Here is a 72,089-nt window from a genome sequence, read left to right as displayed (position 1 = left end):
CACTTTAATCCAACTTGAGTTTATCTACCTAAGTTTGAATTAATCGACTCAAATCACCGAAGTTTCATGTCGTTACCAAACCTAACTTTTAATCTAACATTTCTTAACACAACTTAGCTTAACCCCTTCAGTACTATTACGCATTTCCACTTATTCTGTTTACTGTTTGGTGGTTTTATTCACCTTCAGAAACTCATGTGGAAATTAAGATAGTGAAGACTGGCCATTAACCTTCTGACCTCCATCGATACTTCATGATATAAATAAAATCGGCTAATTGTACCCAAAACTCATGGTAAAAAAGTGTCCCAGTACTGAAGGAATTGATAGAATATAATCTAACCTGAACTAAAAATTCCCAAGTTGATATTCTCCTTAACCAAAACTATCTTATCTATACACCTACGGACTATTGAGTCTAATTTAATCTAACCTAACCTAAATACTACGCAGACCTAGATTTTACCCAACCAAACTTAAGATTACTTGAACTTAGCATGTCAGTGAAACATATGTGGCTCTTAATGAAATCAGTGCGTGTGTGTGTGAGTTCCTTAAAGTTTTCCCGTTTCTCTATTGGCTAAAGAAACATCAACCTTAGACACTATCGACCAATCAGGTGAACTCCTCCATTTCATCCCGTTCCTCCTTCCCTCCCTTCTGCCTTCCTTTCCTCCCCGACTCTCTCGTCTCCTCTTTCGTCTTTTACCTCTTCCTTCCTATCCATATTCTTTTGCTCTCTTCCCTCTATCTCTTCCTGCTCCTCCTCCTCCTCCTCCTCCTCCTCCTCCTCCTCCTCCTCCTCCTCCTCCTCCTCCTCCTCCTCTTCTTCTTCTTCTTCTTCTTCTTCTTCTTCTTCTTCTTCTTCTTCTTCTTCTTCTTCTTCTTCTTCTTCTTCTTCTTCTTCTTCTTCTTCTTCTTCTTCTTCTTCTTCTTCTTCTTCTTTCTTCTTCTCTTCTTTCACCTCCTTTTCTTCTTCCGTTTCTTCCATTCCTTCCGCAAGCTATATTTTTCTTCATCGCTCTGTTTCATTTTATTTTTATTTTTCCCATCCCTCTCTCTCTCTCTCTCTCTCTCTCTCTCTCTCTCTCTCTCTCTCTCTCTCTCTCTCTCTCTCTCTCTCTCTCTCTCTCTCTCTCTCTCTCTCTCTCTCTCTCTCTCTCTCTCTCTCTCTCTCTCTCTCTCTCTCTCTCTCTCTCTCTCTCTCTCTCTCTCATTTTCTCCGTAAATATATCAGTTCAATGTGAAACAATATAAAGAAGAAAAGATGTAGAATAGAAAAGAAAGAAAAGTGAATAGGAAAAATGATAGATATGTATTTCAGAGAGAGAGAGAGAGAGAGAGAGAGAGAGAGAGAGAGAGAGAGAGACAGCTTTTCACAAATATTTTTTCTCTGAGTCAGCTTGAAATTCACGTTTAAAATCATATCAAAAGTGAGAATTGATAAAAGAAATGGGATGGAGGAGGATTGAATATTGATAGTAGTAGTAGTAGTAGTAGTGTCAATAGTAGTGGTAGTAGTAGTAGCAGTGCTGGTAGTAGTGTAGTAGTAGTAGTAGTAGTAGTAGTAGTAGTAGTAGTGGTAGTAGTAGTAGAGTAGTAGTAGTAGTAGTAGTGTAGTAATAGTAGTGGTAGTAGTAGTAGTAGTGCTGGTAGTAGTAGTAGTAGTAGTAGTAGTAGTAGTAGTAGTAGTAGTAGTAGTAGTAGTAGTAGTAGTAGTAGTAGTAGTAGTAATAGTAGTAGTAATGATCTAATTTGCAGTATTACTAATTATCATGACAACCATAACGTAATAGTACTGGAAAAAATATAGGAAAGTAAGTTTGAAATCGTAACATAAGTGAAAGAAGATGAGATTATCAAGTTTATAAATGTAAAAGGAAATCAGAAAAAGAAAATAATACAGCAAAACATTGAAATAAAGAAAAAAGAATTATCATAAAGAGAAACTTATACCTTTTCATAGATCTGAAAGGGGAAACTGAGGAAAAAAGGCTGTAAAATCATAACATTCCTTTTTCTTATCTCTCTCTTTTATGTCTTCTGTTTTGCTTCCTCTCTCTCTCTCTCTCTCTCTCTCTCTCTCTCTCTCTCTCTCTCTCTCTCTCTCTCTCTCTCTCTCTCTCTCTCTCTCTCTCTCTCTTCTCTTTCTCTCCTTCCTCTTCTTTCTTTCTTTTCTTTCTTTCTTTCTTTCTTTCTTTCTTTCTTTCTTTCTTTCTTTCTTTCTTTCTTTCTTTCTCTCTCTTTCTTTCTTTCTCTCTCTCTCTCTCTCTCTCTCTCTCTCTCTCTCTCTCTCTCTCTCTCTCTCTCTCTCTCTCTCTCTCTCTCTCTCTCTCTTTTTTTTTTTTTTTTTTTTATTTAAACATAATTTATACAGAAGAACATGTACCCAAAGGCGCACTGTCGTGTGCTACCTATTCTAAGGGTACTACAATCTATTTCTCTACAATATTTACAAGACTTAAAAATAGATAATATACAAGATGGAGCACTGTTCTTTTCACTTCACTAGCACTATTCACGCACTGCACTACACTGAGTGTCACGTCACAAAGAGTGTCAGAGGAGTTGGCAGTGTCTGTCTCCACTTATGTGCCATCAGTTTGACACTGTGTGTGTTCATCTCCTGGACGTGAGGCACCGCGGCCGTGAACAAGTTCCACATCCTGGAGACGCGTCCTGCGAAGGTGCGTTGATGCTGACACCCGTGGGATCGCGGCACCTCTACGGCGTCACCACCATTGAGCACCGTTCTCGTGCTCCGTGCGGTGACTCTCAGAGGATGACGCAGCCCTGCCAGATGTGGCACTCTTTGCACCTGTGCCTTATGGAACACTACGATCGCCGCCACATCTCTGCGGTGTTCCAGTGAATCAAGAGGACGCTCAGGCTCTGGGTGAGGTGGTATTGCAGCATCTACTAGCCGTATGGCGCGGCGTTGGATGCTGTCCAGTCTCCTTCTGTGTGTGGCGGCACAGGACATCCAGGAGAGAGCTGCGTACTCAAGGTGGGGCCGCACCTGTGCCTTGTACAGCAGCAGTCTCCCCTTCCTGTCGAGGAAACTGGCGATCCTTCTGAGAGCGGAGATCCTGTGAGAGGCTTTCTTGGCAATGGATTTGACATGGCTGTCAAACCTCAGCCCTCGATCCACCTCCACTCCAAGTATCTTGACGTCATCTTGGGTGGGAGAGCAGCAGCGCCAAAGACAACTTTCCTGCCATTGCTGCCATGGCGGCTGGGGACCGAGAGACAACCATTGCCTGTGTCTTCTCCGGCGCGAATGTCACTTGCCAGCGAGCACCCCACTCCTCTATCACTCGTAGCTGCTGATTGATGGCCTCAGCAGCCCGCCCACTGTCCTGGCGTGGATAGGTATAGGAGAGGGTGCAGTCATCAGCATAGGCCTTGACTCCTGGCAGTAGCTGGAGAAGATCATCCACATAGATATTCCACAGGAGTGGGCCAAGAATTGAACCCTGTGGCACTGATGCCTCCACAGGCAGGGACTCAGATGTTTGCCCGTTGACAACCACCTTGAGGCTTCTGTCCTGCAGGTAATTTCCCAGGAGTCGTAGCAAGCCACCCTGGATGCCTTTAGCACGAAGCTTTTCCAGTAATCCGTTGTGCCATACTCTCTCTCTCTCTCTCTCTCTCTCTCTCTCTCTCTCTCTCTCTCTCTCTCTCTCTCTCTCTCTCTCTCTCTCTCTCTCTCTCTCTCTCTCTCTCTCTCTCTCTCTCTCTCTCTCTTTACATTCCTCATTTACGAATCATTATTATTCTTTACCTTGTTTTTTTTCATTTACCTTCATTTCATTTCATTTCCTCCTTGCCCTTCTTTTCTAACTTTTCTCTCGTCTCCTTCCTCCCTCTGTTGTCTCCTTCCTGTTCCTCCTTAACGCCCTCCTTCCTCCCTGCCTATCTTCCTCCTTCTCTCCCCTCCTAACCCTCTTCCCCCAGGTGTTCTCCCTCTCTCAGGTAAACAAACACAGGTGAGGGACGTAACACCTGCTCGAAGGGAGAGAAAGGAGAATAAGGGAACGCACTAAGGGAGATAGATTGATGGATAGATAGGGAGGTAGATAGATCGATAGATAGAGGGTACAGAGATAGATAGACAGGAATAGAATGATAGGTGAATAGATAGAGATAATACTGGTTGTAGGTGTTTCGACAGCTATAGTTGTCATACAGGTAAGGTAGATAGATAGATTGACTAATTAAGTGATAGATAGATAGTGGACAGATAGACAGATAGATAGATAAATAGATAGATAGATAGATATTTTTGAACAGTAAGATAGGTAGTTAATCCGGTCGACAAACGTGAAAACGACTACTAACATCCATATCTACACATTACATACAAACATACACACCTACATACTTACATACGGACAGACAGAGAGGCAAACAGATAGCCAGACAGATAGACAGGCAAGCATACATTAACTCATTCACACGCACTTAAACGCACGCACGCACGCACGCATACACGAACACATGCACTCACGCATCCACAGACAAAAATGTAGCGACAATTTTACTGTTTTCACTCGGTAGGTTTTGAAGGTCGGTGGTAATTGAAACAAATAAATAACCGAGTTTATATATTTATGTGCTCCATTTTTTTTTCTCCAGCTCTCAATAAAAAAAAAAGATGACAATAACTACAACAGGTACAATAACAACAACAACGATAACAACAACAACAGGTACAATAACAACAACAACGATAACAACAACAACAGGAACATTAACAACAACAACAGGAACGATAACAACAACAACAAGAATAACAACAACAACAACAACAACAACAACAACAACAACAACAACAACAACAACAACAACAACAACAACAACAACAACAACAACAACAACAGGAACAACAACAACAACAGGAACAATAACAACAACAACAGGAACGATAACAACAACAATAACAACAACAACAACAACAACAACAACAACAACAACAACAACAACAACAACAACAACAACAACAACAACAACAACAACAACAACAACAACAACAACAACAACAACAACAACAACAACAACAACAACAAACAATAACAATAACAACAATTCAGGTCCCTTCATTGTTTATATACATGGGTACACAAGACCACAACGTTTGAATGGCTACAGTACCCTTGTTTCTCTCTCTCTCTCTCTCTCTCTCTCTCTCTCTCTCTCTCTCTCTCTCTCTCTCTCTCTCTCTCTCTCTCTCTCTCTCTCTCTCTCTCTCTCTCTTTTTACACCACAAACGTTCTCTCTTTCCGGTCTTTCCCCTTTTATTCCCTTCTCTTTCTGCATTGCCCACTTTCTCTTTCTCTTATCCACCCTCTTCTTTAAATATTCTTTTTTACTTTTGTGTTTTCATTTTGCGTTTTATCTTTCTGTTTTCCTTCGCACCGCTTTTGTTTTGACGGTGAGCCACGAGGGAAAAGTGTTAAAAATGACGACACGAGTGAGAAAAATAAGAGAGAGAGTGGGTGATGAAAAAGAAAAATGAGAGAGAGAGAGAGAGAGAGAGAGTGAACAAGAAATAATAGCATCAGATTATGTAACAGATTATGATGTAAACCTTTCCCCTCTTTCCACTCTGAGGCCGCGAGGAGCAATCACTTCTGCGTACCTCCTGAATAAGTCATAGAGGTTGAAAAATCACCTTGGCATTCTTCTTCAGGAATGGCTTGTTTAATGAGAGCCTCTGGAGTTAACCCTTTCACATGTTTTTTTTTTTTTTCTATGTCAGGTTTCCGTATTATATATTAGGGGTAGGACGGTTCCACCTGACAGAGGAGTTAAGAGGACTTTTGGTTTTGGCATTTGAGAACCGTTACCCAGAGTGGATGCCCTTCCTAACCTCAGACCGTGGCCAGGAGTTGACCCTTTCACCCCCAGACGTAATACTTTTTTATGGTTTTCCTCATTTCATTCGTTCATTCGTTGGTTTATTCTTTTATGTGTTTATGTATTTATTTATCTTTTTACGTTACGGTCTTAAAAATTTTGTAACCTAGAAAAGATAAGATTTCTTCCTATGTTGTTTTCCTTCCACTGTGTCCATGCAAATACTGTGAGTTTTTATTTATTTATTTATTTTTTTTTTTCACAGTGTTGTGGATGTTAAGAAAAGCTGACCATGACAGTGGAAGGATTGGACAGAAAGGTTTATAAGAGGCGAGGAACGCTGGAAATGTTACAAGAAAACTCAAATAGTTTTTTTCCGAAGGTCACACGAAAGGAGGTTAACTTAAGAGTGATTTAACCATTTCACTGTCACTTGGTACACCTTTCCGTAGTTGCTAATCATTCTGTGACATTTTTATTTATCCTACAGCCACACTCGTCTTTAAACTGGGGGAGAAATTGCAAAATGTATCCTTTTTTTCTTCCCTAACTTCCTTCTAGATGCTCTTAAAGACTTCACGCATTGCTTCTGCTGCTGCTAATTGTTTCGTGAAGCAGTGAAAGGGGTTAGGTTATTTTAGGAAATGTTAAAAGAAAACTCAACTCGCTTTCCAAAGGTTACAGGAAAGCAGGCTAACTTAAGAGTGATTTAACCATTTCACTGTCACTTGGTACATCTTTCCGTAATTGCCAATCACTCTGAGACATTTTTATTTGTCCTACAGCCACATTCGATTTTTAAACTGGGGAGAAATTGCAAAATGTGTCTTTTTTCACCACTAACGTTTTTGTAAATGCTCTTAGAGACTTTACGCATTGCTTCTGCTGCTGGTAACTGTTTCGTGACGCAGTTAAAGGGGTTAGGTTAGGTTAGGTTAGATGCGATGCTCTGAACAAAAGGCCAAGAACATTAATACACAGGGAAGGGAAATAGTTCCGTTGAGTTAAGAATAAAGGAAAACTGCTGCTGCTAATTGTATCGTGACTCAGTGAAAGGAGTTATGTTATTTTAGGTTAGGTTAGGTTAGGTTAGATGTGATGGGCTGAATAAAATGCCAAGAACACACGGAAATGAAATAGTCGGTTGAGTTAAGAATAAAGGAAGACTAGACGTATACAAATCTTTCTTGATTAACTGACATGTACTTATTCTATTTGTCAACCTATTTATTTATTTATTTTCTACTGTTCGTGGTTCAGAGGTTCATTACAAACAGGACTGCATGGGTTTCCAACTGCTCGTAGTGTACAGTTACATAAAATATGAAAGAAAAAAATTACCCACGCTACTCTCTCTCTCTCTCTCTCTCTCTCTCTCTCTCTCTCTCTCTCTCTCTCTCTCTCTCTCTCTCTCTCTCTCTCTCTCTCTCTCTCTCTCTCTCTCTCTCTCCCCAAGACAGTAGTAAAAGAGAGTCCGTATACAGACTGTAATAATATTTTTAGCTGGTATTGAGAAGTTAGAGAAAGATTCCGCATGTGTGTGTATTTCACTGTTTGATCTGGTGCAGTCTCTGACGAGACAGCCAGACGTTACCCTACGGAGCGAGCTCAGAGCTCATTATTTCCGATCTTCGGATAGGCCTGAGACCAGGCACACACCACACACCGGGACAACAAGGTCACAACTCCTCGATTTACATCCCGTACCTACTCACTGCTAGGTGAACAGGGGCTACACGTGAAAGGAGACACACCCAAATATCTCCAACCGGCCGGGGAATCGAACCTCGGTCCTCTGGCTTGTGAAGCCAGCGCTCTAACCACTGAGCTACCGGGCATGTGTGTGTGTGTGTGTGTGTGTGTGTGTGTGCATCGCAGCCATGACGTATCCGAACTTTAAACTCTCAGTAACGAGCGTAAAGTGATGGAAAAGTAAGTTCTGAAAGAGAAAAGGATTAAGTGCAGCTAATTAAGTGCTCAAGAGGAAGAAGAGTGAAAGAAAATAAAAAAGATAAAAAAAAAAAAGGGCGGAAGTTTGACCGAGGTTGCCGTGAGTGAAAAGTTTCCTCCTATTAAGTATATGATATATTGTTCATTTTATTTCCATTTTTTTTCTTTCTCTCTCTTCCTGGTTTTTAACGAAGTACCAGAATAAGAATCTCATGGCGTAGCCCCTCCGCAGAGAAAACGGGAACACGACTCAAAAGAAAACGGATAAACTGGACGTGAAAAGAGGACAACTTTAACAAATCTACGCACTGACCCACATTCCCTTTTTCCTTCCATATCCACGCCCTTGCTTTCCAGTTTCCAGTCTTCCACCCAAGAGCGCTTCTCCTACTCCTCCCCTTTCTCTTTTCTTGCCTCTCTCTCTCTCTCTCTCTCTCTCTCTCTCTCTCTCTCTCTCTCTCTCTCTCTCTCTCTCTCTCTCTCTCTCTCTCACGATTTCTTATCAGCTGTCTTGACAATCTTAATTAAAATTTGAAAGAGAGAGGGTACGACAGTAGTAGTAGTGGTAGTAGTAGTAGTAGTAGTAGTAGTACTGGTAGTAGTAACAGTAGTAGTAATTATTGTTGTTGTTGTTGTTGTTGTTCATGTTGTAATATAAGGAGGTAGTAGTAGTAGTAGTAGTAGTCGTAGTCGTAGTAATAGTAGTAATTATTGTTGTTGTTGTTGTTGTTGTAATAGTAGAAGTAGTAGTAGTAGTAGTAGTAGTAGTAGTAGTAGTTATTGTTGATTTTATTGTTATTGTTATTGTTGTTTTTGTAGTAGTAATAGTAGTAGTAGTAGTAGTAGTAGTAGTAGTAGTAGTAGTAAAGATAGAAGTTGTGACATTTCGATGTGTTTCAAATTCAAGGTTAATTACTAACACATCAGACATGTCAAGACGCTAAAGGAACGAACGAAAAGAAAAAGGAAAACAATAACACACACACACACACACACACACACACACACACACACACACACACACACACACACACACACACACACACACACACACACACACACACACACGTTAAAGGGAATGTAAGTGACACCTATTCAGATGCACCTTCCTGAGAGACGTAAAATGAATCTCTCTCTCTCTCTCTCTCTCTCTCTCTCTCTCTCTCTCTCTCTCTCTCTCTCTCTCTCTCTCTCTCTCTCTCTCTCTCTCTCTCTCTCTCTCTCTCTCTCTCTCTCTCTCTCTCTCTCTCTCTCTCTCTCTCTCTCTCTCTCTCTAAGTCGTTAAAGTAAAGTTGCCTTGTGGTTGTTGCCGAAGACAGACAGACACCAACAGACAGTGATCGATACCTGGATACATTCCGTAAATAGAGAGAGAGAGAGAGAGAGAGAGAGAGAGAGAGAGAGACATAAATACATACAGACAGACAGACAAACATACTGATAGACATACAGACAAATAGGCAATTTCATGAATGATGGAAATGAATTTTGTATTGAAAACAAAATATTTATGTAAAGTAATAAAAGTCCTTATGCAGTTAACGCTGAGAGAGAGAGAGAGAGAGAGAGAGAGAGAGAGAGAGAGAGAGAGAGAGAGAGAGAGAGAGATCTGTATGATGCTCTCTGGTTCAGCTTTAAGTTATGACCTCAGAGTATATGGTCGCGAAGGAAGGGAGAATGGGAAGAAACAGGAATATAAGAGAGAGAGAGAGAGAGAGAGAGAGAGAGAGAGAGAGAGAGAGAGAGAGAGAGAGAGATTAAATGCCAACTAAAACTGTCGTATAGGAAACAGAAAATTAAAGAAGTAATGGGTGAAAACCGCCATAGAAGAGGGGTTGATAAAGCCACCACAAAGGAAACCGGGATAAACTGTCAGGTGGATGCCAGATACATAATGTCAAAAAAGCGACACGATGGCACAAAATTAAATCATTCTTTTCTTATAGTTTGTGCTTGGAAATAGCCATAAAATTCTTAGATACCATGAAGCATTTTGGCAGTATATTATGCCTTAGAGTAACGAGAAGGCGAGTAATAATTGGTAAAAACTGTAAAAGAGGGACAGGTGAGGCTGGCGTAGCGGTGATAAACAGTGAAGTAATCTGCAGGTCTCACTGTTACTGCTCTTTGTGTTGCCCTCAATAGTAAGTCCTCTGATCTGCCGCCAGTCTCCTTACAAAACTTGTCAAGTGATGGATTATTTGCAGATCAGAGGACTTGTTGTGGAAGGAAAGTTGTAAACATGGTGAAGTGAAAGCAGTGTATTGCTTCAGTGTAATGGCACAAACAAAAAGCGGATACTCTTGATATCACGAACATCATTTCCCTATATAAGTGATCCTCTCTACCTTATGTGTTTGTTTAGTTTGTCTTATTTATTTATTTAGTTCATCTTTTTTATTTCATGTATTTTAATTAATTTGTTTATTTATCTACGTTTATTTTTCATTGAATTATTTATTCTTTAGCTAAAAATGAATGTTGTGAGTGATGCTAACTGTGCTTGCTTTGGTTGCACCAGAGGGCGAGGCCGCTGACCGTGCAGACAGGGAAGGTATTTTTGAAGCTTAGGAAATCGATCTTGTGGAAGCAGTCCCGAGAGTCTGAAGTATTCACAAGGGGCGGCCAGGAATGGAACCCTTGACACCGCTAATACCAAAAAACATTCTCATCATCAGGTTGCTGGAGTTCTCTTATCTGGAAAAAAAATGTGTCGGATATATTCAAGTTATAAAAAATTATCTTTATCTTCATTATTTCTTTGTCGACATCACTGCTTTCCACGAGATATCAGCTTGGGCCGTAGAGAAAATGACGCGATGTCGCAAGTCGTGTCGAGAGACTGAAATATTTATGAGTGGCCAGAGATCGGATCCTTGATACCACTAAAGGTGTGTTCTATTTATAGCACTCAAATCAGTCTTAGCCTCCAAACAGGATTCATTTCTCGACTCCGTTTTGTTGTCGTAAAAGGTTGTGGTAATCTGAACGCAAACCCAGACTTTGTCGTTTGTAAGTAAAACAACGTCAGACATTGTTAGACGTGTCTTTTTTAACTTTCATACTTCGCCATAGTAAGAGCTGCGTGATGAATTGCTTTTTAACAGGTTTGCTTCATATATATATATATATATATATATATATATATATATATATATATATATATATATATATATATATATATATACTTTGGTCAGTGTCCTTGTAGTCAGAATACACACCGCCAGACAGACCGGTGTGCAGAAATTATGACTTCCAAGAAAAGAAATTTCATCTCTCTCTCTCTCTCTCTCTCTCTCTCTCTCTCTCTCTCTCTCTCTCTCTCTCTCTCTCTCTCAGAACGCAAAACAGCTTGAAAACTTTGATGAAGCGTGAGTAAAAAAATTGGGAACGCGATAGAAAATCTGTGCTTTTCTTTGTTTATTTGACAGACATACAGACACACAGACAGACAGATCTGCTTCCCTCCTAAGATCTGTAAAGTCCGATCCATCGCACTCACACTCCATGAAGGACAGGCTCGCGTCCCTGGCCTTGTCAGGAACATGTACATACAGAGATGGGAAGGAAACACCTCGCTGCGAGTGACAGCTGGTTTAGTAGTTACTGAAAGGGAGGTATTCAGAAACGCTCTGTTGTCTCATCACGACTATTTTCAAAGGCTACAGAGATTATTAAGCAGGTTCTCAAGAGTGCTTATTCTGTTGATTTAAAAATTTTGTTAATCTATTAGTGAAAGCTTTAAAAACACTCTTAAAATCCAGTGTCTTTTCAACGAGGGTCTTTTGAAATTAGTGGAGCTGAGACAGAGATGTGTTTGAGAGAATGGTCATGAATCCCTTGAGATCCTGATACGATAGAATAGAGGGTTATCTTTGGTTTACTTACTTAGAAAACAAAGAGGAAAAGGATAATGCCATATTCAGAGATAATGTTAAATTGTCTTTATTATTCAAAAATTTTATTATTGTGATATGTGTACAATGGCTTATTTACTTGATGATCAATGAGCAACGAGAGAATTAACACTGGAAAGATATATTACGTAACACTAGAAATAACAATGCATTTTATTTCTCCTCTCCCTGGACGAAGAGGCGTTTCATTCTACTACTTCGTACGTATAATCACAACTTACTCTTCTAATACTACTACTCTATCCTATGCAAGCCTTCGCTAATTATTCTTGTAACAATGACAATCACTACAATATCACTACATTGTTTATTGATATATATATATATATATATATATATATATATATATATATATATATATATATATATATATATATATATATATATATATATATATATATATATATATATATATATATATATATATATATATATATGGAATATTTTGTACCTTTTCTGTTGGTACACGTACATTTATGCTTTTATTTATAAACGTTTGTATGTGCACGTGTGTATGTTTGTATCTGTCATTAGCACGGATATATTTTCATGGTATATCTACATATGTGGTTTTATGTGTACCTATGTTTAAGTACTTACATATATATTCAGGTGTGTACGTCTAGTGTAGTCTGTGTGTACGCATTTCGTTGTACAGTACAAGGTGATTAAGCTCATGTAATTAAGGCCTTCGTTGTCAGAAAAGGTGCTTAGTCTAGATCTCTTTCCGGCGCCAGTTTTTTTTTTTTTCGTTTTATTACCTTTATAGAACACTGGCTAAGGAATATAAGAGATGTATGTGAAAAATATAACAAGAAAAAAAAAAAGAACTTATTTGGTGCTTTTATAATATTTGATTGAATGACGGTTCTAGACAGGTTGGTCAGTTTCGTCTTACAGCTGTCACAATATTCCTCCCTTTCAACACATCAATACAGGAAAAATGCATGATTTGTGTAAGTTTTATTGTTGGTGCTGCTCCTGCTGTTGTTGGCGGCGGTGTGTTGGGGGGGGTTGATTTTTAGTGGTGAGGGTTAGTGTGGTGAGAGGGGCTAGTACATTGTATTAGTGTTAGAAAGGTATAGAATTTACCAATGAAGGAGATAAAAAGAGTGAAGAAAATTAACCATTACATTGGTGCATTAGACAGAATAGTGGTGGGAGAGGTACACATGAATAAAAGCAAGGAGTTCCTGAGTTAATGAGGAGGAAAGAGTGGCAGTGATGGCCTGTTTATTGCACTAATGAATGAACGAAGGATCTAAGCACACCTTCCAGTACGTGGCGCCTTAGTGTTTGTGGTTAGATCGGTGTAAGTTGAGCTCTTCATGGTCATAAATCAAGCAATCTATTTACTCACTACTGCTAACACTTCTTAAACGTCTACATTTGCACAGTCCCCGATGCTACATAACAACGTAAGCTATAATATTGACTCTATTCTTGCGGACCTACACAATACACATCCCTATCCATTCCCTTCAATATACCTTTACGAACTGCATCTCATCCCCATCCTCCCCATCCCGTACTACCACCACTAATTCCCTTATCATGCCTCAGCTCACACGTGTTTCCCACATTCTAGATCCCTAAAATACCTAAAAGTGCTAAGGAATGCAATCGTCACAATCATTACCATTACAAATCATTACTAGAACAATAACTAAAAATAGAAGATGAGAGTATGAATATTTAGTTGTCTTCTATTCACTTATTCCATCTCGTCCATCCTACAGGCTTCCCATCTCAGTTAATCTTGCAGTTCAAAAATTACGGATGGGAGAAATGTGGAGTATGAGGGACACTTGGTTTTTTTAATCCCTATACAGACCACCAGGACGTGGAAGAGAAGAGAAGGTGCTGCTGCTGTGATGGGCTGCCAGGTATACGCGTACACTTGCACTGCTGGCCCATCGACATAGTCCCTCCCACTAGCTAACGAACTAACTAACTAACTGTGTTGCTGCTTAAGATTATGAATAGTTTCCCGAAGTTCTTCATCAAAAAGTACCTCCGTAGTATGTAAAAATATTCTCTCACTCACTCACTTTCTCACTCGTTCACTAAGACACCCCACTCCTCCTCAAACTAGCGCTAAAATAGTATCAATCTTGCAACGCTTAAATGCACTAGATCACTTACTTAACCAGCCAATTGAACAAGCAACTAATCAATCAATTCATTACTCACTCACTCACTCCCAGACTTCACTTCTACCACCATAGCTTTATCTACATTTTTGAAAGATTCCGCCTCGCAGCCGTTGACGTGGCCGTTGGCGTGGGCGAGGCTATTGACGTGGGCGGAGACGTGGTGGCGGGAGCAAAAGGCGATGATCCTGTTGCACGCTTCCCGCAGCTGTGTTTCGGGCACCGTCAGCACGATTCTCATGTAGTTCGGGTAGTCAAAACACTGGAATGGAACGACAGAGAGAGTTAGATGAGAGGCAGGAAAGTTTTAGAGAGAGAGAGAGAGAGAGAGAGAGAGAGAGAGAGCAAAGTTTGATTTCCTTGCAGCTCATTATGTTAATCAGGAAAGTACCAGAAAAAAAAACATATCCTTTAAAAAAAAAAAAAAAAAACAGATACATTGATTTACGTTGAGTCATTGGAATCTGGATGGTTTTGTGGGTCATGACGATGTTACTAAATGAAATAATAAACCTAGGTAAGGAAAAGCCAAAGTGTGAGTAATTGAAATATTGAGGAAGAGTGAAGGAAAGAGTGAGAAATAAAAGGGTGAGGAAATAATAATGAGACTCGGCAGCGATGAGGTGAAATGCATGTTGTGGGGAAAAGTAATGTGATTGTTTTGTAGTTTTGTGTTGTTGTTGTGTCCGAAGGAGAATGAATATCCTGCTCATTAGCTGACTAATTTGTTGACCGACTCGTGGATGGCTGCCGCTAATCCTGTGGTTGCTAATACTTGTGTTCTCATTGTCCTATTCACGTTATTTACCTTTATCTTATTAAATCTCGTCTTATTTTTCTTGCAAGACTTCACTTTCTCTTTTATTTTTCTGTAAATTAATTAACTTCCAATACTAGCACTTGATATCATTACCTTAAATATTTTTTATATCGTAATAGAAAAGGAATAACATCTTTTGCTAATTGATTGTTTGCACGTTCGCGTTACGATGCAGTACACGTAAAGATATAATACATAACCGCTTATCGATTTTTTTCATCTTATATTACATCGAACACACGAAACTTTTTATAATGTGTGTGTGTGTGTGTGTGTGTGTGTGTGTGTGTGTGTGTGTGTGTGTGTGTGTGTGTGTGTGTGTGTGTGTGTGTGTGTGTGTGTGTGTGTGTGTGTGTGTGTGCGCGCGCGAGTGCATGCAATTTACACAAAGGTATTCAAAAAACTTTCCAAGAACGTCTACCTATGGGATGAGTTAGCGATTCATGAGCAAACACACACATTCCAGGATTGTCATGGTGCGTATTACTCCCTCCCTACCTCCACCCAACCAACTGCCTTCCCCTAGCCACTCTTCTCCTCCCACTTCCCACCACTGTAACCCTTTCCTTCTTACCTCCATCCTTTACTGCGCATTGTAAAGGCTTCCAATCTTCTCTGTTAATTGGTTCAATCCCTTTTTCTCTCCTCCTTTCCATGCATTTCCTTGCGTATAATATAAAGCAAACTCATACAGTGTTCACTCATTTTATTCTGCTTTTTATTTTATAAGGCACTTCTCTCTCTCTCTCTCTCTCTCTCTCTCTCTCTCTCTCTCTCTCTCTCTCTCTCTCTCTCTCTCTCTCTCTCTCTCTCTCTCTCTCTCTCTCTCTCTCTCTCTCTCTCTCTCTCTCTCTCTCTCTCTCTCTCTCTCTCCATCCTGCCTTCCTTTTGCACTCCTAAAAATATCTTGATCTCTCCTCTTCTTTCCTTCATGTACGCTAGGATCGCCTCCAATATTCGCCATTCACTTGTATTGGATTTTGATCTATTCCAGACCACTTCCATTCGTTCCCTTCCTTTCAATCTTTTAACCCTCTAGCGCTGGCCTCGTTTTCTTTCCCCCTTCACTACGTCAATATTCCTCATTTTCTTTTAGCTCATCCACAAGCAAAACTTATTTCATCCCTTCATCACGTTGAGGGAATCACAAGGGAGTCACGACTTTTCCTCTCTCGGTCTAGTGCATCGTGACGTGACTCGTGCATTAGTTTGTCACGTGTTGCAGCTCATCAGGAAGCAGGTGGACCGCGGTGTTCACTTTTCCTTGAGTTACATCACCACACCACTCTTTTTGTTGAGCTTTTACTCTATCAATAAGAGAGGATGGTGAGGTTGAGAGAGAGAGAGAGAGAGAGAGAGAGAGAGAGAGAGAGAGAGAGAGAGAGAGAGAGAGAGAGAGAGAGAGAGAGAGAGTCAAATTTACCTTTTCCTCAGTTTTGACCTTGAGTAAGCCGTGAAAAGGTAAAGAAAGATTACCTGTACGCCTAAATTAAACCCTGCCCGTGTGTGTGTGTGTGTGTGTGTGTGTGTGTGTGTGTGTGTGTGTGTGTGTGTGTGTGTGTGTGTGTGTGTGTCTCTCTCTCTCTCTCTCTCTCTCTCTCTCTCTCTCTCTCTCTCTCTCTCTCTCTCTCTCTCTCTCTCTCTCTCTCTCTCTCGAAGTGTTTTGTGTCTTATGAATCGTGTGTGTTTTATAATCTTATATTTATCCTTGTGACTATGATCAGTAAATTAACTTTCTACGTATCTATCCGTTTGTCTGTATGTATCTACGTATCTATGTATCTATGTATCTGTATCTTTTTATCTATCTATCTAACTTTCTATCTACCGATCTAGCTACTCACCTGCTTACTTACTTACCTATCCTATTATGTGAATGTAAGTGAGTGTGGTTCCTTACCCAACCCAATCAGCTTTACTTTAGGCTCGTATTCTCAATTAAATGCATCACCTCCACTATTTCAAAAGGCTTTATCTGAATTTACACATTTACACGAGTTTTTAAGGTGTTTCTACAGTTCTACAGGCAGAGTCACAAGATTCCTACATTATGAACTATAGAAACACTCTTGAAAATCCACGGAAATCATCTCTGTGGCCTTAGAAAATAGTTGTAGTGATAGCAAAGCGTTTTTGAATACGGACCTAGTGTTTTTACAGTTCTACAGGCAGAGTCACAAGATTCCTACATTATGAACTATAGAAACACTCTTGAAAATCCCCGCAAATCATCTCTGTGGCCTTAGAAAATAGTAGTAGTGATAGCAAAGCGTTTTTGAATACGGACCTAATTCACGACTCACCTTTCCTGGCAGGCAGAAGACAGACTCCTCGGAAATCATACGCTCTACCAACTCCAGGTCATTCTTCAGTCCGGGGAACTTCGCCATGTCCACGCCCACCTGAGGGAAACGAGGCTGGGTGAGTGTGTCACCTGGAATTTATGTTATTAATTTTATTTTCTTTCTTTTCTTTCTTTTTCTTTTCCTTCTTGCGTTTTTTTCTCTCTTTTCTTACCTTGAGGATTTGATGTGTTTGTTAGTTATTTTTTCTCTTTTTCTCGGTCTGTTTTATTTCTCTCTCTCTCTCTCTCTCTCTCTCTCTCTCTCTCTCTCTCTCTCTCTCTCTCTCTCTCTCTCTCTCTCTCTCTCTCTCTCTCTCTCTCTCTCTCTTCTATTATTTCCCTCTTTCAGTATTATATTGGATAACGCTCTAATTATTCAGGTTTTCTTTTTTTTTTCTTTTGCTCCCTCCCTCTTTTTCTCTCTTCTTCATAATTTATTTCTTCCCTCTCTTCTCACATTTCATCTGTTCTTTTCCCATTTTTACGAATTTTTTTTTTGCCATAATTTTGTAATAATTCAAGTCATTTTTTTTCAGTTTTTCTTTCTCTTCTTTCTTCAGTTTCTTTAATTATTTTCTCTCTTTTGTTGTATCTCCTCATTTTCTCTGTTCTCATTTGAAGGCATTGCGTGTTTGATAATATTTCAGTCATCCACGTGTTCAGTGATTTTTTTTTTTCGGTTCCTTTGTTTATCATTTCTTTTTCTATTTATATTTTCTATTCTTGTGCTTCTGCTTTATATTTTTTTTTCGTAGCAGATGTGTTTCAGATACCATAGGTTTTTTTTTTATGATGTCCCTGATTGTCTTTTCGTTCACAACATTTAGACTACCTCGAAATTTTGAAGTGTTGCCTTACTGCCTTAAGTTCGCGAGTAAAGATATGCACTTCCCCTTCTTCTTTTTCTTCTCTCTTTTTTTCTTAAGATCCCGCCATTGTTTGACGTAGAGTAGACTAAGACCTTCACTTGGTACATTTTATGGTTTGATATTTGAACATGAAGACAGACAACTTCATGAGATGCCATCAGGCTGGCCAGCAGGTTTTTGTCCTGCTTTTCTCAGAATAACGTTTGGCTTACAACATTACTCCTATTAACTTCATGCACAGTCATCCTTCTTCGTACTGATCAAGTTTCACTATGATAACTTTTGTATAAGGATTTATATTATATAAGGTTTCTACAAAAATATCACCGTATGATTCGGGAATATTTTCCTGTTTAATGAGAGGAGTTGTAAATGAGAATTATGTTTCATTTCTTATGATTTACAAATCTTGATGTAATAGCACGAAACAGGTTAGGTCTGAGTCACTTCCAGACACCGCTGACAGCAAAACAAGTGATTGAGATAGTTTTGGTGCCTGTGAACACGCTTTACACTCAGGAAATTCCTTAAGGTTACTCAGATGAAGTACAGTCACACTCAAAACTGCTGATATGTCTCAATTTTCTACGATTTAACTTCACTCGAAAGTTTTTAGTCTACTGAGAATCGGCTTACAAAACCTGGTGAGCTCAAAGTTAACTTGAGAAATAAAGATTAAGGGAAAACGACTAATGGTGTGTGAATATGACGAATTACTCACTTCTAAACATAACTGTAGCAAGCGTCATATTACCATCAGCAGTCAAATGGTTGCAGTAGTGAGCTATAAGGATGTTCTCTAAGGGTCATCTGAAGGGGGGGATGGCAGACACAGCATGACGCTGAGAATTATAAGTATAAACGTGAAACAATGAATATAATAGCGTAACATTCTTACCAGTCATCAGTGTAAGAAAAACTAAAATAAAGAACATAGATAATTGATATTGGCAAGTCTTGTGGAAGGGCAGAGAGAGAGAGAGAGAGAGAGAGAGAGAGAGAGAGATTTAATTACCTGTCCAGCACGAAAGGAAAGATTACGTCATTCTTAGATAGGAGAGGATTTTCTTTATCCCAAGACGAGAGAAGAATAGCAATTACGAAATCCTAAATGTCAGAAATGTATCGTCAGCTGATGGCTCTTTCCCTCCCTTCCTTTTGCTTCCGTCGTCTTATTTCCACTGTTATCAAAATCACTATACTTTTCTTCCACTTTCCTTTCTATAATATACTTTTCTTCCTGTGGTGTGTCGTTTTTCCATCAGTACCCAAAAGATGAGTAGCGCCACGTGTGGAAGACAAATTAGAGCTTTTAAATGCAATCTTCTTTTCCTCTTCCCCTCTTGAAGCCATTGAGAAACAAATGAAATGACACAAAATTTGCTTCATGATTTCAATATGGTGTAATGCGTTTCTGTTGTCGTTTTTATTATTATTTTTGTTGCGATTATAATGGCCAACGTTCATATCCATTCTTTTTTTCATTTTATTTTCTTCATTTTCTTTCTTTTTCATATTCATCATCTTTTAATTTATAACCTGATCTTGTTAACTTATTTGTGAAGGAAATGAAAAAGGTATCTTCAATTTGTCTCCCTTACTTCTACTAACTTTTATAAGAACAGAACGAGATTGCCAGCCTTAGATGACCAGAGACGCCACCACATCCTGCTATTTTGACGATCAGATTATGCGTCAACTCGTTCTGTTTGAGGAGAAGAGAGGAGGAGAAAAAAGGAGGAGGAGAAGGAGCACGAGGAGAAAGAATAAGAGGTAACACTCGGAGGAACAGAAGTAAAAGAAAAAATGTGCATAACAAAGGAAATGAATACCGTAAGTGGAGAGTGAGCTTGGCCGGTGCTTGAGGGTCAAATGAAGGTGAAGTGAGTACAAAACATCAGTAGGAAAATTTTGAGCCGAGACGCTGCGCAAAATATGCAACCGAAGTTTTGTTGATATTGTAATAGAAGAGAAAAATAAAGAACGCTTTCCGAATGGTTTGCTTTGATACAGGGTGACTGGGTTTACGTAGAAACACACACACACACACACACACACACACACACACACACACACACACACACACACACACACACACACACACACACACACACACACACACACACACACACACACACACACACACACACACACACACACACACACACATGTTGCGCGTTGGGTAAACACCCGGATGTTAAATATAATAAAATGAAATTAAATTAAAAGTTTTTATAGATTCATACATGCATCAGTACGTATACATATATACATACGTCCATGACTGTACAATAGTGGTTCTGGCATAAAGCTTGTCATCTACACCTAGGGAATTGTGTAAAAGTGATATGACATGAGTAAACACACATCCACCCACACACACTCCCACCAACCCACAAACACACACACACACACACACACACACCAACTCATAAACACACACACACACACACACACACACACACACACACACACACACACACACACACACACACACACACACACACACACACACCGCGTAGTGTAGTGGTTAGCACGCCTGACTCACAATCGAGAGGCCCGGGTTCGAGTCCCGGAAAGCGGCGAGGCAAATGGCCAAGCCTCTTAATGTGTGGCGCCTGTTCACCAAGCAGTAAATAGGTACGGGATGTAACTCGAGGGGTTGTGGCCTCGCTTTCCCGGTGTGTGTTGTGTGTGTTGTGGTCTCAGTCCTACTCGAAGATCGGTCTATGAGCTCTGAGCTCGCTCCGTCATGGAGAAGATTGTCTGGGTAACCAGCAGATGACCGAGGTGAATTACACTTACACACACACACACACACACACACACACACACACACACACACACACACACACACAACGACGTTATTTTTTCGCTTTATTGTTTTATGAGAGAGAGAGAGAGAGAGAGAGAGAGAGAGTGTGTGTGTGTGTGTGTGTGTGTGTGTGTGTGTGTGTGTGTGTGTGTGTGTGTGTGTTTTATTTTTTGGTGTACACAAGGTCATCCTAGACTGGAAGTATTAAGTGGCAATAATTTTCTCTCTCTCTCTCTCTCTCTCTCTCTCTCTCTCTCTCTCTCTCTCTCTCTCTCTCTCTCTCTCTCTCTCTCTCTCTCTCTCTCTCTCTCTCTCTCTCTCTCTCTCTCTCTCTCTCTCATGACAAATCACCATTACAAATAAATCAATGAGAAAGTCATACTCATTCTGAAAGACAAAATCACAAGAAAGCTCATAATCAGATTTGCTAAACGGACCACCAAGCAAAATACTTACTTAAACATTATCACACCACCACCACCACCACCACCACCACCACCACCACCACCACCACCACCACCACCACCACCACCACCACCACCACCACTAGCACCCCACTACATGTCACCAACACACTATCACTTGTCACCAACACACTGTCACTTCTCACCAGCAACCCAACACCTGTACTAGCATCCCAACACCTGTCACTAGCATCCCAACACCTGTACAAGCATCCCAACACCTGTCACTAGTATCCCAACACCTGTCACCAACACGCCATCACTCGTCACCAATACCTAGCACTTCTCACCAGCACCTCAGCACCTGTCACTAGCACCCCAACACCTGTTAATAATACCTAGAACTTGTCACCAGTACCCTAGCACCTTTCACCAGTACCCCAGCACCTGTCACCTGTACCCAGCACCTACCACCAGCACTCTCACATTTGTCACCATCACCTCAAGGACTCACCATCATGTACATCGCTCCCTGGGGCATGATGGGGTTCAGGCCTGGCACCTCCCGCAGAATGGAGTAAGACAGCTCAGCATTTGCCTGGTGGAGGGACAGAAGTTAGAATCATTGGAACTGTATTCTTCTCTCTGCTACTTTTTTTATAGCGTTTCTTGGAGGTTGTCTGGTATTTCTTGTTTTATATTATTTTTAAGGAAGTATTCATTATTCTGGTGATGTTTTGATTAGTATTCTACGTAATCAATAGAGAATTAAGGTTGCAACACTCATCTGAATCTAATAAATCAAATTGTTTTACCTTTTTGGAAGCAGTTTCGTAAATGTTCAAATGTTTCAAAATGGGGTTCTAAAAATTTCTTAATTCTACTACACGATTTTTTTCACATGTTATATAACGAACATTTGCCACTATATAAGTCATTTGGTCTAAGTTTGTCAGAGGAAGGCAACAAAAACAATTTATATGAAGCGTGATTAGTAAAAAATAAAACATTCAAGGAAAATAGTAAGTCTTGAAGAAAGAAAATGTAAGAGGTGAGAAAATAAAAGGAAAAAAAATAACTAAATAAAAGAGTAGGGACATTGGCAAAGAAAATGTTGAAGTACAGCTCTAGGGAGGAAGATAAATAAGAAAAAACCAGAGAATAGAGAACAAAGAAAGCACAGGAGGGGATGAAGGTCTGCTGTATCGGAAACTTGGTAACAGAAAAATATTGGATGTAATTCCGTAGAAAATAGTACACTATATCACCCCTTTCCCAGAGAGAGAGAGAGAGAGAGATGAGGTAGGGAAGGAGACAGCTTTCCATCAGATAAAGAAAACGGAAAGGGGTTGATCTGTTTTCCACCCATCAAGACTGTGGTGGAACAATCAAGTCTTAGGGACCAGCTGACCTCGAAGCTATCCAGAAACACCTACAGCCTCTCACCGCACCACATTTTCTTTTTTTTTCTTTTTATTTGTGTGTGTGAACGCTAGCATTATTAATATTGAGAGTGCCGTTTCTTATGTGTTCAAATTTAACATATACTTACTTTATAAATGGTGATAATAGTGAATACATAAAGTTAATTTCCTGCTATGACATTCAGACTTTAATCTCTCAATTCTATAACACACACACACACACACACACACACACACACACACACACACACACACACACACACACACACACACACACACACAGCTCAGTGGTTAGAGCGATGGCTTCACAAGCCAGAGGACCAGGGTTCGATTCCCCGGCCGGGTGGAGATATTTGGGTGTGTCTCCTTTCACGTGTAGCCCCTGTTCACCTAGCAGTGAGTAGGTACGGGATGTAAATCGAGGAGTTGTGACCTTGTTGTCCCGGTGTGTGGTGTGTGCCTGGTCTCAGGCCTATCCGAAGATCGGAAATAATGAGCTCTGAGCTCGCTCCGTAGGATAACGTCTGGCTGTCTCGTCAGAGACTGCAGCAGATCAAACAGTGAAACACACACACACACACACACACAAAAAAAAGTAGTGTATATATAAATTTTCCTTAATATTTTTTTACAAACTTAAACTTTCTGTTAACTTTCCTAAACAGTGCGTGACGTGGAGCAATATTCCATAGAAGACTCTTTTTCCATCTTTTCTCTTTCTTTGTTTATTCTAGAGGGGTGGCTTTTATTTTCTTTATAACGTCCGAATATAAAGAAGGAAATGATGAATAAAGCAAGAGTAGTGTCTCAAGTTTTGATTAGTCTCCCCTCATGAAAAAAAATTGCAGCGGAGGAGGAAGAGAAAGACTTGTGAACGGGAAGAAGAGGATGATATAGGTGGTAAGAAAGTTGTTAAGTGGGAATTAAAGTTCTAAGCATGTAGATTAAGTGAGAGGAGTACGAGGCTTCTTTACTGGGACAGTGAGTTGTCTGAAGGAAGGAAGAGTGAGAGAGAAGGAATGTCAATGTAAAGAAAATGGGACACAGAGGAATGGAAAGGCTTTGTATGGGAAGACTATGAGGCTTTTGTGAGGCAGGGAGAGAATAGGGAAGGAAGAAAGGTTCATTTTCCCTATACTCGAGTGTGGGTGGGAGTCTCCGTGTGTGTGTGTGTGTGTGTGTGTGTGTGTGTGTGTGGTATGGGTCTACGTGCGTGGAGACCGCAGTCGCAAGGCAGCATAACAAGTAGACGAGCCAACCTTGTCTAAGCCTACAGCGCCCGGACACACACACACACACACACACACACACACACACACACACACACACACACACACACACACACACACACACACACACACACACACACACACACACACACACATTAAACACACTTTAGACATTACGCAAACGCATCATAAACGAACATAATACATTACGTAATCGCACCACAAACAAGCAATCTTTCAATACGAATTACGTGTGGCATCTGCATTACAATCCTGACCATCATTATTGCAAGTATCATCATCATCATCATCTCTGTGTGACGTCAAGGACCGCGGACCAATGAGAGACGGGGACCGGGGAGCCAATCAGGAGCGGGGAGGAACCAGCCTTGCCCGGGGGAGCTTTACCTTGTCTAACACCAAAATATTAACGGCGACACGTTTGCTCTAATTAACGCCAGGATTTGAGGCAATACATCGTCATTGTTGCTGCGGGAGTGAGAGGGAGAGAGGGAAAGGAGAGGGAGGAGGGGAGGGAAGGGATAGAGAGAGATTTCATGAACCAGAGAGAGAGAGAGAGAGAGAGAGATTGGGGGCGAGGTGGGGAAGTATTCGGGATTTGTCCATGTCCCATATAGCGTCATGAAAACTTTGTATTTTTTCCCTATTCTTCTTCTAGTCCTCCCTATATATCTTCCTCCTCCTCCTCCTCCTCCTCCTGTTTTTTTCATGAGGTCCCGTACAGGTGTGAGGCTACCACGCAGGTTCTGAAGGAGTGGCGCAGTTAGGTCTCGTTGTGAGGTGAAGGAATAACAAGCAGACGCGACGCAGACACAGAGATGATAAGCCTACCAGAACCTGTCTCAACGTTCTCCTCTCCTGGAATTCCTGCGTTCGTCCATACCGGATATCTTGGTGTTTGTTTATACTCGTGTTGCTCAGACTAAAGACTCGCAGAAATAGTTTAAGCCGAATTTTCAAACGACAATAAAGTAATTCAGATCAATCACCAAATAGCTGAACAAATAGACTGATTAATAACTTGGTATTGAATCCTTCAGTACTGGGATGCATTTTTGCGTTGTGTTTGGGGTGTGATTAGACAGTTTTAGTTGCATTAATAAAGATCTATGGAAGTCAGAAGATTAATGACCTGAGTTCACTATTTTAACCCTCTCACATAAGTTTCTGAAGCTGTATACAATCACCAAATAGTAAGCAGAATGAATAAAAACGCTGTGATAAATATGATAAATATACTAAACACACACACACACACACACACACACACACACACACACACACACACACACACACACACACACACACACACACACACACACACACACACACACACACACACACACACACACACACACACACTAAGATATAGGCAAAGAGAGAAAGTTAACAACACGGGTCATGGTATTGAAGGGGTTAAGTGAGAAAACTAACTGATGTTTTTATTACAAGTTAAATCCAGTAGTACGTTGACAAATAAATCACTTCGTGCATCGACAAATAAATCGACAAAGAGCTCATTCATTCACTTAATTAGCAAATAAGCAGATCGCAATGACTTCAAGATTTCAATCCCTTCAGTACTGGGACGCATTTTTACCATGAGTTTGGGTGTGGTTAGACGATTTTATTTACATTAAGAAGAGTTTATGAAGGTCAGAAAATTAATGGCCACAGTCTTCACTATTTTCACCCATACATAAGTTCCTGAAGCTGAATAAAATCACCAAATAGTAACCAAATTGAATATGAAAACGCGTCATAGCACATAAGACTCGAGATTCGTCTTTCACCGCGCCATCATCATCACCATTATCATCATTGTCATCGTCAGCATCGTCACGGACAACCATAAAGAAAAAAAAAATCCGTTCCATTTTGCTTTCTGTTCATCTCTGGAAACTCACACTGGTATATTCCTAGCTTTTACACGTCCTAACTTCCCATCATCACTTCTTACCTTCAACACGAGAATTATGTAATATGACAATCGGCCACACTTAGTTCATTTGCCTTTTCAACCCCTCATCAAGTTTTTTTTTCTCCTCCTCAGTAAATCCCAGTGGTAAAGAATTCGACGTTTTAGAGAGAGATCAAAGAGGCACTCATATTTTCTTTCCCTTTCTCTCGTCAGTTTCAAGGTAATTTCCATCGTGGCAGTGACCTACATCTATATTTTTTTTTTCTTGCTTTTTTCTTTATGTCAGGAGCAGCAGCGTGGGTAGGAACTGAGTAAAGGGATGGTGGTGATGGTAGTGGTGGTGGTGGTGGTGGTAAGTGGGCGACGCTGGCGTATTGGGAGCCTTTAATAATCCTGAGGTTCTCATAGTAAGGTGGACTAATTGGAGAGGAGCGGACGTGTGGCGACGCTTACTCAATATCGAGTAATCAGATCGCTGGCTCATTTTCCGTCTTTCCTCTCTCTTTTTTCCCTCTCTTTTTTTTCGAGTTCGTGGCGGGAAAAGGTGAATAGATGATTTTTTATTCTTTTGTTTACTAGAAGCTGTTATACTTCTTCATCTGTACCGTATCTTGTAATGAATAACTGCATTGCGTATCTAGTAGTAGTAGTAGTAGTAGTAGTAGTAGTAGTAGTAGTATACCAGTAACACCATTAGAAATAGTGATAATATTAATAGTAGTAGTGTTGCTAGTAATGAATGTAAATACTTTGTTAGGAAACATAAGACAACAAAAACGCTATCTGACATATTTACTTGGGTCCTCTCTTTAAATAGCCACGAAGGTGCTCACACATTCACGAGCTAACAGTGTCCCTGGGGGGTGGAGGGGGATGAGTTGTGACGCCGCTAGATGACGTAACAATCGCTTACGCAACACCTTTACGCAACAGACATAGCAAGAAAGCGGTTCTTCATTCTTCAGACGTCATGTAACCTCATCATCAGAGCGACTGGCTTTAAGGAGACTCGTGGCCTGGTTTTATTTGTGGTCGGTGACATTTTTACAACTTCCTAGTATGAAAATAAAAAACACTATAAGGTATTCTGGAAAGCTTAACCCTCATCATGAAATATAAAGACATCATTCGGAAAAAAAAAAAAACTGGCTATTGTTTTATAATTTTTCAGTTGCGCGTCTCGAAGTGGTGAGTAATTTAGAAAGATGTAACAAATGGCAGTGAAGGAGTAAATCAACAAGTGTTGGGTTAATAACTGAGTCAAGATGTCAGTAATTGATGACAGTAACTGAGGAAAGACGTGACAAATAACAGTGAAAGGGTTCATCGATTAGTGTTGGGTTTCGCCTCCCTCTACGTTGGAATCTCCAGTGCGGGGAGTTGGCTGAAGAACTGTGACCTTGAAACGCGTCAACTCCCCCGACATCCCTGCCAAGGCGCCCTCATGAGGCAGCTGGGCGAAGTGGTGCATTTAATCACTTGCTACCACGGAGACTCACAAAGGAGGATGTTAGGAGAGTTTATGGACTGCTAAATGACTGACTAGTGGATAAGTACAAAGCCCATTCCTGCCTCTAACTCACAGTCAGAGAGAGAGAGAGAGAGAGAGCACTAAAACACCCAAAGCACGTGACCAGCATCAGAACTATGGGTACCTTGCGCGAGCCCCGGCAGTACTTGTATGGTGGGGCGGACGGTGGTCTCAGGAACCGTCAGTGTGGAGACGGTGAGTGGACTCTTAAAATGCCTCGCGTAACTCTATTTTTTGCCATCGCATCTCGACTTGCTCACTGGTCACGTGCTCCGGTAGAACGTCTCTCTCTCTCTCTCTCTCTCTCTCTCTCTCTCTCTCTCTCTCTCTCTCTCTACATTCCGCCACTTACAGCTAAAAATAACTTTACTTCGTTATTGTAGAGGTTATTAGTGTTGTGGCGCGACTGTTTACCTTTTTTTTCGTGTGTGTGTGTGTGTGTGTGTGTGTGTGTGTGTGTGTGTGTGTGTGTGTGTGTGTGTGTGTGTGTGTGTGTGTGTGTTTGTCACCTCAACTTGTTACTAAACCAGAGATCATTATTGTTTTGCCTTAAACTCTTCCACTACCACACGAAACCATTAGCAACACCAACATTAGCAAACAATTTGTGATTTTTTTTCTTTTTATAAGCAAAAGAGTTGGCAGTTAAAAAGCATACATTATTTTTTTTTTCCAGTTCCTTCCCAGATCGAACGAAGATTGCGTGTTGCTGAAGAACAAGTAAAAATATCTCGGAGTGACTGATAACTACGGAAAGGTGTATACTGAGTGGCAGTCACAGGGATGATTAACTCGATTCCCCTAAAAACACTTGAGGTGCAAACTATGAAACATAAACAACTGCGGTGAAGGAAATTGAAGACATGCAGCATATCTTATCGTACTGCAAGACAACCATGAAGCACTGCACGTGTTTCACTGGGTACAAGACTGCCCACATACTCCCCCTTCATCCATTTCAACACGTTTTATGACAGAACTAAGAGAGAGAGAGAGAGGAAGGAGGATGGGCAGGGGCGAGTGGGAGAAGGAAGCAGTGACAAGAACAAAGATGATAATAAAGGAAAATGAAATGAGAGTGTAATGAGGAAGTGAAGGGAACAGTTGAGGTAATGAAGCAATAGATAAACAGCAGAAATAGAGGAATAATGAAGAAAGAGGAACCATGAACAACAGAGATAATGGAAGAAGAGAGAGAGAGAGAGAGAGTAGAGAGAGAGAGAGAGAGAGAGAGAGAGAGAGAGAGAGAGAGAGAGAGAGAGAGAAATTAGATGGTAGGAAGTGTACTATATATGTATTTCTATAGATCTTTCCCACCTTTCCTATCGCCTCATCTGTTAGAGAGAGAGAGAGAGAGAGAGAGAGAGAATTCCAAACCCTCTTCCTCCTCTTCCTATTCTTTTAGTGCTATTCTATGCGTACCTGAGAAAAAAAGAAAGAGGTAAAGAGAGAGAGAGAGAGAGAGAGAGAGAGAGAGAGAGAGAGAGAGAGAGAGAGAGAACAGGTAAAGGGCCATGCATTCTTACCTGTATCTGGGCGAGGGTGTCAGTGAAGAAGGACTGCGGTGTACTGGCGAGGATGGTTGGCAAGGCGCCCTGGACCAGTGTGTTGCTTCCTATGATCCTCTGACTCAGTGACTGCAATCCATTTCTTGCCTTTTATAGAGAAAGAAAGAGCGGGAGCGGGAGAAGGATAGGAAGAGGGAGAGGATAGCAGGCAGACAGACAGACGGAAGAGACGATCATTTTTGAACTTCTTTAAAACTTTGTGTTAGTAGGATCTTAAAACTTGAAGCTCTTATTTGGTTAATGAAATGCTGTGTGGCTTTTGGAACTCCTGTAAATGTGTGTATGAGAGAGAGAGAGAGAGAGAGAGAGAGAGAGAGAGAGAGAGAGAGAGAGAGAGAGAGAGAGAGAGAGAGAGAGAGAGAGAGAGACTCCTTACAACTGTGTGTGTGTGTGTGTGTGTGTGTGTGTGTGTGTGTGTGTGTGTGTGTGTGTGTGTGTGTGTGTGTGTGTGTGTGTTCCATTTTCCTCTCAAATGACATAAGTTTACCTCTCCCATTATTACCATTATCCCGCATGCAAACTCCAGTATTAGGTTCTCTCTCTCTCTCTCTCTCTCTCTCTCTCTCTCTCTCTCTCTCTCTCTCTCTCTCTCTCTCTCTCTCTCTCTCTCTCTCTCTCTCTCTCTCTCTCTCTCTCTCTCTCTCTCTTTTCTTTTCTTTTCTTTTTATTTTTATCTCATCCTATTCCTCTGGTTGTTAGATCCTTTTCTATTACTATTTTTTATGGCAGTCTTGATCTTCCTCTCATCTCCCTCCTTCTCCCTCCCTCCTATCCATGACTCTTCATATAGTAGTGCATAATTTTTTTTTTTATCCTCGTAATATTTTTTTTTCTTCTCACGTTCCTGTTTTTTTTTTTTTTTTTACTCTTTCCTCTATATAGCTTTTCCTCCGTATCTCATATTACTTTTCCTTTCACAGTCTCTCTCTTTCTTTTCCCATATCATTCGCATTCATTCCTCCCTCTTTACCTTATCTCTCTCTATTTATCCTTTTTGTCTTTTTCTTTCACTCCTCCTTACATCTCTTTTCTCTCTTTCTGTAGCATCATTCACCCTTCTATGGCTTACTTCACCGTCCCATAACGCCCACATCTCCCTTTCTCTCTCATCTGTCTTTCTTCCTCGCTTACCTCCCGGTCCAGCACGTTGCCCCTGTCGCAGATGGTAATCCAACCCATCCTCCAGCCGGGCACAAGGAACCTCTTGGTGAGGCCGCCACAGGAGAGCACTGGCACCTCTTCCGTCAGTGAGGCGATGGGATGGTACTCCTGTCCCTCAAACACCTGTGGATAAGATTGAGTCACCTAGTGTTGTCTCAGCAAGGAGCGATTAAGTTTGCATAGAGGAAGAGCAAATCGAGGTTACTGGTATGCGAAGAAGAGGAAGTGACAGGATAAATCGGGAAGACTATGGAAAGACTACGTTAAAGAAGAAGGGATAAGGGAATGAGTGAAATAATGGTAGAACACTTGGAATAAGCGTAGTGAAAAGAGTAATTTGAGCTGAGAATATACGGAAGAATACGTGGTTGGTGCTGCAAAGGATAGGAGTCACTGATGACGCATTTAACTGGAACAAATTGAGGACCGATCTCTGACATTAGCGATAGGGCTGAAGAAGAGGAAGAGCTAGTGGTGTGCACAGATAGTATGAATGAAAAAAGAAATCATTACATAAAAAGAATGAACGTTGCAATCCTAATTTACACTTACAGAAATATAAAACGAGGGAATACAAAGAGATAAATAGGAAGACACAAATCACGCAAGAAGGACAACATTATATACAAGTCCTCTCTGTCTGTAAATACTAAGTGGACAGAACGAATGCCAGCGCCTCACACCTCCGTCACTAGGTAAATGAATGAATAAATAATCAATCCCATTACTCATCATATGATGGTAATATTATTGTCCTTGCTTTGTATATCATGCCTTCTCTGCCTTGTGTATTTACATTTTTACCTTGTATTACATCCTCGTCTTGTATTTCGTAATGTTTTTGTGTTGTTCTTACCATCTTACCGTCTTTACCTTGTCTTGCATTACCCACCGTTCTCAACCCCTTCAGTACTGAGAAGCATTTTTACATTCAGATTTGTGTACGATTAGACGATTTTATTGACATTAGGAAAGATATATGAAGGTCAGAAGATTAATGGCCACAATCTTCACTATTTTATTCCCCCACAAAAGTTTTTTAAGCTGTAGAATATCACCAAATAGTAACCAGAAGGAATATGGAAAGAGGTTAACTGACGCATTCACATCAGAACGAGTGAAAAATCAATCACATTTAGTGGAAGCGCAGTTTATGATGAGTGGCACGTGAGAAATTGCATACCTAGGTCATGTTAAAATAAACAACTCAAGATAAGGAGGAAGATGAAATATGCATGTGTGGCCTTTGCATAACAGAACGTGCCTCGTCTTGTGTTTTCCCCCCAGTGACTTGAGACTCATGTTAAGAGGAACATCAGACAACGCAGTTAAAGAAAGTCGCAATCGAGACACGTGATGGAACCTAAACGGGAAGATGAATATGTGATTGGTGAGCGACGCAACAAACACTCCGTCTTCGCTTCTGACTGCCTGATGGTATTCTTCTGGCACCATACAGGTCTTGGTGCTTGAATGGCAGGAGGCAGAAGGAGAGAAGGATGGTAGAGGAGTAGGAAAAAAGGGAACGGGCTTGGAAGAATGGAATGAGGAAAAGAAGGAGTGAAAAACAGAATAAAATGGATGTGATAGAGAATGAAGAAAAGAAGTAAAAAGATAATATGAAGGAGAAAAAAAGGAGGAGAGGTAGAAAATGGAGAACGAGGAAAAGAAGAAGAAAGAGGTGGAGGAGAGGAGGAGGAGAAAAGGGAAAGAAAAGAAAATAGAAAGAAATTAAAAGAGAGAGAGAGAGAGAGAGAGAGAGAGTGTTTAAAAGCTGCTCTAGTTATTACGAAAGACTAAGTTGGTGATTTCCAGTACAATATAAAGGAAAAGAAAACACTCCCTTGATAGCAAAACCCGTGGTCGAGAGGCTCAATCCTTTTAGTGCCTGTGATATAATTCCTTGCCGTGTTAAGCCTTACGGGATCACTCGGGAGGACTGGATATGTTAGGAACTCGTGTCGGGAGAAGAGAGAGCCAGCGGACACAAGTAGAGGGAAGAGTTTTAGCTACAGGAAGAAATGGTAATGAGGTGGTGGGAAATTTTCATTAGGGAAGCCCATGTTAGGCAGCGTGATAAATGATCAGAGAGAGAGAGAGAGAGAGAGAGAGAGAGAGAGAGAGAGAGAGAGACGGAAAGAAATCATCTCATCTTAAAGAAAATCATGGCAGACGAAATCTAACAATCCCTGCTACAGAAAAGAAAGGTTAAAAGAGAAGACTTAACCACTAGTGCCCGCCAGAACCAGGCCAGGTAGAGTGATTACTTTTACCTGTAGAGAGAGAAAACACTGCTTAACTTCTACTGTGAGAGTGATGAGGAGATAACCCTGAGGAAGCAGTAAGACGTCCTCTCATCACCCAGACCACTAAATGATACGATGGTTTAATCTCACGTAGTATTCCAAACAACAGAACAGAACTAACTAGATTGACTACTTGATATCCTCAGAATGCATTAACCCCTCAAGTACTGGGACGCATTTTCACCTGAAGTTTGGGTATGATTAGACGATTTTATTTATATTAGGAAGGATATATGGAGGTCAGAAGATTAATGGCCAGAGTCTTCAGTATTTTATTCGCTATGTAGATTTCTGAAGCTGTATAAAATCGCCAAATGGTAACCAGAATGAATATGAAAACGCGTCCTGGTACTGGAGAGGTTGACTACAAGAGAACTGTAATTTAAAGAGAGAAAATCTTTTAAACGTCTCTTTTTTCTTTTATTTTTTTCTAGTGTGTGCAGGGCAAGAATGATTATTGATGATGTGGTAATGTTGAAGGAAAAAATGTTAACTGCTATATAAGAAAGACAGTGTGCCGTGTGTACTTAGCATAGGAGGCAGAGCATAGAGGAAGTTGTATGGAGTATAAAGAGCCTTAATACAAACAGCAATTTAGAATAAGGGAAGCTATACAAGAAGCTGTTATGTCATCATCCTCATTTATTAGCTCTCACTGACTTTCTTTTAAGGCTCCGGAATGACTCCACACTAACCACCAGATTATTGAGTATATTCCATCCACATACCACCATATTTAACCACATCCGTACTGAGACATACCTTGAGATTTGTGTACGATTAGACCATTTCCTTTACATTAGGAAGAGTCCATGGAGGTCAGAAAATTAATGACCAGAGTTTTCACTGTTTTAATCCCCCACATGAGTTTCTGAAGCTGTATAAAATCACCAAATAGTAAGCAGAATGAGTAAGGAAATGCGTCATGGTACTGAAGTGGTTAAAAACTAATTCCTTTGTATCTCTTTTCTTTAATCCAACAATACCAAGCTTCACGTTCCATCTTGATTACTGACCTTGAGAATGTTCCATGCCTTACCGTTGCTATGAACCCTACACTACTTAAAGACTTCAGAGGAGAATAAATGTCAGTGAATACCGGCTACTAAGCGGCCAGGTGAGTGAGTATGTGCAAGAAGGGCATAGGAACCAGATTAGGATGCAATCAGATCACGTGGTTCCATGGAGGGAGTCACCAAGCTCCTTCCAACTGGTTAGTGACGTGTGTCCCGCCCTTATCCCCCTTCCTCCCTCCCTCCCTCTCTCCTTCTCTCTTTCTCTCCCTCTCCTTCGTCTGGAGGTCATTCTTACCCCCTCTGTCTCCTCCCTCCTCCTCTCTGTCTTCCTCTCAGCCCACACGTGTCCTTCTCTTTTGTTATTTTTTATGTTTTATTTATTTATTTTTTATTGTTTCCTGCTTTTTTTCTTTTCTTTCGTATTATTTTTGTCTTTTTGTGTCGTTTTTGTGTTCTTTCTCCTCCTCCTCCTCCTCCTCCTCGTTTGCCTCCTCTTTCTTCTTTATCTTCATTTTCATTTTTTTCTTTTTTTCTTCTTTTTCTCTCCCTCCTCCTCCTCCTCCTCCTCCTCCTCCTCCTCCTCCTCCTCCTCCTCTCATACTGTGGCATCTCCTTCCTTGCCATCTTTTCCTAACAGCTTCCTAATCCCATCTTTTTCACATTAACCTTTATCACAAGTCTTCAGATTCCAGCATTTTTTTTTTCTCTCTCTCTTTCTCTCTCTCTTTCTCTTTCTTTTGTTTTTACTTGGCCAAACTCCATTACTTACCAAATTTACTCTACCAACTCTTTCATTTTCTCCGTTTTCTTCTTTTCTTGGTCTCATTTCGTCCCACTCTCTCCCTTTACCGGCTCTTACTGTTGCCATCCCTATCTCAATATTCCTCCTCCCCCCACCCACCCTTACGCCACCCTTACCTTACTCCTCCCCATACTCCCCATCCATCTCTCCTCCTTCCCCCTCCTTCTTCCCCTCCTTCCCCTCCTCCTTCTCCATTGAGCATGCCTAGAGACCATGATAGCCAGTCAGGGAACAAACACGTGACCAAATGGAGGAGGAAGAGGTGGAAGAGGAGGAGGTGGTGGTGATGATGGTGATTATGGAAGAGGGAAAGGAGGGAGGAGGGTGAATGTAGGATGTGGAGAAGAGGATGAAGGATGTGAATGTGGAAGAAAAGACAAAGAAATAAGTGAACAAGAAGAATGAGAAAGTGAACAAGAGAGAAAAGGAGAGACAAGAAGGAACATGAGCAAGGAGGAGGAGGATGAGGAGGAAGAAGAGGAGGGGGATATACAAGAAGAAGAAATAAAGGAGTAGGACGAGGAAGAGGAGGACGAGGAAGAGAGCCAGAAGGCGGACGAAGGGATGAAAAGAAAACAAGGAGGAGGAAAAAACAAAGAGAAAACCGAGAACGAAGAGGAGAACCAAGGCCAGAACGAGAAAGCGAAGAAAGAAGACAAAAAAGAACAAGAACAAGAAGGAATCGAGTCTGCATAAACGGTGTACTAATCATCATCTTGTGGAATGGAGGGAGGAATGAAGAGAGACTGAATGTTGGCAAGAAGCGCAACACTTACCACACATGACACGTGCTTTAAGTCCGAAGGGAGAGCAGTGAGTGACGTCAAACCAAAACACTCTCAGCGAATGTGACTTTTAAGAGATGCTGAAATATTAATACACGCGGAGAGACAACCACCCCTCGAGATGCCGCGGCGTGAAGGAACACCAACAAAGAACAAAAACCTGGTGAATCTATTTTTTCTTTTCTTTTCTTTTTTTGGCCACGCAAGGTTGTCTTCTTCCAGTTAATCTTTTTTTTCTTCTACTTTTTTTTCATTCAGAAGGTTTAAAAACGGATTAGTGAACCTGATTATTGACAGTGTGAATCATTAATTGTTAAACAGTCATGCTAGTCACTATTCACATATAGTAGTCTACTTCTTCCCTTCCGTAACACCACACAGCCACAACGCCATCATTACCAGCACCACCACCACCACCACCACCACCACTTCTGTTACTTTTTCCCACGTCAATAAGAAGTCACTGCTATTCGCTAGTCTCCTCAAGTTGTGTCTTCTCTTTCTGTATCAGGTTAGGAGAGTCACTTTGTAATTAGTATATAACAAATCACAAGGCACCGACATTGATATATATATATATATATATATATATATATATATATATATATATATATATATATATATATATATATATATATATATATATGTGCAGTGATGAATTCTTACACGATGAGTGCGCATACATCGTGGAAGCATTCAAAAGGTTAATGTATCCACCAGGCATGCTCCTAAAACTGAGGAGGAAAGCAGAGGAAATTTGGAAAAGAAGAGAAAATCCAGCAAGAAGGGAAGAGGATTTCCTGGTCGTGCCGTACTCGAAGAGGACGGCACCGGTATCCCGTCTACTCGCGAGGACTGGCCTGAGGATAATCCACTGCGCGGGGAAGAAAACAAAGGACATCGTTACCAACAACCCTCCACGAGCAGAAAACGAGGACAGCGTTATCTACAAGATACCGTGCAGTGGATGTTCGTCGTCTTATATTGGCGAAACAGGGCGAGGACTGAAGAAGAGGATATACGAACATAAAATGACATGCGCCACCACAGGACCTCTAACTCGCTAGTGGTGCACGCCCGGGACAAAGGCCACCTACCAAACTGGGTAGGAGCGACGACCCTACGCAAAGGATTAAAGAAGAGGGATAGGAAAACAGTCGAGGCAGCTTACATCACCACAGAGGAGGAAACCACAAACCACAGGGAAGGATTTGTCTGCCTATCCCGCGCAGCGGCGCAGCTCACCATCTCAGCTACTGGGAGGCCACCTGGAAGAGACCAATCAGCGCACTCCACTTTCCAGCGCACCGCGACGTGATCCACTTGTACTATATATATACTGCTTTGCCTACAGGCCTGTCATTCTCTCTGAAGAAGCCCTATGGGCGAAACGTTGGAGAAATAAAATACTCCTGCTACTCCTGAGTTTCTTTCCATCACCCACCAACCCATATATATATATATATATATATATATATATATATATATATATATATATATATATATATATATATATATATTTCTTTTGCCACTAACCCTTTGCAATATTTTCCTAAGCTCGTCTCGTACCTCCGATGATTTTTGAAAAAGAATTACTCATACGTGATTAGAATCTTCGTTGCTCGCATTAAATCCTTCTTACAAACTGTGGATTTAGGCTTAACATTCATTCACTACCATCAAATCTCACTAGGAATCACCACCACCATCACTACCACCAATACTCACAAAGTGGTCGTAGATTTCATCGGCAATGATCGGCACCTTGTTCCTGGCGGCCACCTCGAGGATAGCAGTCAGGTGTTCTTTATTGTAGACGGAGCCACAAGGGTTGGACGGGTTGTTGACGACGATTGCCGCTGTCTGGTCGTCAATCGAGGCCTCCAGCATCTCAAGGTCGATCTCCCAGTTCCTCTCCGGCTGTAGGTGAAGAAAGGAGGCTTCAGTTGAAGAAATTTAGGGAGACAATGACGAGTAGAGAAAAAGTGGAAGAAAGAGGAAGAGGAGCAGGAGGTTTGGGTTTGGCTAACTTGGGGAGACAATGATGAGTAGAAGGAAGAAGAAGGGAGGAGGAGGAAGTTTGCGTTTGGCTGACTTGAGGAGACAATGATGAGTAGAAGAAAGAAGAAGGGCGGAGGAGAAATGAGGAAGGGAAGAGAGAGAGAGAGAGAGAGAGAGAGAGAGAGAGAGAGAGAGAGAGAGAGGAGGAAGAGAAAGTGATGATGGTTGCCGTGTTTGTTTCCCAGAGAGTTTATGTTGTTATTCCGCACGACTGAAGCGATAAGTTTAGTCCAAGCAAGCCTTAACCAGAGAGAGAGAGAGAGAGAGAGAGAGAGAGAGACTGACAGACAGACAGACGGAAAGAGAGACGGAAAGAGAAGATATGAGATAAAGGATGCGTTGGGAATAAAATGAATTAATAAACGCGAGAGAGAGAAAAAGAGAGAGAGAGAGAGAGAGAGAGAGAGAGAGAGAGTATTAGGGTACTGAGGAAGATTAGGGGAGATGAAGGGAAGGGAAGGAAAAATGACGCTTGGAGAAGAAAGAGACGGATTTTGGCAAGTGTTTTGGCTGAAGAGGAAGGGAAGATAAGGGAGAGCGTCTTATCCTCCTTATTTTGATGTCTCGTTTCTTAATTCCTGCCCTCTCTCTCTCTCTCTCTCTCTCTCTCTCTCTCTCTCTCTCTCTCTCTCTCTCTCTCTCTCTCTCTCATGTACACCCAAGTTTCCCTTCCACAATATCTCAATAAAACAAGAATTCTCAAGTAACAAATAACCTTACTGTGGGTTAGGTTAGTTAAGGACAAGCTAAGTTATGTCCGGAAAATTAATAAAAAAGAAAGAATTTATTATCTGTAACAATTTCATGGAGGAATTTTACTAAGATTGAAATTTCCTGTCACTTTAAAGTCCAGGAGTTCTAAATAGGAAAAAATTTATAACCAGACACATACACAGGAACGGCATTCACTCTCCTTACCAGTAGATTGTAGTCCTTAGTCTGTACGCCGAGTCCCACAGCCAGGGTCCTGTAGATGGGGAAACCAGGGCGAGGCACCAGCAGGTTCTGTCCGGGGCTGCACAGGGCCGTGATACACAAGTCCAGGGCGCAAGAACAGCCGGAACACAGCACCACGTCCTTGGGGGAGACGCAGAGGTAGATGGATTGTTAAATGGATGGTTGATAGAAAAATAGATATATGCATGCATACATACATACACACATACATATATACATACACACATTCATGGATACGTAGATGGTTAGACAAACAGATAGATAGAAAGTTAATTAGATTTATTGATAGATGAATAGATAGACAGATAAGTAGGTTGGTAGATAAGAAGATACATAATTAGACTGATATACATACTGTAGATAAGGAGATAGATGAGTAAATAAGTAAACAGGTAGAAAAATAGATAGATTGATTGAAAAGTAAATATAAGGAAAAAGATCATTTATTAGTCGGTGCTATTGCAAAATATTCATTCATTTCATCTTAATATGTGATTATAAAGTAAGTGGTGGTGGTGGTGGTGGTGGTAGTAGTGGTGTAGATATTACTTTTAACCACGCAGTGAGCCAACACTAATCTTCACATATATATATATTTTGTCAAACAGGTAACAAAAATAGGACAGGTAGGCGGGCAGTGACGGAAGGAGAAGAGCAGAGGAGAGGAGAGGAGAGGAGAGGAGAGGAGAGAAAAGGAAAAGAAAGGAAAGAAGAAGAGAGGAGAGGAGAGGAGAGGAAAAGAAGGGGTATGAAAGAAGAGGAGAGGAGGGGAAAGCAAAGCAAAGCAAAGGAGAGGAGAGGAAGGGAAAGAAGAGGGAAGGAGGGAGGGAGGGAAGAGAGAAGTAAATTTCCTTCAACTTCACAATAACAACAGAACAACATTCATGAAAATTGTTCTTTAAACATGACTTTTACTCTCTTACATCCAAGAAAATATATATCGGCATTTCTTTCTCATCACTATCATCACCATCACCACCACCATCGTCATCATCATCATCATCATCATCATCATCGTCATCATCATCATCATCATTATCATCGTCATCATTATCATCGTCATCATTATGGTATTTATATTATGGTATTTAAATTGTGTAGTAATTGTAAGGATGAAATTTTGATGTATACTGTGGAGAGAGAGAGAGAGAGAGAGATAATAAAGTTTAAGAGAGGCAAGTGAGCAAATTAAAGTGAGAGCGCCAGAGAGAGAGAGAGAGAGAGAGAGAGAGAGAGAGAGAGAGAGAGAGAGAGAGAGAGAGAGAGAGAGAGAGGTTCATCCACTCAGCCTGAACATAACACACATATGTCAATCTCTCTCTCTCTCTCTCTCTCTCTCTCTCTCTCTCTCTCTCTGGGAAATATCCACCACCAACGTATCACAGAGAGAAAATAAAAATAAACAGAAAAACCAGAAAAGGACACAGGGAGAGGAGAGAGAGAGAGAGAGAGAGAGAGAGAGAGAGAGAGAGAGAGAGAGAGAGAGAGAGAGAGAGAGAGAGAGAGAGAGAGAGAGAGAGAGAGAGAGAGAGAAAAGATGAAAGAAAGATGGAGGTGAGAAAATATAGAGAGCGAGAATATATACACTTTATCCATTTTCATGAATAGGAATGTGTACTCTCTCTCTCTCTCTCTCTCTCTCTCTCTCTCTCTCTGGAATTGAATATGGAACAAAATTTTCTTAAAAATGTATGTTGTTGTTATTGTTGTTGTTGTTGGTAGTGGTGTTGATGGTGGTGGTGCTGGTGTGGAGGTGGTGGTGGTGCTGTTATTGTTGTTGCTGCTGCTATTGCCACTGATTAGACAACAACAACAACAACAACAACAACTACTACTACTACTACTACTACTACTACTACTACTACTACTACTACTACTACTACTACTACTACTACTACTACTACTACTACTACTACTACTACTACTACTACTACTTGTACAAATATTACTACTAATAATATTCATGCGACGTACAGCAGTTAAATTTATACCATGCCATCACTACCATCATCATTATATCATCACCACCACTATCAGTACCGTCACTGGATCAGCCTCCACCCTTCCCTCAATCGCCTCACATTAGTAACCGTCAGGGAAAGGCTGCGGTCAGTGAATTTTTATGCCCCAGACTTGATATCCTTTCCGTACAACTCCACAAGACACAATTGAAGCCATTAATTCGCCGGAAATCCTTAGAGACTCCACCATTAACAGGGAAGCGCACGAAACTCGCTACAGAATAAGACCATGAGAAAATGAGACGGCAAAGGGCGAGCGGACTCACACACGGCAGCTGTTGAGGACTTGTAACTTGTCATGTGTCACCCTTCATCGTTCCTGAATGCATGGAATCTTGTCTTTATAATGTCACGTGATAAAAATGTTAAGTAAATGTAGAAGTGTGCGTTCAGGTTCCATCTCTCTGTAGATTTTGCTGACTGTAAATCCCAAGTCAGTTTTTATTCATCGTATTCCTAAGCTGAATTTGGCTGTATGTTCAAGTTTCTTAGATTTTGTAGAAACTTTTGTATTTGCTTATTCTTATCTTTATATTTACTTCATTTATTGATTTACCTATTTCTCATATTCAATTCCATTTTCGCTATTCAGACTATTAATCCGGCCGCAATTCAGTGATTTCCTTTCTTATATTACCTTAAATTTATGTACGAGCTCTATTTCCTTGTCATTTTCCTCGCTATAAATCTACGTCCAAGCTTTATTACCCGGCAGTTTACCAGAGACTTCCCCCTCGCATCAGCCTGTGTTTACCCTCAACCCTCTTGAATTCACGAGAGAGCAAACAGCCAGCAGGTCACCCACCATTACGTCTCCGGCCCCTCGTGGACAGGTGTGTATAGTACAGAGGGGCGAGGGAGCGTCAAAGGCTTCTCGTTAACTGTCCCTGCGTGTCCCGCCTCGGCAGCTCCCCTCTCGAGTCAGTAGCACCAGACGACAGTTAAGTATTTATTCAATTACACTGACTATCTCCACGTCATCCTTGTTTTACATTCAGACAGACACTCGTTGCATGCCGTTCGTGTCTTAACTTCTGACACTTACCCAATTGCGCTTCTATTTTCCAGCCTGGTGATTTGAAGTAACAGTGAGATCTACGCAAATAGCAAAACAAAGGGAAAAAAGTACGGAATGAATGTATGAATTGTGAAAGTACTGAGATAGACAAAGAGGAATGTCAGAGGGTTCGGTTTCTTTAGTAAGGGATCGTTCAGTGTTAAGTTCTTTATGTTTCGGCGTACTTAAAGACGACATGACCGGAGCTTCTCAGGTTTCCTTCATGAGGGAGACTAAAAATACTGACATGTCAAAAGGTTCCTCGCGGCGACGGTGATAAGAAGTGCACTGACAAAGTCCTTCGTTTTCTATTACGTTAAAATGAAGACAAAAGAAATGCGTGTTCCTTATCGACAAGAAGGTGACTCGGACTGTTAATTACTTACCTCTCCTCGTTTCCATCCAAAAAATTAATGCTGGCTCTATGCAACCAGTGAACTCAGTTGCATTTCTCTCCTTTTATCTCAGTTTCCCTTTCATACAAAATTTTTTTTTATGAAACTCAACCATTCAACGTCTGCCTGAGAGCAAATCTTTATAAGCTTTCCAACTTCCAATTTGATTTCATGATTTAGTTTGAGCTTTAAGTGTCATGTATCAACAAATCTTCTGAACAAGTGACTCTTCTAAATGACATCAACCTTGGCAACGACACCGCCACACTTCTACTGCTGACCTTGTAGAGTTACACTGCAGAGCTTTTCTTTGGCCCTTTGCTATCCCAGTGCAGCAATCAAATCCATTGTTCCACGTGTAGCCTTTCAATCTCTCTAAGGGGAAGTATGCGGTGTAATGAACTGTAGTGCTAAATAGATGTGATGGTATTTAACTCCCTCAATATTGGGACACATTTTTGCCTTGAGATTTGTGTATGATTAAACCATTTTTTTTTTATATAAAGAAGGGCCTATGAAGGTTAGAAAATTAATGGTCAAAGTCTTCACTATTTTAATAACCCACAGTAGTTTCTGAAGCTGTATGAAATCACCAAATGGTAAGCAGAATGAATATGGAAACGCGTCATGGTACTCAAGGGGCTAATATTGGTTTCTCATGGAATCTATATTGTACTACTTGTATTTCTCGTCACCAATAGCAATTTTACTACACCTTTCCTAATGCTGTCACACCTGTATCCATCACTGGTGTTCTTAAATATCTAGTCTTTTTACCAATACACCAAGGACACAGACTCACTCAGGCTATATAACATCTTTATTAACCCATTCTGTACTGGAATGCATTTTTACCTTCAATTTTGAGTATCATTAGCCGATTTTATTTACGTTAGGAAGGCTCTATGGAGTTCAGAAGATTAATGGCCAGAGTCTTCACTATTTTAACCCCCACATAAGTTTCACAAGTACTTTAAAATCACCAAATAGTAAGCAGAATGAATATAGAAACGCGTCATGTTACTGCTGAAAGGGTTAACAGTTACTTAGTGTTGTTATTTTTACTCGTCAGCTTTTTTTTTTTTTTCTCTTCTCTTCTCTATTTTTCCACAATTTGGCCTCTTGAAGACATCGCGGAATGAAAAATGACCTTGAACTTTCGGAACGCTCTCTCTTTCTTTCCCCTCTGTGTTTGGTCAAGGGCGACATTCAGTGCGTCTTTTCCTCCTCAGTGGTGTTTTATAGCTCTCGCTCATCCCCCTCGTAAAAAAAATGACTCTCAATCTTTTTTTTCTTGGTCTCGTATTCCTCTTTCTTTCTTCTGTATCTTTGCTGCTCTCCATTCTATCATTTATTTCATCCTTCATCCTTCTTTTTCATCTCTGCCTGTATCCATTTACTCCATTCGTTTTTCTTTGCTTTCTCTCATTGCGCTTCTTTTGCCTCCCTTTCCTTTCACTTCTTCACCTGTTTATCTTACCCTCCTTTCCTGATTTTCGCCTTTTCCTGGATCCTTTTACCCTATTTTTTCTTTTCTTCTTGCTTTATCTTATTTCCCTTATTTAACCTCCCTTTCCTCTCACTTCTTTACCTGTTTACTCATTACCTTACCCTCCTTTCCTAACTTTCGTCCTTCCTTTCCCTTCCTCCTCTCAAATCATTCTTTTTAAACATCCTCCTATATACTTTGCATCCTTCCTTCCTTCCTTCCTTCCTTCAAAATTTCACTTCCCTTTCTAACTCTCATAAACTCCCATTCTCTTATCGCTTTTCCTTCTCTTCCCTCCTTTCAGACTCCTTTCCTGCACCTTTCCTTCACCCTCGTCTCTATCCTAAGCTACCCTGCCTTCCCTAACCCTGAAGACGCCGCCTCCGCTTCGACTTATGCAGCGTCAAGGGGATGAAGGTGAGGCAAGGAAGGCGGTAACACGACACTTGGGTTACGAGCGAGAGAAACGGAGGCAGAGGCGAGCAGTGAAGGAGATAAGACCAGCAGTAGGTTAGCAACAACAATGTGAGAGAGAGAGAGAGAGAGAGAGAGAGAGAGAGAGAGAGAGAGAGAGAGAGAGAGATGGAATTAGATACTTTAATTCATTTAATCTTTTTTTTCCTATCGATTGTAAAAGTGATAGCACACAGACAAACAGGCAGACACACAGACACACACAGACAGGCAGACAAGCAGACACACAGACAGACAGATAAATAAACAAACAGACTGAAAGAGGAACAGACGGACAGAGAGACAGATAGCCAGACAGATGGACAGACTGACTGACTAACACCCAAACAGACAGACAGATTAACCCATTGACTCACATACACACAAACAGACAGACAGAATAACCTACTGACACACACACACACACACACACACACACACACACACACACACACACACACACACACACACACACACACACACACACACACACACACACACACACACACACTGACAGACAAACAGACAGACAGAATAGCAAAAGATATATAAGAAAAAAATTATAAGAAAGAAAAGATAGAGAATAGAAGAGAAATTAGGAGTTTAGGAAAAGAAGAAGAGAGGAAGAAAGAAGAGATTACCGGTGAGGCTTAAGATATGTGATGATACATGATGAGAGAGAGAGAGAGAGAGAGAGAGAGAGAGAGAGAGAGAGAGAGAGAGAGAGAGAGAGAGAGAGAGAGAGATAAGGAAGAGAGGAAAGCCGGTCAGGAAGAGGAAGAAACAGGGGAGATAGAAGGTTTTGAAGTAATTTCTGAGACGCAAGGAAGTGGAAGAGGAAGAAGAGAGAGATGAAGATAAAAAGGAAAGTGAAAGGAACGTAGCTTGAAGGAGGGAGGGAGAAGTAGAGGGAGTAAAAGAAGGAGGAACACGGGGAAGGCAGGGAAGGAGGTCGAGAGGGAGAGAAGGAGAGTGAGAGAAAAAGGAAGAAAAAGAAAAAAAGGAGGAAATGGAAGAAAAAAAAGAAGTAGATAATTTAAACGCAAGAATGAGAGAAAGAAGAGGCGGAAAGATGGAGAGATGAACAGGAAACGAGCACACAAACCAAGAGAGTGAAAGATCGAATATTTAAACGCAAAGAAAAAAAATAAGAAGAAAAAAAGGAAAATAAAAAAGAAGAGAGACTATCAAGAAAATTTAAGCGAACGGAAATGAAGAACGAAGAAAAAGCGTAAATTTTTGGTCCCTCTCTATCCCTCAACGATTTACCGAGCCAGTCACTCCCTTGGGACGCGCACCAGTCACTCAGCCGCTGGGGACTGTTGGGTAATGGCGGTGAATACTCAGTTGTGGTCCGCATTTTTTCTCCCTCGGTCGTGGATTTGCGATTTTGTGATTGATTTTTTTTTTTTTTAAGAGAAAGTTACGAAATGGTGATTTTTTATTTTTTTATTTTTTTTTTTTCATTTCTTGCTTCTTTGTGAGTTGCGAAGATAGTACCGGCCAGTCGAATGGAGAGAGAGAGAGAGAGAGAGAGAGAGAGAGAGAGAGAGAGAGAGAGAGAGAAGGGAGGGGGTTAGAGTGGAACAAAAATGAGTCACTACATTGCATCATAGTCGATTACATATGAAATAACACGTATCATCGTTTTTTTTCTTTTCCGTTTTTCTTTTTGTCTTTTAAGTTGGTGACGAGTTAAATTTTTCCACTCCCTTATGCGATACAGGAAGAGTACTGACTATTTGCATTGGGGGAAAAACAAGAATGATTTAAGGAAAAGAGCAAGAGCTGGATAAGAAAGGAAATCGCGTTTTCATGTCCTTAAATTTGTTTTCCTTCCATGGAATCCAGGAAGAGATCTAATGAAAAAGAAGAAAAGCAAAGTAACGCATGACAACGAAGAAATAAAAAAAAAACTTCGATTCTTCAGCATTAACAAAACAGGGGTAAGATTTTATAGCTGAATGTTTTAGTTGTTGTAGTAGTGAGGAGGTGTAGAAAGTCATAGCTTGCGTCTCTCTCTCTCTCAAAAGGGCGTCACGAGCGCCTCCAGGAAGGTGTGTAGCAGAGAGGCAGGAGCGGTGTCAGGTCACGCGGGGCTCCTCAACTGTGACGCTCATACTCGTAGAAAGAAGTGCAAGGGTTTATATGACTTGACGCATTATTGTCTTGCTAACCTTTATATTTTCTCCTTCTTTTGATTATAGGAATGTGGTAGTGATGTTTACTCCCAAGGAACATAAAGATTATTATTACCATAGTAGTGTTGTTTATAAAAGCTGTAACGTGAATTTCTCCAGATACTGAAAGAGACGAGAGTACAGGTGGAAAATGTTCTATGTAGTACATCCGTCGTAGGTAACCGCCCAGCCCTGCCGTTGCATCTGTTGTCAGGGCATACCAAATTTCATGCTAGGGCTAAACAACTGTACTTTTACCTCTAGCAATACCCATAGACACTCGTGTTACATCCTATATATTACTACTGCTATTATCACCGCTACTACTACTACTACTACTACTACTACTACTACTACTACTACTACTACTACTACTACTACTACTACTACTACTACTACTACTACTACTACTACTATCGCTTCTACCCTAGTTTCGGAGCTTCAAATCTTGCAGCCTTAAGTTCCGAAGCTATGCGTTTCATTGTTTTGCAGGCCGAGAGAGTGAGAGAGGAAATAAGGAGGGGAAAAGAGGGGACGGTGAGCGTTATATTAATGGTGATGAGGCGGGTGGTGACGGTAATAGTGTAGCGGTGATGATAAATGGTGATGGTGGTGGTGGTGATGATGATGGTGATGAAATATTAAAGATTTTCAATAGTGTTTCTTCTTCTCTTCGTCATTAGCTTCTCGACTGACTATCTCTCTCTCTCTCTCTCTCTCTCTCTCTCTCTCTCTCTCTCTCTCTCTCTCTCTCTCTCTCGGTGGTATCGTCTGTCCTGAGGGGAAATATTAAAGGTTCTTGTTCTTTTCTTCCCTGGTCTGCTCTTTTTTCCTCTCTTTCTTTCTCTCCCGTACTACAACTTTAAAGTGAGATAAATGACGTGCGATGTTTTCATTTTCTCTCTCTCTCTCTCTCTCTCTCTCTCTCTCTCTCTCTCTCTCTCTCTCTCTCTCTCTCTCTCTCTCTCTGGCTCTTATTTTTTTTTTTTTTTACTGTGGTGGTGGTGAGTGATGATAATGATGATTGTAAGTGATGTTGATAGCGTATGGTGATTATGATGATTGTGTTGTGGTGTGATGGTGTGATGGAAGTAGTGGGTGTGGTGGTGGTGGTGGTGGTAATAGCGGGGGTTGTTGTTGTTGTTGTTGCTGTTGCTGGTGGTGGTGGTGATGGTGGTGGTGGTGAAGGTCATGATATTTTCCACACGTAGGGTGATAAGAAGTAGTCGTAGAAAAGTAGTAGTAGTAGTAGTAGTAGTAGTAGTAGTAGTAGTAACGATACTACCTGTGGTTGTGGTGTAGGTAGAGATTGTGGTTGTAGTGATGATTATATTATTTAAAGTGTCTGAGGTAATGATAACCCGGAAAAGGCCGTGATAGTTGTGATGGTGGTGGTGATGGTGGCGGCGGCGGTAATGGTGGTGGTGGTGGTGGTGGTTTCTTCTGATGTACATACCTTAGCCTGCAGTTCCAGTTTGCCCTCCACCGAGCAGTACTTAGCTACCGCCGCACGTGCCGCCTCCATGCCTGCGGTTGGGAGAGGGAGAGGGAGGAGGATCAGTAGGTGGGTGGTGGAGGGTCGGGGGAGGAAGGGAAGGGGAGGGGTTGTGGTTACGGTAAGTGATGCAGGGAACTTGGGTTTAAAGGATGAAGAGAGAGAGAGAGAGAGAGAGAGAGAGAGAGAGAGAGAGAGAGAGAGAGAGAGAGAGAGGGAAAGTATACAGGGAAGGAATATTACTTGGTCATAGCTTGTGTGTGTATGTGTGTGTGTGTGTGTGTGTGTGTGTGTGTGTGCGTGCGTGCGTGTGTGCGTGTGTTCAAGATAGAAAGAGAACTGTAAGATTAGTATCATTAAGGCAACAATAAGTACAGTAGCATAAGTAACAACAACTACAACAACAACAGCAACAAAAGTAATAATACGAGTAATAGTAAGACTCGACCACATTAATAACAAACCAACCAGATAGTGTTCAATTAATTTCACCTCTGTACTGTAATGTGTCCAATTCACATGACGTATAACATAAAAAATCGCTGTGTAATGATTGACAGTACCACCACCATTACCACCACAAAAAGACAACAACAGCAACAATGACACATCCTTCCAGTCTTCGCACGCCACTCTTACAGATGTCGCCTTTCCGAAAACTGAATCACGGAAGTCAGTCAGGGTGTCACAGTGCAAATATCCTGAAGGCATCGATTGCAAGCGCTAAGTGTACACAGCGTGATGAGGGAAGTGGTGCGTCTATTGGACCTGAGACTGGGTTGCCTTGAAGAGAGGTAGTCAGCTTATCAAGTGTCCTGAGAGGGAAGAGCCGGCGTGATCAATATACGTCGTATCTGAGGTTCTTGCACTCAGCTGTGTTGCGGTATTGGCTCTCTAAAGGCCACGTGTTTGTGTGGGGGAAGGGTACTGGTGGGTAAAGAGAGAGAGAGGTGGGGGACGGGGGTGTATGTGTGGATGGTTAGATGGGTGGGATGATAGTTGTGTGTGTGTGTGTGTGTGTGTGTGTGTGTGTGTGTGTGTGTGTGTGTGTGTGTGTGTGTGGACGAGTGAGTAGACAGATAAGTGGAGTGAATCTAACAGTAGGTGTGTAGGTACATGTACAAGTGTGTGGATGTGTAGAAGGATGGGTGGGTTGATGAATAATTAGATGAAAGGGTGTAATAAACCAGAGAACATGTGTGTGTGTGTGTGTGTGTGTGTGTGTGTGTGTGTGTGTGTGTGTGTGTGTGTGTGTATGTGTAGTGTTTGTGTAAGCGTCCTTCGATCAATTTTTTTTCTTGTTCTTCCTCTTTTTTTCTTTTGCTTCTTTTCTTTTCTTTTTCTTATTTTAATTCTTATTACTCTTATTCTTATTCTTACTCTTATACTTATTCTTCTGTGGATGTATGCTCCCGAGGCAGCTCTGTGTGCCGGCCGCTTGGCGCTGCACGAGGCGCAAACACGTGCTGGATTCGCAACTGTGTCACCAGAGACTTTCACTCAAGACTGTACAGGACGAGCAGTGAAATGAGGCATGACTCACTTGAAGGGAGACCAGAATGGATCATTGCAGCAAACAAATTACTATATACAAGGTGGGAACCGAAGTGCTTGACTAATTAATGAAGTGAACAATATGCCAGAAGATTTCCAAGGAGTCATCACTATTCAGGTCTTGATTAGAGACAGATCGAGGAGGCGATCTGAATGGTTCGCCATACTATGTAACTCCCTCCTCTTTCTTTCCATCCCCTTGACACACACACACACACACACACACACACACACACACACACACACACACACACACACACACAGTAGTGTAGTGGTTAGCACGCTCGACTCACAATCGAGAGGGCCGGGTTCGAGTCCCGGGAGCGGCGAGGCAAATGGGCAAGCCTCTTAATGTGTGGCCCCTGTTCACCTAGCAGTAAATAGGTACGGGATGTAACTCGAGGGGTTGTGGCCTCGCTTTCCCGGTGTGTGTTGTGTGTGATGTGGTCTCAGTTCTATCCGAAGATCGGTCTATGAGCTCCGAGCTCGCTCCGTAATGGGGAAGACTGGCTGGGTGACCAGCAGACGACCGAGGTGAATTACACACACACACACACACACACACACACACACACACACACACACACACACACACACACACACACACACACACACACACACGAAAGTAGAAAATAGGGAAGCAAGTGTGTGTGTGTGTGTGTGTGTGTGTGTGTGTGTGTGTGTGTGTGTGTGTGTGTGTGTGTGTGTGTGTGTGTGTGTGTGTGTGTGTGTGTGTGTGTGTGTGTGTGTGTGTGTGTGTGTGTGTGTCCACTATTTATGGAATACCTGTTCTAGAGCTCATTTGCAAACCACCAAGGACAGTAAGAAGATAAGTTGTAATAAGTTCTACTACTACTTTTATTTTCTACTACAATAGCAGCTTCAATAGTAGTAGTAGTAGTAGTAGTAGTAGTAGTAGTAAGTAGTAGTAGTAGTAGTAGAAATTAATGTTGTTACAGTTGTTGCCACCTGTCCCCTCACTTGAGTTTCATGGCTTCCTCTTCCCTCATGAGAAAGGTTACGGGATTCAAGGTCCCTCAGTCACCATTGGGCACGTAAGCACTGAAGCCAATGATAGTTCCCCCATCCCCAACTCTCTCTCTCTCTCTCTCTCTCTCTCTCTCTCTCTCTCTCTCTCTCTCTCTCTCTCTCTCTCTCTCTCTCTCTCTCTCTCTCTCTCTCTCTCAGTAGCAACGCCGCCATGATATTAGAACCGTTCATTTTACTGTTTTTTTTTTTCTCTCTTTTCTTACCAGTACGTTTTAGAACCCATTTGGTCTCCCACTAAGGAACTGTACTCTCGGTTCCTTCTCTCCATCGTTTTTCTCTTCTTCCTCCTATTTATCTTCCTATCTGCACCATAAAGAGTGAAAACTGAACGAGCATCAATACCCTTATATGTTTACTGATTGGAGAGAGAGAGAGAGAGAGAGAGAGATTCTGCAAAAACCACAAGTTATTTCAATCAGTGTTCTTTTACTTTTTATTTTCACTCAACATCCTTTTTCTCTCCAATCCTTCTTTTTTCTTTCCCTTTTATCTCCCTCCCACACCTCTCCCCTCTCCATTTCCTATGCCATGCCATCCCGTCCTTCAGTTCAGTCATCCCAGCACCCCATTACAGGCAACAGCGACCCGTTTGCTGAGCTGTTCAGAGAAAGCAACGGCGGCGGTGTGTCTAGTAGCTGAGCAAACACCCCTGACCCGCCCCGCCCGTCTCCTCGCACACTCCCTCCATGATTCCCTCCCTCAAGTCAGTTGCTACCCGACCCTGCCCTGTCCTCTCTCTCTCTCTCTCTCTCTCTCTCTCTCTCTCTCTCTCTCTCTCTCTCTCTCTCTCTCGTCTCTTTGTACTTTTTCTTCTTGCTTTCTCTTGTTTCTCCTTCTGTTCTCTTCTCTTCTTCTTCTTCTTCTTCTTCTTCTTCTTCTTCTTCTTTGTCTTCTTCTTCTTTTTCTTCTTCTTCTTTGTCTTCTTCTTCGTCTTCATCTTGGTCTTAGTCTTAGTCTTAGTCTTAGTCTTAGTCTTCTTCTTCTTCTTCTTCTTCTTCTTCTTCTTCTTCTTCTTCTTCTTCTTCTTCTTCTTCTTCTTCTTCTTCTTCTTCTTCTTCTTCTTCTTCTTCTTCTTCTTCTTCTTCTTCTTCTTCTTCTTCTTCCTCCTCCTCCTCCTCCTCCTCCTCCTCCTCCTCCTCCTCCTCCTCCTCCTCCTCCTCCTCCTCCTCCTCCTCCTCCTCCTCCTCCTCCTCCTCCTCCTCCACCTCCGTCTTACTTACTTTGATGAGAATTATCTTCATCTTTGAAGAAGTAACTTTTCTGTTTTGACCTTTCTTCTCTCTCTCTCTCTCTCTCTCTCTCTCTCTCTCTCTCTCTCTCTCTCTCTCTCTCTCTCTCTCTCTCTCTCTCTCTCTCTCTCTCTCTCTCTCTCTCTCTCTCTCTCTCTCTCTCTCTCTCTCTCTCTCTCTCTCTCTCTCTCTCTCTCTCTCTCTCTCTCTCTCTCTCTCTCTCTCTTTATATATTTATTTCTCACCCCTCTACACATCTTTTACTAACTCAAAATCTGCGAAGACTGTGCTCCCATCTCGAGTGCATTATTCATACTTGTGGCCAAAAGGAATATTAATGAAGTACGCACTGATAGGAAGATTAATTTGACTGTAGTGGAGGAGGAGTATGAAGAGAAGGAGAAGGACAAGGAGGAAGATGACGAGGAGGAAGAAGAGGAGGAGCTGGAGGTGGGGAGGGAGAAGAAGCAACTAGAACTTCTCTAACTGGACAAAACTGGTACCAAAAGAGAGAGAGAGAGAGAGAGAGAGAGAGAGAGAGTCGTCTTCGATGGGCTGCATCAGAATTTACACCACCTTCGACTTTTACGGGTCTTTTACGGCAGAGACTAACTAGCTTTTAATTAGCAGCCGCGGTACAGTGAGACGTCCGGCGCTCAACTGTCCTAAAGGTTCTCAGGCTCAGGCGTTCGAATTCTAGTAAGAGTCTGAGATTAAGGAAGACCACCTACTCGATGTAACTGTTACAAATGCAAGTCCTTCATTAGCCTGATAGACCCAGAGAACAAGACTTAAACCGAAAAGAAAAGAAAAATTGACACTTTTCCCCTGGCTGTTGAATTCCTCCCCTCCTCTCGGTGTTTTACAAAAGCGCGGATCCGCATGTTAAAAGTGCGTCGCGTTCTTTACGAAAGCGCGGATTCTGTTACCACTGTTACATCAAAAGAGCGGATGAAATTTGTATCATAAGAGTGTTTTTTTTGCTCTCATCTTCCGTGAACCAAACTTAACGTGTGTTGTCCCCTGCTCAACATAAAGAGGTGGAAGTAAGATTTTGAAGTTCTAATGAGCTTGGAAGATCTTGCCGACATGTCATCTGTTGCCTTTTTTTTCAGTTGTGCACACAGTTGTTGTCGTTCAAGTTTTCTGTCATCTGTGTCATGGTTATGCTCCAACTGTACTGGAGAAATGGCGGTCAGTTCTAAGTCGACCTTGGCATTTCTAGTTTGTACATCGGTAAGAAATACATGCGTCCTTCAATACACTGTCTACTGTAAACATATATCAGTCGTACATCACGCTTTTTCTTTCCTTTGTTGGTTTCAGATACAGCAAATCCCATTGTCAAATACTAAGACCGGTTTAAGCACTTCGACTTCACTGGACGAAAACAGCGAACTGACTGACTTAGTGACGTGGACGAACTGGCGACTTTGGAGAGCAGTGTCGCTGAATGACTACTAAAGGCTCGATAGTTACCTATATTATGTTAATAAGGCAAAGATAGTTAAAAAAAAAAAATCACGCCGCTCTTTTGATATAGCATGTTTTGTTGCGGTTCTTGAACAGGGTGTTGACTCTGAATCTCCGCTTTCGTAATACGCCCCTCGCTCATCACCACTCACTCACTCCTCCATTCACATATTAGCTCGTTCATTTATTCATTTCTTCTCTGCGGAGGCGACACGAAGTAGTAGAAATGCGGGGAAGGTTGGAATTGGTCTTTTAATCATGCGGGAGGAATTAGCTTATGGGAACACTGCGGCAGATTACAGCACCAGCAAATAATTTCGTGGGGAACGTTTAAACCTTTTTACCTTTCAACTCAGACACACAAAGAGAGAGAGAGAGAGAGAGAGAGAGAGAGAGAGAGAGAGAGAGAGAAGAGAAGAGAGGAGGAAAAAAAGTCAACACGAGAGTAAGGATGATAAGGTAATAGTTCCTGAGAGAAAGCAAAGTTAATTATGTAGGAGGAACTTTTCTGGGGCCCTTTTCTCTTTACTTCGCCCTTCAGAAGCCTTACACATTCACGCACGGCAATGATGTTGAATCAATTGAAGGAAATGAAGCAATGTGTTAACGGTTACAAGTCCATTCGCGGGCTTGGGAGTAATGCAAATTAACACGAAGGAAGAACAAACCTGCGCTGACCTACTTAGCTTGACTAGACTGTTTGTAATAACCCACATACTAATTATATGCACAGGTTAGGTTAAGTTAGGTTACATTGTGTTCATAAGAGAAATAGGGCAGTACAAGAAGCAAGAGACGTGGAGAGATAGATGCTGTGTACGGATGAGAGAGAGAGAGAGAGAGAGAGAGAGAGAGAGAGAGAGAGAGAGTAAATGAAATGTTTATCTAATAACAACTCTTTCGATAGATTATTTCAATTCAGTCGCTGGATTGACTATTGATTTTCAGAATTGTGTTGAACGAATGCCTGTCAGGCAAGTGTTATCACAAGTGGCGTGAAGAAACAATGTGTTTATGAGTGAAAAGTTCTCTCTCTCTCTCTCTCTCTCTCTCTCTCTCTCTCTCTCTCTCTCTCTCTCTCTCTCTCTCTCTCTCTCTCTCTCTCTCTCTCTCTCTCTCTCTCTCTCTCTCCTTCCTTGTAAGAATAAAGACGAAAACCAACGGAGAGATGAAGAGAAGAGAGGGAGAAAATGGAAGATATTAAAGGAGAAAGGATATGTGGATGAATATCGAGGAAAAGAAAAAAGAAACGATGGGTGGTATGAAAGGAGAGGAAGGAGGGGATGTTGGCTAGAGGGCACCGGGAGCAGGAAGGACGGGAGCAGCACGCGGCCTCATCAGGAGGTGGTCCAAGAATCCCGATCCCTCCTGCCCCGGGGCGCCGTGCCCTCATACAGGTTCATGGATGCACACACACACACACACACACACACACACACACACACACACACACACACACACACACACACACACACACACACACACACACTTCCAACAGTCACCACATAGTTTAGTAACTCCGCCTATGAGGGAGCCTTGGCTCGATAGACCATGCCAATGAACACATCTGTTTAACCATTATATATGTACATGTAATGAAATGGCAATAAATTTTACTTTACTTTACTTTACTTTACTTTACACACACTGAACCATTATATGGTGTGGTAAATTTTATGGTTTAATTCCCTACGTTTCGATAATAATGATATTGCATGAGGTAATTTTGATCACGTTACCGTCATTAAGCTGTTTAGGAACGGGATTAATTTGATGGAATTGCCACATTTGCTAAACGCCAAAGGACTTTTGCGATAATAATTTTAAAAATAATGCTATCCAAATGGATCATTGAGTCATGAATTAACTTATTTGCAATATATATATATATATATATATATATATATATATATATATATATATATATATATATATATATATATATATATATATATATATATATATATATATATATATATATATATATATATATATATATATATATATATATATATATATATATGCAAACCAGTCAATTCAAGGCTCAATGATCCATTTGAAATTTGGCAAATAATGAGATGCTCAGCAGCGACGTCAGGCCAACACATAGTGACTTAAGATGGCAATCCGACAACAGAGAGAGGAGAACTTACCCAAAGAACACACACACACACACACACACACACACACACACACACACACACACACACACACACACACACACACACACACACACACACACACACACACACACACACACACACACACACACACACACACACACACACACACACACACAGCTACCCACCTGTGCTGGACACGTAACCATTGCAGGAGCCGCGACGCGTCGCCTCCACCACCGCCTCCACGACCTCCGGGGCTGGTTTGAGGTTCCCAAACACCGTGGGGTCACCTGTGGGGGAGAGGAGGGTGGACAGATGAGCCAGGTGTTGTGGTGGGGATGGAGGTGGTGGTCACAGTCGAAGTGATGATACTGCTAGTTTCATATTTGTGAAAATGGTGATGTTTGATGTGTGAATAGAGTGATGAACGTTATGAATGATAATAATAATAATAATAATAATAACGAAGTATCCAGCAGTGAGTACGTTATTTCGCAGGGTCCTACCAAGAATGTTTCCGTAAGTCAGTATTTTCTCTCTCTTTTAATTTCCCCTCACTACAGAACACCGTGAGTTTGAACGGTAAACCTTCTCAAATACGAGTTATCAATTACACTACATAAGATCACCGCTTTAATATCACGCCTTAAACTCGAAAAACCATATTGATTTTGAGAGAGAGAGAGAGAGAGAGAGAGAGAGAGAGAGAGAGAGAATGTGTGTGTTTGTGTGTATGTGTGTGTGTGTGTGTGTGTGTGTGTGTGTGTGTGTGTGTGTGTGTGTGTGTGTGTGTGTGTGTGTGTGTGTGTTTCGTCTGCTAGAGTGATAAGATTGTGATTGTGTGAAAATGTTGAAAGTGTGAATTTTCAGTGTACTCTACGTCTTGGCAAGTGTCACGTCGGAAATGGTGCCATAGAAACCCCACAGCATTAGTGACAGAGAACGGGACTGTTTGATCGGCGTTATAGAAAATGGAGCCTTGTGTTGCCGACAGCAGCACCAATTCTTATAAAAATAATAAATAAAAGCTTTCTAAAATATCTTTATTCTTAATTCCAAACATATATTTTCTCCACTTTTCTTTGTATTTTTTTTTTTTTTTACGAATTATGTATGTAACGTATGCATTATTCGATATTGCTCCTATATTATCAAAGGAATGTTTCAAATAATGCAGATAAGATTGTTTTGTATCCATCGCAAGACTGTCTGATGACCGGGATGGTTGTAACGTGCTAATTACACAGCTGCCGGGGTGTGACAATGTAATGCGGTCGCAACAGATGGCGTCATAATGGTCTAACTAATCACACTGCTCATTCTTTTTTTTTTTTTTTTACCTCTCGATGCTCAATGATTCATCCACGTCATTGCCACAACTGCTCACTGAAAGGCACGGAATATAGAGTCCTTTATTTTGTAGTGTGTGTGTGTGTGTGTGTGTGTGTGTGTGTGTGTGTGTGTGTGTGTGTGTGTGTGTGTGTGTGTGTGTGTGTGTGTGTGTGTGTCTGTGTGTGTGTGTGTGTGTGTGAAGCATGGTGTATCATATGCTTGTATTGTTGTTTTATCTATCTCTTAGCATGATGGCGTGTGTGTGTGTGTGTGTGTGTGTGTGTGTGTGTGTGTGTGTGTGTGTGTGTGTGTGTGTGTGTGTGCGCGCATAAAAAGTAGATAAAGAAAAAAGAAAAGCATGCTAGGTTTGTAAATATAAGTTTTTCACCCTTTAAACGATACTTTATGCACTGATATTCTTTGATTCGTTCGTGTCCACCATATCTCTCTCCACCACCACCACCACCACCACCACCACCACCACCACCACCAGCGCTGCCAACATCACAACCACCACCACCACCACCACCACCACCAGCGCTGCCAACATCACAACCATCGCTGTTATTATCACTATTATCCTCTGCCATATTTAATCACTCCCCACCACATCCATTCCTTCCGCTCTCTCCACCTCCAGCGGCTCAATGAGAGAGAGAGAGAGAGAGAGAGAGAGAGTGTGTGTGTGTGTGTGTGTGTGTGTGTGTGTGTGTGTGTGTGTGTGTGTGTGTGTGTGTGTGTGTTCGTGTGTTCTCGCCTCCTGATTTTTTTTTATTCATATTGAATCTAATATTTTAAGATCTATTTGTATATTTATCCACATGGTGCATATTTGGAAAGTATCAGTTATAGTCTTAGTAGTAGAAGCGGCGGCGGTGGTGGTGGTAGTGGTGGTGGTGGTGGTGGTAATCATATATCTATGCCAGTTAATTTTGTCATCATACTTTAGGTGTGTGTGCTTAAAATTGTCTCAGAGTATCTTTCTTCCACACCGTCCATTCATCTTTCCCTGGTCTCTCTCTCTCTCTCTCTCTCTCTCTCTCTCTCTCTCTCTCTCTCTCTCTCTCTCTCTCTCTCTCTCTCTCTCTCTCTCTCTCTCTCTCTCTCTCTCTCTCTTGTTCATCACTTTTTGTTTTCTCACACTTTTCATTCTATTCTTTAGCATGCCTTCTTCTGTTCCTCATTGGTCTTCTGTCTCATGCTTCCCTCCTGCCTCCCTCAGATAGATGAAGAACAAGGAAAGAGACAGTGACGTGTGCAATCTCAAAGAAAATTGAATATTAGAATATAAATGTAAATAAGATAATAAACAATGATTACTATAAAAAAACTATTGAACTTTGACGTTTTATGAAGTTGTAAATAGAAATAATATGAATTCAGGAACGCACTTCAATACCAAAATAATAATAACACGCACTAAATCAGTGTACAAAAACGATGTCACAGTTGCCATAAAATTCTTCCAAACACGTTCTCCTTCTCCGCGATGTTCTTTTGCCGTCATAACGGTCTGCTGTGCGAGCTTGCCTGCCTCAGCTGACTCTGTACCTCCTTACTTGCAACAGACGCTTGTCATTCATTGTAGTAAATCGAAATCATTATAATCCCGAATCACAGACTTATGTACCGCGATGATCAATTAACTTATAACACATTCGCACACTCACTCACCTCCACTGCACTCAATATTAAGATCTACCAATTGTTAGAATAAGCAGAATTTCAGTAAATCGAGGGACTTAAGATTGAATAAAAGCACAAGGCACAGTGGAAGTGAATGCAGGTTCCTCGATTTCTGGCCTCCTTTGCACCACACACCACTGGCCACTGGCGAGTTCTGGGTCAAGGCAACACTGCATTCGAACCCTTGACACTTGGTACTCACCTATGCCAGTAGGAGAAAGGAGCTCCATATGATTGATACTTGGCATGCTAACAGAGTACAAATGTTAACTAATCTGCATTCTACCGCCATTAACTCATATCACGTTTTATCGCCATGTAAATTGAATAGCATTAAGGAAAAAAATAGAATAAACAGTGTGCCTCTCAAGGACAAGTTGACCAAGATTTCCATTCACAGTATAAGTGAAGAATTACCTTGTGGCTTTCCTTCAATTTTGAGGTCCTGTATCTTCTGTCACAGTCTGAGAGCGTACTGAACTCTTAGTGAAGATTAAGAGAGCACTGTGATTTTTCTCTTTGGGATGACCTTTTTCCTTTCATAGTGTGGTGACCAGGAGATGGGTTTCTTAACTTCTAAATCTGATCTTAGCTTCACTTTCCAGCACGTTATTCTTGTTATATTCATAGAGCGTGGTGACTTTATGAAATTATAATAAAGAATACACAAATTTCTTTCTATCTTTATATTTTACTGTATTTTGGGGATCAGTAAATACGTCACCAGGTTAGTTCTTGTACGTTAAGACTTGCATTTCTAGCCTTAGCCGTGCAGGCGTCCCATTGTTTTGGCAGGCGGTAGGTTATTGTGGAGAAACGGTATATTATTAGGGGGAACTCTTTTTAGTGTCTCTGAGCACAAAGGTGACGGTCAGTGAAGAGGAAAGTGAAGCAGCACTTTTATGTGGTGTGACGCTGGTGGTGTAACATGAGGAGGATGACGATAGTGGCCATGAGAATGAGAGTAATGCTTGGATTCCATACCTTATGCAATTATATAGAGGTTGGATTACATACTTGACGCAATTACGTAAGAAAGAAGCATGAACGAACGTGCTAGTTTTAAGTGACTAATCATACCGGTACTAGGAGTTAGTCAGTTTTATCTAGTACTCTAATTAACACTGTTCAATGTAAAGTGAGATTCGGTAGCAGTGAAGTGAAAAAAAAAACTCACTTTAGATCATGCAAAAAACTGGAGTACATTTTATTATGATGTGATTATAATTTTACTTCCTTTCATTGCTTCCAAGTTCACGTTTTTTCTCTTCAAGTCACGGAAGAAAACTCGGCTATCTTCTCAACTCACCCCATTACTCCCACGCACATTGCTCATCATTGTTAGGAGAGAACAGTGGCCGTGAACAGAGAGAGAGAGAGAGAGACAGACAGACAGACAGACAGACAGACAGACAGACAGAAAGACAGACAGAGAATCTCACACATGTTCCAGATTATAACACTATAACAATTGCCCTGCCTCTCCTTATTTCTAGCATCATGTCACTGCTGTTTTATTTTTCCTAAAGAAGCGTCAAGCAGCATCATTGTGTCTTCTAAAACTTCCAGAAAGCGTTGTAACCTTCAGGAGAGACAGCACACACATATCGAGTTTCTCTTCCTCCCGTCATTAAATTAAAGAAGACGTGGAGGTCGTTAAATGAGAGAACTACAGTATTTGAAACATTTTTTACTTCGTTCCTCATTTCTATACTCACAGTTTCTCTAATCAAGTCATTTCATTCAAGATTAAAGAGCTGATCGTACAGAAATGCCCTCTATTTAGAGCTACATTAGTGCATGAATCTTCCATCTGCGCTCCTACTTTCCACAAATGTTCACGCCTTCCTCTATTAAGTAAACAATGACGCTCTTCCTAGCATATCCTGAAAACACCTCACAGACATTAAAGAAGATCAATTCCCCACACTTATAATCCTCTATTACATCACTTCGTTACGTGCGCGCAGCCGACCGTGGACAAGTAGAGACCAAAAAAGAGAAAAAAGGTATCATGATCTTGGTCAACCCCGGAAATGTGAGGTCCTCCGTGCGTTACTGCGGTGGGCGGGTGAAAAACTGCAATGACTTTCGAGGTTCGAGTCTACGCCGATGTTACATAACGATGATTCAAGGCGTGAAGGTTAGTGGGAGCGCTTAACGGAGAGGAAAAAGGAACGTATTTTGTGATGTAAGGAGATAGATTGTTTTCACGGTTTCAAGGTCATTTAGTAGAGAGAGAGAGAGAGAGAGAGAGAGAGAGAGAGAGAGAGACAGACAGACAGACAGACAGACAGACAGACAGACAGACAGACAGACAGACGGACGGACGGACGGACAGAGAGAGAGAGAGTCAGACAGACAGACAGACAGACAGACAGACAGACAGATAGAGACAGATAGACAGACAAAAAAAGAGAGACACACAGACAGTGAGAGAGAGAGAGAGAGAGAGAGAGAGAGAGAGAGAGAGAGAGAGAGAGAGAGAGAGAGAGCACTTACCTATGGAGAGAGCAATCATGGCCTTGTCTGGGTGAGGAACAATCTGTATGTTCTCCACTATGTTCCTGATGGGGTTGAAGGTGTTCTTGGCGAAGGTGGAGGCGGGCACGTTCCATGACTTTCTGTCCCTCATGACGACTGCGATGAAGACGACGACAACTCACACAATACAAAGGTTCGCGTGTCCGTGCGTCCGTTTGTGTGTGTGTGTGTGTGTGTGTTGTGATTAATGTGTTGCTAAATCAAATATTTTTTTACGGTTTTGTTTTGTTATATTTTTCTTTAGCTAGTATGTGTAACCTTCGCTATTTTAGTAGTGAGTTATTCCTTTGTGTAATGTGTTTATCTTGTTGTGTCTCTCCCTGGTGTATGTGTGTATGTGTGTCAGTGAAAGAGTACTTGGACCAAAGGACACGGCGACTCAAATTTTCTGCCGTTTCACTACTGTATACGCGCACACACGCACTCACCAAATTACGCAACCACCTTTATACGGAATACTAATGAGTATGATACGTTTTTATTATTTCTTTATTTATTTTTATTTAGCGAACAATGTTAGCTTAACGTGTCAGTGTCTCCTTCGTTGTGCAGGAAATATCACATTAGACAAGCGAGTTATTCACAGAACTTTTATTTATTTATGTCAGCTATGAGAGTCTGTTCCTCTTCTCGTTTTCTTTGGTTACTCTAAATCTCTACGAACACCACCAAGACTGAAAGGAGATCGATCAATGTCTATTCCGTTGACTATTACGATGATTTTGTACAGCGAGTGCGAGGTTTGTTTCTGCAGCGACGAGAGAGAGAATGGTGACTGATAAAACAATGGGCCGTTTTAAGAGGAGTTGAAAGTATTGCAGGAGTATGGCTGCTGGAGGGAGCGGTGATGATGGCAACAGGTGGTACTGGCGGAGGCGGGTTGGTGACTGGCGGACGGGCTGTGGCGGAGTGTGTGTGTGTGTGCCGTGGCCGCGACTGGCTACTCCTCTGACTGAACTCTGGCTTAGTCCCAAACCTCACCTCTCCTCTCCCTCCCTTCCTCCCTCAAACTCTCTCCCCCAACCTTCCCTCCCTGCCTCACTCCCTCCCCTCACACACCTGTCTTACCACCACCAACGCTGCAGCATCCCCAACACCCTCCGGCATCTTATATATTTGCCTTCCTTTTCCCTATTCATCGTGTCCACATCGTCAAAACTTACACAGTACATTACTACTACTTCTACACCTACTCCACGTCCTCTTCTCTTCACCGTCACGCCTTTCCTCTACTCCCAGGCATTCATGATCTACTCTACTCCCTAATGTGATATGCCTTCCCTCCCTCCCAATTAGTGCCTCCCTCCCTTCCTCATTCCATACTTCCTTCTTCACTTTCTTCTCCTATTCTTCCTCTTCGTATACCTATCTTCCAAATCTGTTCGCCACACTGCCAGATTCCATAAGTAGAAGACCTTCACTATCTCCCTCCTACCCTTCCTTCTCTACCTCCTTCCCCTTCCTTCTTCTCTAACCAAACCGTTCTCTTCCCCTCCTCCTCCTCCTCCTCCTCCTCCTCTCTCTGTCTGACTCTCCACATGGTAACTGCCGGTGATTTCAATGCCTCTACAAGAAAACGTTAATGTATCCTTTGTTTGTGCTGACTGCATAGGAAAAATTTTGTTTCTGAGAAAGAGAAGACGTGAGGTTTGTTTTCAGGCTCAGGAAGATACGACGCAGGTGTGTGTGTGTGTGTGTGTGTGTGTGTGTGTGTGTGTGTGTGTGTGTGTGTGTGTGTGTGTGTGTGTGTGTGTGTGTGTGTGTGTGTGTGTGTGTGTGTATTACCGTCGTACGTACATGAGCAGTGACGCAACTTTTAACTATCACTATCATCACCAACACCGTCACTACCGCCACCAACACCACCACCACCACCACCACCACCATCATCATCATCATCCTCATCGTCACCCAATTTTTCGTCACAAGTTTATTTGTCTCCACTCGTTTTACTTTGCTTTTTTTTTTTTTCTCGTCTTTTCATAGTCGGGTTCATTTTAAGGACGTCTCTCTACGGATTGTTTGCTGTGTGTGTGTGTGTGTGTGTGTGTGTGTGTGTGTGTGTGTGTGTGTGTGTCTGTAAACAGTGACGTGCACAACCTAAGCTCCTTACATCACCACCGTCACCATCTGGCTATAAAACAACAAGCAATGCCCACCACTTCACCCTTTGCTCATTTTTTCCAGACGTACTATTTTCTTCATTCGCATCAGCTCGTCCTCTCAGGAAGGTGTGTGTGGTGCGTCGTGGTTAAATGCCCGATGCCCCGAGGGAGGAGTCGTGGCACGCAGAATGTGATTGGTCGAGGGAAAGGTGAGGCGGCCAGCTACCTCTGCCATTGGTCGGCTGGAGGACACACCTCCGACAGATCAAGATTCAGGTGATGCTGATATTTTGTTGTTTCAGCACACAACGCAGCGCATGTATTGTGTGTGTGTGTGTGTGTGTGTGTGTGTGTGTGTGTGTGTGTGTGTGTGTGTGTGTGTGTGTGTGTTCACTCTGTTCTGTGTGTGTGTGTGTGTGTGTGTGTGTGTGTGTGTGTGTGTGTGTGTGTGTGTGTGTGTGTGTCTCTCTCTCTCTCTCTCTCTCTCTCTCTCTCTCTCTCTCTCTCTCTCTCTCTCTCTCTCTCTCTCTCTCTCTCTCTCTCTCTCTCTCTCTCTCTCTCTCTCTCTCTCTCTCTCTCTCTCTCTCTCTCTCTCTCTCTCTCTCTCTCTCTCTCTCTCTCTCTGTCCACGTGCACACCACGCCGGCAGCTCGGGGGCAGTGAGAGGAGATGAGGTAAGATAGGTGAATTGCCAAGTCGCAACTTTTGTGCTGCTTCACCCAACGTCCTCCAAAGGCGCAAGTCAGCAAGCCCATGCATACACACACACACACACACACACACACACACACACACACACACACACACACACACACACACACACACACACACACACACACACACACACACACACACACACACACAAGCCAGAGGACCGGGGTTCGATTCCCCGGCCGGGTGGAGATATTTGGGTGTGTCTCCTTTAACGTGTAGCCCCTGTTCACCTAGCAGTGAGTGGGTACGGGATGTAAATCGAGGAGTTGTGACCTTGCTGTCCCAGTGTGTGGTTTAGGCCTGGTCTCAGGCCTATCCGAAGATCGGAAATAATGAGCTCTGAGCTCGTTCCGTAGGGTAACGTCTGGCTGTCTCGTTAGAGACTGCAGCAGATCAAACAATGAAACACACACACACACACACACACACACACACACACACACACACACACACACACACACACACACACACACACACACACATATTATCATTATTATTATTATTATTATTATTATTATTATTATTATTATTATTATTATTATTATTATTATTATTACCACTGTTAATATTGTTCCACACACATAACTTCAAAGTTGCAGATACTTTTATTATTATTCTTTTTTTTTCAAATCTTTTAATTAATGTGGATTTCAATATGAGTGTTCGTAGAGCTCATAGATTCAATTCAAAGAACACTTGTGGCCCGAGTTGTAGTGCTGGGCGACACTGACATGTACCAATAACCGTAAGCTTTTCCCAGTGATATTGTTGCTCTATTCGCGCGTCCTGGGGTGGGAGAATTATAAAGCTGGTTGGCGAAACAATAAAGTATTTGACTGGTGATGGTGACAGGTGATTCCAAAGCTTATATGAATGAAGATAGAAAAGCTTTGTTGTGTATGTGTCAAGATGAAAAGGAGTACCAATGTGTCACGCTATTAATACATTGAGACGACAGATGCATTGTGGTGGTGGTGGTGGTGGTGGTAGTGGTGGTGGTGGTGGTGGTGGTGGAGGTCGTGGTATTAGAAGAGGTGTTGGAGGACAGGTGACTACGAGTACTTGCTATTGACAGCTAATAGGTGTATTTTTTGTCTTGTTCTTCAAGTTTTCTCTATACAAAAGGTTAAGGTTACAATGAATCACATACACACACACACACACACACACACACACACACACACACACACACACACACACACACACACACACACACACACACACACACACACACACACACACACACACACACACTGGTTTACCTCAAAATATTGCCTGGTAGGTCAGTGCATATATAGTTCCATTCATTATCGTAAATCAATCGTTCATATGATAGAAATAAGAAAAACTAGAGCCACTGTTTTGTACTACACGAATACATTTGGTATGGAAAAACTGTTAAATTTTTTGACTGGTGCTCTTTAACTTCAAAACACTTGACTGTTGCTGTTTGAAGACGTCTCATCTTTCAGTAATCCAAACCTTGTTTTCAGTTTGTGTTACGTTGTGAGTCAGATTCACAGTATGTTATGGAAGTAGTATAAAGGAGATGCAGAGACTGTGACAACATGAGATCACGAGGTGCAATCGAATTCACATAAAATAAATATAGAAATATGTAAATAAAGTTGAGTAATACTGAATGATAGTGCAGGTGGGAGTGGCGGTAATGAGTGGGTGGCACACCTGATAGCCGATAAATGATGCTTCGAAGTCCTCCATGCTGTAGTTTTCAGTCTGCCATGCGTGGGTGTAGCTTTGCATGTCTTTACGTACTGTTAGCTGGCCTGTTATATTCTAACACATTTTTGTAATAGCGTAGTGTCATGGAATGCATAAAGATGCATGAGAATATCCTTTAGAGGAATTACGCGCCTTGCCTCCTGCTCGCCACTTCACTCCGCCTCACCACCACAGCTGTTAACGATTACCTGTGCATCAGTTCGAGGATCAGTCTCCTGGTCTTGCACACAAGTTAAAAGTTAATCTTAAAAAAGTACAGTTACTGGTGCAAATGCGATTCCTTTATGAATGTAAATATCATTTGCACTTACGAGTACAAATGAATTTGCTTAAAAAAAACAAAGGTTCCAAATTACAATTACATTATGATTATCATCATCATCATCATCATCATCATCGTCATCGTCGTCGTCGTCGCCACTGCCATCATTATCATTTCATCAAGCTTGATTAAATTTAAGAAAACGAGAACCAAGATATTATTGCTTACCGGTCGCTATATTGAAATCCACCCATCCTCCTCGTACCATCAGCTAGATCATGGCCGCCACACCTGCGCCATCACTGGAAATCGACAACTGCCACCAATTAACCAATTATAGAATTATCTTTTAGCCCATTGCATATGTAAGAACAATATATATATATATATATATATATATATATATATATATATATATATATATATATATATATATATATATATATATATATATACTAACACGCCTATGGGCGGGTCATATACAAGAAGAATATTAAGTATATGTGTGTGTGAGAGTATATAGGAATTTCGACCTTATTATGAAGAAATAACTTTCGAGAGAAGCGTGTAACATATCCTGGAGTATATCTGTAATGATATTGAAGGAGAAATGAGTAGCAGAGCAACAGAGATTGTAGAAGGAGAGAGAGATCTGAGTTTTTGAGAGGCCGCGGCCCGAAGGTGTGGTAGCGAGGGAAATATGGACGGAATCGTGTAAAACTAAGTGGAGTTTAGAAGTTGTAAGGCAGTCCTGAGAGCAAGTAATTCAGTAGTTATTATTAGAATGATGGAGGAGCAATGATAGGAAGTTTACATTTATTATTTTGATATTAATTATGTAATAGTTATAGAAAGAGTAGTTGTGGCTGCGTGACATCCTTCTAATGTTTTGTGAGTGGTATTACAACATCGCCGTATCGAGTAGTTGCTGCGTCCTTGTAAATGATTTCTGGTGTCAATGTGTTGAGTATTATGAATAAATCGCCGTGATGCAAAATATATGTGTGAATATTATGAGGGTATCGCCGCAACACATATATTGATTATGACCGTTAGATGTTGAGCTAATAGTCCATTGCTGTGATGCCGATATAGTTCATATGAGTATTATTGAGTTAGTTGAGTACATCGCCGTAACTCAAATATATATGACATATTGTCCAGTGAAGAGAATGAAAATCTTTGATAAGTAAAATTGCATTATTTGTTTTGTGTATGAAGACCAGTAATTTTCACATATGGTGTTTATGTGACGAGTTTCATTTGCCGGAGATGCATCGGATGTTTTTATGTATTATTATTATTATCTATTCTGTAAACAAATAAAAAATGTGTTTGAGTTTCTGTAACCAACAGCCAGAGAAGTGTGCAACATTGTGCAACACTGTGCAACAGATCGGATCACGACACAGTAGTTTTTATTTGGAGCTGTTAACCCTGGAGGGAGGAAAGAGGTCAGCATGATTTAGAAGTACTATGCAAAATTACAGTGTTCTTATTATTGAAAACGTGAAACTACACATTGACCATGAGATGAAACTTTTTGTTTTGGTTACCGTTAAAAATGTTTTCTTTGAATGCATCAGGGATTAAAAGATGTGTCGGGAATTTTTATGGCTAACTTGTATATTACCTGACTTATTTAATCCATTGACGTAATGATCTAATTATCAACAATGATAAGCAATTAGTATCAGGTTGTTTATAATGATGATCAGTCATCCTACCCTTACTGAGTCAGACGCTGCTGCTGATCAAATAGCGACCTTGTCTTTGTTGTCGAGACGAGATTCTGATCATATTGGAATATGATCTTTATAAATACAAGAGTTTGACATAAACGTTCCAAGTTCCTCATGTTTGAATAAGAAGTCCGAGTGACGGTGATGACCACCCCGCCGACAGTCGGGCTTGGAGTCGCATGTGCCCAGTGGCGAGGCCCGACCTTCACCTGGTGGGAGACTCACCGTAAAGGCCATGTCAAGAATGCACTGTTAATTACGTGTATTCAGATCCCTTCATCCTGGAGAGAGAGAGAGAGAGAGAGAGAGAGAGAGAGAGGGAGGATGGGGGATGAGAGTTTTACCATAAATAAAAATATTTATGTATATATATATATATATATATATATATATATATATATATATATATATATATATATATATATATATATATATATATCAAGCCTTCACCACTAATTCACCGTCTGACAATAGGGAAAGCACTTACTAAGCTACAGCCTCAGATCGCAAAACAACCTTCTCGCGTGCTTCTACTGCATCAGCTAAGCCAGGTGTTGGTTAGTCACATTTATGTATGTCAGGGAGACTATCAAGGGGGAAAAGATTCTTGATAAGGAACCTGCACACCATCACGCTCCCAAACAGAATCAAGACTTAGCAGTTAATCAGTTACTTATAGGTAAGAATTAGTCTCTCAGTCACCTAGTCGTTAGTTAGTGACTTAGTTAGCTGGTTATTCATTTAGTCTGTTAGTTTGTTGGTTAGATGATTAGATAGTCAATTTATCTTGTATTTGCTTATTTTTTTCCTTTATTTCTCTCCACACATGGCGGCGCTGTGGTCTCACGAGTAATTATTGAGCGTCTTCTTCGTAACCGGAGAGCCTGAGGTGAAGTGCGCCGCATATTGGAGAGGAAGCCTTACCGGGGAGTGGTATTGTGGAAAGCTTATTGACGAGGAAGAGGAAGGGAAGAAGTTTATCCATCAAAACTTTACCTATACAGCTCACGACCTCACCTGACGACCATACTGACGCAAATCCTCTCCGTTGTCCTCACACTTTTTAGAAATTTTATGCGAAAACATTTTTTGTCTCCCATTCTCGCTTTTTTCCCCTCTCATTTCTCAATACAGGAACCAAAAAATAATGGTGGTAATATCAGTGAAACGTGGTCAGGGCAATGGAAAAAAAAACTTTCCTCTCGTAATGAAACTTCAACTATTTTTTTTTTCTAGGTTTTTGGTCCGTTTCATATGTTGTTGGCTTTCTTTCTTTCTTTCTTTTTTTTTTTTTTTGCTGTTGTTGCTGTTATTTTTATCATCGTCATCTTCCCCTCTTATTATCATTGTCATAATAGTCGTTGGTGTCATCACTGCCGTCGTTTTTTGTTAATTCAGTTGCTGTCGTTCTTATCAGTGTGACCTTGCAGTTGTCGTCACCGCCGCTGCCCCACGACTCCCATCAATATAATCGTGCAGTCGTAATTAGGGCATCAGAGTCAAGCGCACCAAAGGAAGATAGGTCCCGTCCCTTAATCAGTAAGTTATGGCACCACATACTCATATAACACTGCCTTCTGCTGCCATTACAGGAAGCTATATTTGACCTGCGGGACACGACCTCACTCCCACCTTGTCACCTAATCCGGAGTCACCCCTGCATTACTGCATTGCTCTATCTTCTCATTACGTGATAAATTCTGGCACTATGTTTATACACCTTTTTTTCTCCGACAGGTGAGGCCATGAAGGTGGGCGGATCTGAAGAGGACCTAATGGGACTTGCAGGTGAGTTGACTTACGTGAGAGTGAAACACCTTTGCAGCGTAGTTAGTAGTAATTGCCGCCTTCTGGTGACGCAAATGCGCACCGTGAATTAGTTAAATTGCACAGTATAAAAGAATATACTTTCAATGGAGGTGAAATTTCACATGAGTAAAAGTTTGTTATTGAGAAAAGCACTCTAAAGAGAATACTGGATGAAAGGTGCTGCAGTCGCCATAGTCCAGGCTGATCAAGGCGCCGCGCCCTGCCTCCCACTACTCCTTGCGCGGCGCCACAGCTGAGTCGTGCATACATAAGGCACTTACTGACCGAATCTTTCGAATCTTTATATTCAAGACATTTTTTCTGACATAACCACTGTCCTAAGCTGCCTAAGGAAAATGTCAATGCATAAAAAACGATGATAATGCCACATTTTAAACTCTTAAGAAAAAACTCTCAAAAGATATCACACGTTATTTACCTTCATATGACTGTCTCGCTTTCCGGTGTAGATCCCGCCTGTGTGGCCATCGATAGGGATGCGTTCATGTGAGATGAAAAATACACATGATTTTATCCTACAATTTTTCTGATGGTTTGTTTTATGAAATTGTTAAATGTATTTTTTTCATGTTCACATGTATATATTTTTCTCCGGAACCCGTCAAATACAACGCTAACTGATGTGACAGAAAATATTTTTAAATGTAGAGAATTGTGGAGGTGGTGAGATCGTAACGAGTGCACCAACCAACTGCTGCTCTGGGAGGGAGGAGGGGGAGGAGGAGCAAGGATTCTAAAACGCTGTAACTTATGCCACTATAGTCATTGTTCATGAATATCCTTGTTTTCTCTGCGCTATCATTACGTGTGTCTCTTTGTGCAACTCTCACTGATAGCATGTGTCATTGAAATATAAAGGGCTCTGTCTTGTTGTTGTTGTTCTTGTTCTTGTTGTTGTTGTTGTTGTTGTTCTTCTTCTTGTTCTTCTTCTTGTTCTTCTTCTCCTTCGTCTTTTTGTTTTTGTTCTTATTCTTGTTGTTCTTCTTCTTCATCTTCCTCTTCTTGTTCTTGTTCTTGTTTTTCTTCTTCATCTATTTTCACATAAGGCCTTGAGTTTTATTTGTCAATAAGTTGCGTGGACAGAGAGTGTTGTGCTTGCTATCAACACTTCCACTCCCCTGCACGATTGTCTGTCGGTAACTGTCTGCTGGCATGTGACGCAAACTCCTCCCCATTTCAGTACATTTAGTGACTGGTGATTACTGTTATTATTTTTTTATTCTATTTAAAAATGTATTCGATAAAGTTGCTTGTTTGTTTATGTGTATAGGAAAAATTCTCTCTCTCTCTCTCTCTCTCTCTCTCTCTCTCTCTCTCTCTCTCTCTCTCTCTCTCTCTCTCTCTCTCTCTCTCTCTCTAAAACTGTAATCTGTGGTGGTGTGGTGTGTGTGTGTGTGTGTGTGTGTGTGTGTGTGTGTGTGTGTGTGTGTGTGTGCTCGCACGTGTGTGTGTGCCCTCATATAATTATATCCCGGCCGTTAATTAGAGCAATCCATAAGCAAAAAAAGTGTGTTGAGTGTTAATAGATATGGCTGGTGCTTCCCTCATAACCCGTGCAGTATACATATAATTGTTTTCATGCGTGAGCACATCCCGCTGCTACACACACACACACACACACACACACACACACACACACACACACACACACACACACACACACACACACACACACACACCGCGTAGTGTAGAGGTTAGCACGCTCGACTCACAATCGAGAGGGCCGGGTTCGAGTCCCGGCGCGGCGAGGCAAATGGGCAAGCCTCTTAATGTGTAGCCCCTGTTCACCTAGCAGTAAATAGGTACGGGATGTAACTCGAGGGGTTGTGGCCTCGCTTTCCCGGTGTGTGGAGTGTGTTGTGGTCTCAGTCCTACCCGAAGATCGGTCTATGAGCTCTGAGCTCGCTCCGTAATGGCTGGGTGACCAGGAGGCGACCGAGGTGAATTACACACACACACACACACACACAGAGAGAGAGAGAGAGAGAGAGAGAGAGAGAGATAAAAGTAACAACACGAAGAATGATAATAAGCAGAGGAAGAAAGAAATAGTTTACTAGCATTATGACAATAATAGAAGAACATTATAATACAATAAAAATGAACTGGATAATCTTAAGGGATTTAACAAAGGTGATATAGAATAGATCGTCACGCAAAACAATTAGGCTTTGATAAGAAGTAATGGATCGCGGTCTAATAACGCTTGATTTTAAAAAGTAATAGAAAGAAACCGGATGTTAAATTGATAGAATACTCTTGTGCTCAGTAGATTGTAGGTGCAAATAAAAGGAGAGTTTTAAATGGTTACATGTATAGCGATGATGGGACATATATGTATCTTTTACCCACAAACTTGCACGTGTAGGTCTGGTATCCTCTTTCAACTTACTAAATGTTCTTTAAGTTCTTACGAGTGTATAAGGAAAACTATAGAATGTTATCTCTTATAAGCTCGGTCAAAGAGGTGTTGTGATGAAGAAATCAGTGAAGACAAACATTTTTCTTTACGTGACCAAGTACAGTGAGGATATTTGTAATGGTGGAGACTTTTGTCCAAATTTGATATCGTGCTATACTGTTGAAGAAATCAGTGAAGACAAAATTTATCTTTATGTGACCAATTACAGTGAGGATTTTTTGTCCAAATTTGATATCGTGCCATATTGTTTATATAAGCACAAGTTTCATGCAGCCAAAACGCATCGTGTAAAAAGAATTCATGTCAGTTTACATCCGTTACCTTAAGTGGATCAGTATTAAAATAACCAACTGTATTGAAGAAAATGTCAAATAAAGTGACAAAGAAAGAGTGACATCATACCGGAGTATAAAAGGATTAAGAAGACGAAAGAGCGATGAAAATAGCAAGATTCGTGAATAGGATAATGAAGGGTCACATAAAGATAGTGTGAAAAGAGCGAGACAACAAATATAAAATACATGTAAATCTGTCAAAGGAGTGAACTAAGCCAGAGTGACATGTGTGCTGCATCAAAAGGAAAATTGTCGCTGTTCGAATTATGGAAAATTATTCAAACGCGTGACAGTTGAAATGTATTCTATTAAGATTTTATTTCAAATGGTAAAAGAAAGACGAATATTGTTTAGATTGTCACTAAGATAGCCAAAAATAGATATCTTTCATTGCCACATCGTTAAGACAATATTTGAGTCCTCCATCATGTCTCTCTGTCAAGTCACTCCTTCGTCGCTAACCAAAAAACAATACCTTTTTCCAGCACCCTTGAAATTCACCAGTATTTGAGAGGTTTCGCTTAACCTTCCACGAAGTCGGTGGTTCTGAGAAAAAAAAAAAAAAAAGGAGGGAGAACAATAGACGCAATTCGTCAGCTTCCCTTGTGCAAACGATCCGTGCTGTTTTGCATAACTAAGCTCTGTTAATTAATATGAAGATAGCTTCCCCAATGCCCTGAAGGAACGCTTGAGGAAGTCGTTGAAAGGAAAAAAAATGCCACTAGTATGTATAATCTATAAGTAGAACACTCAAAACTGTGATATGTGTGGGAAAACACGTTAGAGAGAGAGAAAGAGAGAGAGAGAGAGAGAGAGAGAGAGAGAGAGAGAGAGAGAGAGAGAGAGAGAGAGAGAGAGAGAGAGAGAGAGAGAGAGAGCACGAGCCAGGTTGATATTGATGTATAAACTCACGCAGATTCAGACAGTACTAAGAACACGACG

General features: G+C 41.3%; 1 protein-coding gene across 1 annotated transcript; it reads right to left on the bottom strand.

Annotated features, from left to right (window-relative positions):
• Positions 1-11,738: 11,738 nt before the first annotated feature.
• Positions 11,739-60,955, bottom strand: LOC123513899 (tyrosine aminotransferase-like). Its single transcript, XM_045271360.1, has 10 exons — positions 59,953-60,955; positions 54,618-54,722; positions 46,965-47,035; positions 37,875-38,033; positions 36,624-36,815; positions 29,957-30,109; positions 28,784-28,912; positions 21,646-21,729; positions 17,003-17,101; positions 11,739-14,141 (listed from the first exon to the last, which is right to left on the bottom strand). The coding sequence occupies exons 1-10, from the start codon at positions 60,083-60,085 to the stop codon at positions 13,920-13,922; spliced, it is 1,347 nt and encodes a 448-aa protein (XP_045127295.1). The 5' UTR covers positions 60,086-60,955; the 3' UTR covers positions 11,739-13,919.
• Between the last annotated feature and the right edge of the window lie 11,134 nt (positions 60,956-72,089).

The sequence above is a fragment of the Portunus trituberculatus genome, chromosome 37 (assembly GCF_017591435.1).
Source record: "Portunus trituberculatus isolate SZX2019 chromosome 37, ASM1759143v1, whole genome shotgun sequence".
NCBI lineage: Eukaryota > Metazoa > Arthropoda > Malacostraca > Decapoda > Portunidae > Portunus > Portunus trituberculatus.
Note: the sequence above shows the minus strand (reverse complement) of the source record. Positions and strands in the feature narration are given on the sequence as shown.

Excerpts from the sequence above, each read along its gene's own strand:
- LOC123513899 (XM_045271360.1), bottom strand. The coding sequence starts at position 60,085 with ATGAGGGACAGAAAGTCATGGAACGTGCCCGCCTCCACCTTCGCCAAG. Across the intron at positions 36,816-37,874 it reads CTAAGGACTACAATCTACTG|CCGGAGAGGAACTGGGAGAT; the intron begins GTAAGGAGAGTG and ends CTTCACCTACAG. Across the intron at positions 30,110-36,623 it reads ATGAAATCTACGACCACTTT|GTGTTTGAGGGACAGGAGTA; the intron begins GTGAGTATTGGT and ends TCTTATCCACAG.